Source organism: Bos indicus x Bos taurus, chromosome 1, assembly GCF_003369695.1.
Source record: "Bos indicus x Bos taurus breed Angus x Brahman F1 hybrid chromosome 1, Bos_hybrid_MaternalHap_v2.0, whole genome shotgun sequence".
Taxonomy (NCBI): Eukaryota; Metazoa; Chordata; class Mammalia; order Artiodactyla; family Bovidae; genus Bos; species Bos indicus x Bos taurus.
In genome coordinates, this window is record NC_040076.1 from 108,281,567 (window position 1) to 108,337,286 (window position 55,720).

Here is a 55,720-nt window from a genome sequence, read left to right on the forward strand (position 1 = left end):
CAATATCACCATTAGAACATCTTTTCTAGCACAAACTCTGTAATTGCTGACTTGATTTTGCTAGCTAACAATGGAGGAAAATTACTTTATCTGCCTTGACATAAAATGAAAACCTCTAAATTCCCTAAGCCCTCTTTTCATTTAGAGTCTAAAGAATTCTGAGTCACTCTGACACAATGACAGTTACAGGCAGCATCACATTCATCTTCCTAATCTCTTTCCAATTTTCAAGAATTTTAAGACATACAAGATAACACCAGGATTTTGCCTGTATTCCATTTGATTCTACTCATAGTTTTGTTTTGAGCTATGAATAGTTAGACGTTAATAAGTTCTTCTGAAAGTCATTTGGAAGTTTCTATGTTGGCCCTCGAATGAGAGTCCTTCATGACATAATGAGTTTATTACACTAATTTCTCTCAACTTAGGAAATTCTATGACCTGTTCTGTGACCTTTCCTAACTTTCAAAGTGCTACAACCACATAACATGCTGCCTGGCACTTATGGATAAATGAATGAATGCCACAATAAACTGCCTGTGAAAACATTAACTATTTCAATGATGCATTAGTTTTATTTGAAGACATTTTAAGCAGCAATTAAAGCTCAAATTCAAAAATTCACACTTTTGGCAATGCAAGTAGATGTTTTCTACAAAGGGATTTTTTCCTATATGTCACAATTTACTGCGTAACCTGGAGGCTGCCTTGGTTAACTGGCATCAACTTTAAGACCCATCCATATTTCAAAAGTATTAAAATATGAAAAACTCTATAACTTCAGTATTAAATTTTAGTGGGACTTGCCTGGTGGTCCAGTGGCTAAGACTCTGTGCTCCCAGTGCAAGGGGCCTGGGTTTGCTCCCTGGCCAGAGGACTGATCCCATGTGCTGCAACTAAAAGTTGCAAGCCACAACAAAGACCAAAGATCCTGAGTGCCGGAACTAAGACCCGGCCGTCACAGCGACAGTATAGTGACTTCACAACCTAAGTGTAAGAGTGAGAGAGGAGGAAGGCAGAATAGAAAATCGACTGTGTATCTTACAGATAAAGTTGCCAAGCTAAGAACTAACAGCCCAAAATCTACCACCACACAAACATTAACAATATGACACACGTGAACATTTCACGTTTCAGAGGTACCTGTGATACTGCAGGGGTCTTTAACCGTGCCTGTACATTAGAATACGCTGGAAAACCTTTGCTCTTGATCCAAAGAAGCAGCAGTACCTAAGGGTTGGCCTGGATATTTTTTAAAGCTCCACAAGGAATTTTTAATTCCCAGCCCTGCTGCCAGGGTTGGGAATCAGGGTGATTCTACTGTCTAGCGCTGCTACCATTCTCCAAAGCAAATAACACTGTCTTTCTTTAAATTAGCCAACAATTATCCTAAGAGCAGGATAAAAGAAACCCTTATTTATAAATGCTGTCATTAATTTTTTCCTTCTGCAGACTTTGGCTGGTAATGTGGTCTTTACCAACTATAACCAAACTGAGTCAACAAAAGATGTTGGTTCTGGTCTTGGATGGGTTCCTATGAGATCTTATTCTTGTTTTTTGGATGAGCCAATTCTGAACAATATGGCAGAACTTCCTGGCAAAGTCCAATATACCCTAGAAACAAAAGCTTAGCATTTGTCTTTCATAATCTCAACACAGTATGTGATACATTCCAACAGACTCAAATTCAACTAACATTTACTGCGTGGATGAAACAGACTACCCAACAACCCTGTAAGTAGTATTTTATTATTTCCAAACTGTAGAAACATTAAAATGAACTCAGACAAGCATATGCAAGGGTCTGTTTTTTGCCTCACAGGTCTGTAAAAAAGCAACATTTATACCCCTGAAAACAAGCAGTTACAAATGTGTATAAGCCACAAACTTATACCATCAGCTCTATATAAAACAGCTAGAAATTTAGCTAGCATTTTAATACCCCAATGAAGAATCTGAAAAACATTCTCCATTAAGATCATATGGAATCCTTTTTTGTTTAAAAAAAAAAAAAAATTTATCCCCATGACTCATTTATTTTAGAACTGGAAGTCTGTGCCTTTTAACCTCAGTCAGCGATTTCACTGCGCCCCCCGCCCCTTTTAACCACCACCTACTTCTCTGCTCTCTGCGTCTATGAGACTTAGTTTTGTCATGTTTGTTCATTTGTTTTGATTTTTAGATCCACATATAAGTAAAATCATATAGTATCTGTCTTTAACTTATTTCACTTGGCATAATACCATGTAGGGCCATCCAGGTTGTCACAAAAGAACCCCACTCTTAAACAAAAAAAGTGACACTCTAAGAAGTATCATGATATATGCAATTCACTTTCAAGTATTCAGCAAAACAATATTTTTTTAAAGAATGGATGTGACACAGATGGACACCAAACAGCAAATATGACAAATTATTATCTGATAAACACTCTTAACAAAACCTCACTGTTCAGTCTAGACGGATGGTATATGGCTGTTCTTTCTACTGTGTTTTCAGCTTTTCTGTATACTGAAAATTCTTATGCTGAAAAATCTGCACGTTTATATATGTTCTAAGCTTATAAGTAGAACAGAAATAAGTCTCCTCTCTCAAATAAATATATTTTGATAATAACCATATTTTTTATTTCGGTATAAAACCAATCAACAGAGTTGAGATATACACAGAATTAACCTTTACATAATAGGAACTCCTGAATATATAGGAAGGGCTTCTAAAGTTACTTGTTTTCAGTCTGAATTTATTCCACTGGAATCCATTAAAGTATCCAAACTTGCAGATACAGTTAAAGTTTGTCAACAAAGTGAGAAAAATTAGTTCTTGGCTTTTCCTTTTTTTACAGGAAGTTGACCTGTAGCTTCCAAATACTTATTAATGAGTTCTTCTTGTGTAGCTGGTGAACATGGCTGATATCTGCAATACTCCATTGTATATTCTCCCTTCCCCTGGGGATTCAAAACAAAATCAAAAAGATTTTAAAAAACCAGACCTCCAAAAACTATCAAGTAAAGAAATTCATGCACAGCCAAGATTTCACAAAGATGATCATTTTGTAGGATGACCTCTTGAAGAGCACTGAAGTAAAATTTAAACACCTGCTTACCTCTGTGCATGACCTAAGTTCCGTAGAATAACCAAACATATTATTCAGAGGGACCTGAAAACAAGCAGCAAATACTTCAGCATTACTTATTGGAAAATATTTGAGAAAAACACAGAAGCCTTAGCCATTTAACTCCTTTAGACTCAGGTATCTACTAGTAACTCTTGGTTTAAAAGAATTAGAAGTCAAAGAAAAACTTTTTTGTTTTATTGCGAATAGAAACCCAATTTGAAGATAATTTCATTTGACAGTCACAACTAGCAAATTGATCTTTCAGTTTCACGGAATGGACACCACTGACAGCTTTCCCCCTCATCCCCACTCCACACGGCTGCAGCTCAAGCACTCAAGTGTTTCTTCTGTGAAAAGGTGAATATTAATACATCTTTTCTCTGGACTCCTCAATGATATGCCCACAGTAATGTCTTCTAGGAGACCTTAGGTAATATGACTAAACCCTTTCTCCCATGAACTTTAAGTCAAGTAAAGCAAAGGAGATAAATATCCTAGTAAATTAGAACATAAGAAAACAGCTATGTAAATAAAGCTATCATGAGGGAGAAGGGTAATTGTACATCTAAGAAAATGACATACAAAAGGCGTACGTGAAATGAATCTCATTTTTACCTTTTACACTTAAAGAGATGCTCTAACAGCAAAGTATAGAAATTGACACACACATATATAAGCGCAAATTCAACACTTGAATAGCCAGGGAAATGTGCCAATTTGCTCTACAATTTCCAAACACAAAAGCTAATCCTGGTTTTCTCCTGTGGATAATAAAAGCAAGGTTGTCAGTGACTAGCAGTACTTACGTCTGCATACAGTGTAAAATAGTCCTCAATTCCATCTTGTCCTGTGATGACCCCGTGGCGTCGGTTAATTCCTGCAATCACTGGTCCCTGAAATTCATTTGGGGCTATAACTTCCACCGACATAATGGGCTCAAGAATACATAATGCTGTATTTGCCAGGGCTGGAGTTTAAAAAAATAAATAATACATCGCTTTATTAATCTTTAAACAAACTGGAACTCTTTCCTTACCCAGATGTACAAAAGGGAGATGGAAAGTACTCTCCCAAAGGTACACACAAAAATGATAAGATTAAAATATTTGATCTGGACTCATTTTTCTAGCAGCAGTAGCAGCCACTCTTAAATGGAATTTCCAGAAAGACAACACTCAATTCTAATATTAGTATTTCCATTACCATATTTTTATCCTTAAAAATCATGAGGTTGCAGAGAATAATATAAAAGGGGTCTTAGAACAACATTCAGTAAAGTCCTTTCCCACTTAAATTATGCAGTTAACGGTCACTGATTCTTTCTGAGATCCTCACTAGCTGTTGAGTCTCTGACCTCGGCAAATCAACCCTTTCCTGTTGGTCCCTGGCAGACATTTACACTTGGAGACAATAATCAAGTCAGGCCTGAGATCTGTCTAGGCTAAACAATTTCAATACCTGATTGAGAGCTAGAAATACAAGTTTCTGCTTTCTACTCTGCCTCTAATAAGTGACATGCCTTTTGGAAAAACACAATCAATCCAGGTATTGAGCTTCTTTACCAACAAAATAAAGACACTGGCTGAGAGGCTAATGGCCATTTAAGCACTGTACCCCAATGTGAATGTCCACACTTATTTTGTTTTAGTCCCACTTAGTACGTAACCAGGATACTTCTTACTGTAACAGATGCTTAAGGGACAAATGTAACCATGTGGAGAGAATGTAACTTCCAACACTCAAATTTAATATGGACATTATGACAGTGTGGAATAATACTTCAGCCTCAGACTGGATGGATTATCTTTAAAGACTTGAAGCAGGATGTCCCTGGTGGTACAGTGGGTAAGAATCTGCCTGCCAATGCAGGGGATGCAGGTTTGATCTGATCTGGGAAGATTCCAAATGCCACGGAACAACTAGGCCCGTGGGCCACAACTGCTGAGAACACACGCTGCCCTACTGCAGCTGCTGAGCCTGCAGCCGCGCTCCGCAAGAGAAGCTCCGCAGTGAGAAGCCCGTGCACACACCAACAGCAGCCCCCTCAGTGCAACCAGAGAAAGCCCGCACAGCAACGGAGAGCCAGCACGGCCCCAGATAAATAAAGCACGAAAAGGTGACAAATATGTAATTTTTCAAAAAATTATTAATTTCCCAAGCATTAATTCTGTTTATAATAAACTAGTCAGCAATTATTCTTGTATATTCCTTAAACCACTTGTTCTAAAGATACTACTAACTTAAGTGCAATACTTAGAACAGCCATTTAATATACTTGCATTTCTTTGAAATATTTTCTAGTTCAAATCATATCTTAGCTCAGACCTACCTCTGACTCATTAGTCCTAATTAGTGAGTTTTGATTTCAAAAGAGGGATAAGTGAGCTCTGCAGATTCCTCAGGGTCATTAGTGAGGCCCTGCAGAATTCTATGTAGACATCTAAAGCAGTTTAGACTAAAAATTCTAGACTATGGAAGCAGCTCTATTTCTTGTAACTTCTTGGGTTACCACAATGGCTGGGCTTTCTTGGCTCTGCTGCTGCTAAGTCGCTTCAGTCGTGTCCGACTCTGTGCGACCCCATAGATGGCAGTCCACCAGGCTCCCCCGTCCCTGGGATTCTCCAGGCAAGACCACTGGAGTGGGTTGCCATTTCCTTCTCCAATGCATGAAAGAGAAAAGTGAAAGTGAAGTCGCTCAGTCGTGTCTGACTCTTCGTGACCCCATGGACTGCAGCCCATTAGGCTCCTCCATCCATGGGATTTTCCAGGCAAGAGTACTGGAGTGGGGTGCCATCGCCTTCTCTGTCCTTGGCTCTAAATAAATGTAACTAATGTAGAACCCAGGTGGTGCTAGTGGTAAAGAACCCACCTGTCAATGCAAGAGACAGGAGATGCAGGTTTGATCCCTGGGCTGAGAACATCCCCTGGAGGGCATGGCAACTGACTCCAGTATTCTTGCCTGGAGAATCCCATAGACAGAGGAGCCTGGTGGGCTATACATGGGGTTGCAAAGACTCAGACATGACTGAGCACACACACACAGAGGGACCCAGAAAGAGGGATGTGAACAGACATATTTAGTTACATATTATCTAGTGTTTTCAAAAGGTCAGTAATATAAAAGAGCTAAAGTGTGAAAGAGTCATCATATCCTAAAGGGAAAGAAGGGGCCAAGTATACAGTCCTCCCTTAACTGTTGAGGGCAACTTGTCCAGTTCTGTTTCATATTCCCCCACCCTCCTTTTAATTCCTTCTTTCTTCCCAAATCCACCTTCTGATTCACTTGCCTTTCTTCATGCTTTCTCTGTCCCATTCCGTAATGACAAGACTCCAGAGCTAATTCATCCTGCCATTTTTCAATAGTCACATGGCAGCCAAGTCCTAAAAGCAATTTTTCCTGAAGAATAGCAGGAAGTGAAAATATCCACACCATCCATCACAAGACCTTTAAGTCTAAAGTGGTGGGCAGAGGTGGTAATGTTTCTATTTCAGTCCACTAGGGATAAAGCTGAAAACACCATGCTGGGTGCCAAAGAGTTTTGAGAGGAGGTGGTCAAGGGCTAGGACCCTGGTGAGGGTTTAACTCTCAGTTCCACCACTAACAAGTAGCCTTGGGTCATTCGATTAACTACTCTTGAGTCTCAGTTTTCTCAACTATCAAGTCACTGTGGAAGATATGATAATTCATGTACTTAGCATAATATTAATACACAGCACAAAAGTCATCAATAAATGTTACTGTGACTTCTCTGAGACAAAAATATGGGAATGGGTGGCATGGAACAGGTCAAAGGTAATATGAAGGGGGGAGGGATAAGCTTTCACTATGCCCAAACACATATGTGCAAGTGTGTTGTGTGCAAGTCACTTCAGTTGTGTCTGACTCTTTGTTAGCCCATGGACTATAGCCTGACAGTTTCCTCTGTCCACGGAATTCTCCAGGCAAGAATACTGGAGTGGGCTGTCGTGCCATCCCCCAGGGGATCTTCCTGACCCAGGGATCGAACCTGTGTCTCTTATGTCTCCTGCACTGACAGTCAGCTTCTTTACCACTAGCACCACCTGGGAAGCCTGTGCAATATTTAAGTACATTCTGATTTAACAGTGTGGAATTACTATCTGCAAGCAGCTGGACATGCCCATGTCCACAGTTAAGTATGAAGAAGAGCCAGATTCAAACTCAGCCCGGGAGATCAAAAAAGGGACAATGATGAGTAAAATGAGCTATGTAATCCTGAGTAGGCCTTTATTTCTCCTGTAGAGTAACTACAAATTAAATGTCTGTGGAGAGACCAAGCACAGTGGTCTAAATATTGGCCAAAGAAAATGACGGTGGGACTTCCCTGGTGGTCCAGTGGCTAAGACTCTGCGCTCCCAAGGCAGGGGTCTGGCTTCAATCCCTGATCAGGGAACTAGATCCCACATCCTGCATCTAAGAATTTGAATGCTACAATTAAGAGTTCGAATGTCGCAACTAAAGATCCCACATGCCACAACTAAAAATACCCTGCAGCTACAAAGCAGATCAAAGAGCCTGCATGCTGCAACTAAGACCAGGGCAGAACATGAAAAGTTAAGAAAAGAAAAGAAAATGATGGTAACGGTTAACATCCATGGGGTGAACCAATCCCTGAAAGAACATTTAATTTCACGTTTCAGTTTTAGTTATATCACTGATTAATTTCAGGGATAAAGTTTAAATTGTGACTGAATATAGTTCCAGTTTTCACTTTTTAAATTAAAAACATATGAGCACATGAACTATTTTTCTTCCAATTTTGATAATAGAATAGTTCAAAAGTATAAGTTAATCTGATATTAAGCTCAATTAGCAACATTTACCACCTTAAAAGTCTTATATGATAATCAGTGGAGGTAGGTATGTGTATGAAAAGCTGATTTTCTTAAGAGCCCAGCAAATTTTTTTTTTATTCTTTTACACTTTTATCTTTTAATCATGGAGAAAAAAGAATCAGATGATGAAACAGCAAAGTAACTCATTTTTCATGCTAGCACCCTGTTCATTTGCACGTATTTTTCTGGCGAAAACCCCACAATACGCCTCAGTTCTACGATCATCTAGTGCTCTTCCTTTGCCTCCCTATCAGGCAATTAATCACACAGACGAATATCTGCACACTGAAGTCTTCAAAAACTAAATGGTACATATCTGTTTAATTAATATCATAGACATACAGATTTTTTTCATGGATATACGTATGTGTATATTATGGACATCTAATCTACATTTATTTATATTTCATATAGGTACAACTGAAAAGCATGATGCTCTTTATTGATTCTACCAATTATCTTGCTTTATGTAACCTCTACCCAGGAAAGCTACCTATTTCCAGGATAGAATAGTTCGTGATTTCTAATTTGTCTTAACTATACTAAAAAAAGTATCACAATGCAAAAAGTATCACAATGCATATGTTTATCAAATCATCACTTAAAATATTTCAGTTTTGTCAACTGCACTTCAATAAAGCTGAGAAAAATATAAAGTGATTACAACTAAATTGTCAATTTAAGACTTATTAAAGTACTAAACACCTTTGAAGGCAAAAGGCAAGTGTTATAATCTGCTGCTGCTGCTGCTAAGTTGCTTCAGTCGTGTCCGACTCTGTGTGACCCCACAGATGGCAGACCACCAGGCTCCTCTGTCCACAGGATTCTCTATGCAAAAATAATGGAGTGGGTTGCCATTTCCTTCTCCGTCATGCCTAATATAAAATCTTACTTTGTGACTTTATTTCCCTTTTCCTATTAACACAATTGTCAGATTTTGACAAAGTTTCTAGATCATAGATTTCAACTGCATTTTTAATAGACAGCTAGCTGGCATAAAGAAAATGAAGGATTCTTTTCCTCTTTCACAACTAGGAAATGAAATAACAACTAATGGCTCCCATTAAGCAAAATAAGGAATTAGCGGCTTGGTCAAGAAATAAGCAACCTTCTCCAGCCACTGCCCCACACCTGATCACAGATGCAGACAGACTAAAAACAACCAAGTCCAAAATTCAAACAAAATCAATAAAATCCTGATTCTCTGAATGCCTGGAAATGAAGTGTTAGAATTTTCTGCTGTCCATTTTGACCTTCTTTGATAAAAATATTTATGAAATGTTTTATGAATTATAATGTCATTTTCTGTGAAAACACACTTATGGACATAACTAATGAATCATCATCTAATGGATATGGAAGAGATGACAAACAGAATGAATTTTCTGACTTTCAGTTATAACTTAAAATTCTTTTGTTGAATAACCCTGATATCAAACTGCTGTGTCATTTGCTTTTCTCTCTTAAAAGCAATCAGTCAGATACACCTGCAGTTGTTTATGGTTCTGGTATCATCAGGGTTTTAATACACATTATCCTTGTGATAAAGGTTGACAATTTTAGCAGTTTAGTAAGAAATCTGCACTGAGAATAAGGTTTACTGAATTCTTTCAAATGCCTAAAAGCCTACAATGCCATATGTGAAAAAACTGTTTACAAATTTATAGATTTTTCTGACATCTGAATAAATCACTAAAAACAGCATGACTATAGTTAATGTTTGTTTAAAATATTTCTTAAAATTCTAAGCATTTGTCTTCTCTATTAAAAATACAGCTTACAGATTATCTATGAATTTAAACATATGAAAAATACCAGATAATTGAAGAGAACAAAGTAGGATCTTAGTTTTGTAAGAAAGAAAACATAGTAATCTTTCCTCACACCGATTCTATGAGTACCTGTCCAGAAGCTACCTTGTTCCCTCGAGTGCTGCCTACTGCCCCAGGGGGAAGCGGGCAGAAGGAGTGGGGGAGTTGGGAGGAGACCTAAGCAGCACAAGGCCACCCTCTGTGGCTCTGACGGTCGACTAGGGAAGCAGACTCATCGATGTGGCAGGTGCCAGGCGCAGCTACCTTGTTTAAGAGCACCTTCTCCTGCGCGGATGAAGGAGATTTCATTGGAATCCACCATGTGATGTGCTCCATCTTGCAGAACAAACCGGAGCCCAGAGAGCTTGTGACCAGACAAAGGGCCCTTCTCGCAGGCATCCAAAAACCCCTGTTAATGAATAAGCTTTTTGAGTGTCTCTTCACTTGCAGATGCATTAAGAAAAACCCTCAAACATTTTAGTATTCAGAAGTTTAACATTTTCATGTATATTTAATTTTTTTTTAATTTCTTTAAAGTTGAACAGCCTATTTAAGCTTTATTATTGTGGAATGTAGATAAACAATCCTTTGGAACAGTCTATTACTTAAAGGTATGAAATGGTTTGAAAACGATGCTGAGTGTTAGCCATCACTTTCTCATAACCTAATATTCAAGAATTACTAAACTCTCATGATACATTGTAGATTGAGCATGATCTTAATTTTACAAGGCGTAAACAGAGGAAAGGCAAATCTAAGAAATTCCCTAAAGTAAAACTTTAATCAAAACTGACATCTTATCAACAGCTGTGTCTTAAGCTCCTACTCTATACCTATTACTGCTCTGACTCACTGGCAGACCACTACATCATAATTTTTGTGCTACACAATGTTAGAACTAAAATTAAAAACTAATTTCATTTTTCCAAAGCAATTCTTTTAAGACACAGCTTTACTGAGATATAACTGATATACAATAAACTAGACATATTTCAAGAGTGCAATTTGCTATGTGTGCAGTTCTTTTTCATTCATTAAATACTTGCAGAGCTGCTACAATTCTAGTTACACAGTTGCACATGTAGTACAATATATTTCTGACACTTCAAAACTGTAAACTCTGAATGCTGTAAAATATCTAAGCTTTCCTTCACCTATGTTAATCTTGGAGAGTAAAAGATAATTTAAATTTGTGTGAATGACACATTTATTTGTGTGAATGACAAAATACTGTTTTGAAATTAAGTATAATGGATGATCACAAAAACTGCTACCACAATTAATACTAAAACCAAAATCATGATCTGTTAATAAAGACCTCTAAGTTAAAAGTTTTTAAAAAATAACCTTAATCTTTATGAATAGACAGTTGCTAAAGGTTTACAACAGTCTTAAAGCCAGTGATGTAGAAAGCTAGCAAAACACAAATAACCCCTTATATATGCAAAACACCTCACAATTCCCAAAGAAATGTCAGAGTCTTATCCAATCTTCGATTTTGTGAGGGGTTCGGGATTAAGTACTGTATGCTCAATTTACAAAAGAAATTGGCTCTGAACACTGTGATTTATGCAAGGCCATATTAATCATTAGCAGAGATAACAACACACGCAGGTCCTGGGAATCTTAACGCATGACCATTCTACTACAAGGGTACTACATGTAAAACTTTCACAAACCCCTAACGACTACTGAAAATTTCAATTGCTAATTATAATCAATCAAGTAGTTTCAACTTATCAAGAGAAATGTAATAACTATGATTCAGAGACAGAATGATTTCCTCTCATTGTCATAGCCTATATTTATAGCTCTTGAACTTAATGATTCTAAACCAGATGGAGAGCTTAATCAGATAAAGAAGCAGGACTGGAACAAAAATGAACTACAGAATACATGACAGCAATATGATTTGATATCTAATACACTTTTTTATTTTTTTCAATGCAATAAAGGCTTTGTTTGTTTTTACCTTTTCCACAGCAGGCACAAACTGCTTTGGTACATTCGACCCAAACGTTTCATCGGAAAACTCCAACTTAGTGTAGTTCTCTGGGTCCAGAGGCTCCAGTACACCTATCACTTTTCCAAACTGGCCTGCACCACCTGATTGTTTTTTATGTGTAAAGTCAAACCTGAAAGTAATATGAGAAGAAAAAAAAAATCAACATAGTGTAATTACCAAAATGAAATAAACTCCTACTAACTGAAATGAAAAACCACTTCTCATCAATCTTACTTCTTCCTTCAAATAGGATGGCCTTGCTATAAAATTTTATTATAGAATTTATTTAAAAAGGAATTCACTCCTTTCTGTTCTTACTTAGAGGTGGGGTACTCCATCAAGTAATCCATGGTTTTAATTCTGCTAATTTATCTGAATTTCACAAGTAGAAAGTAAAAGCATTAAAACAAAATGCCAGTGGAAGGTTCTTATTCTAACCTACATTCCAAAAAGCTTACCCATTTTCTTTTGCAAACAGGGTTCTGTTTCCCTGGGACACAGGATTCTGTCCTGAATCTCTCTGAGGACAGTTATCTGAAAATAGGAGTTATGCAAGTAATTCATTCAGATAATTATTTGATTTTACAACTTGGACACTATGGACTGCTGCTGCTGCTAAGTCACTTCAGTCGTGTCCGACTCTGTGCGACCCCAGAGACGGCAGCCCACCAGGCTCCCCCGTCCCTGGGATTCTCCAGGCAAGAACACTGGAGTGGGTTGCCATTTCCTTCTCCAATGCGTGAAAGTGAAGTCGCTCAGTCATGTCCGACTCCTAGCGACCCCATGGACTGCAGTCCACCAGGCTCCCCCATGGGATTTTCCAGGCAAGAGTACTGGAGTGGGGTGCCATTGCCTTCTCCGTGAACACTATGGACTAAAAAAATACAAAAAGGGGAGTTTCAGGAAAGATAACTAACACCTGAAAATGATTAATGGCAAAATCATCACAATTAACATAAGTCAAATCCTCCAAACAGACATATATATATAGACACAGGTCAGTGTTTACTTCAAATTATTAAAGACAACATTAATAAGATGGCATAAGCATCTTGCATGCATATTAAATATATGTAAATATAGGCTACTATATCACTCAAAAAACATTTCATGAGTTTCTACTGTCTGCAAGGCATTTTTCTTTTAAACTGCAAGCTTCCTCAAGACCATAAGATGGAAGAAGCTGGCTGCTTTCAAAGTTGTCTACAGATAACTGCAGGTAAGTGGACATTAATGAACATCTGTTCCTGCACAGAGATCTGTGAATGGTTTGGCAGAAGTAAATAGCAATTTCAGTAAGAGATGTCAGCTTGGAATGAGTTTTCATAGAAAGCCTAAGTGTGAATGTGCCTGATGAATTGCCTTTAAATAATGTTGCAGTTGCCAAGAGTTTCAGGATGGGCTGGTGAAAACAATGCTGAAAGGTAAACAGATATCAGAACCAAAAGAAGGACAGCAGAAGAGAAATAACTGCCAAATCACCACAGAATTACTAAGGGATTTCAAAACGGGTCCACTGACATATTCTTAGGTGTCCTCACGTTCTCCAAGACAATGTAAATTTTGTTTTCAATTTAATAATAATATCCATACAACATACTCTAGATCTGCGCTGTTTATATGGTAATCACTAACCATGGATATTTAATTGAAGTTAATTAAAATTAAATAAAATTTAAAATTCAATTCCTTAGTTGCACCAGTCACATTGCAAACGATCAACAGGCCAGTGTGGAGAGTGGCTGCTGTCCGGGACAGCGCACCGCCAGAACATTTCCACTGCTGCACAAAGTTCCAATGGACAGCAGTGCCCTGGAAGACCAGCTTACAAACGAGTTATCCATGCAGTTTCAGGGATCCTGGCTGAGTTTATAACCAAGTGGATGCCAAGTAAGAGGATGCAAGTGCCAGGCTTTTGCTAAGCGCTTTTTATGGATTCTAGTACTTATTCTTCATCACAGACCCATGAAATAGGCACTATTTTCTTACCATTATTTTACAGGTGAGAAACCTGAGGGTCAGAGAAGCTAAGTAACTTGCCAAATGTGACGCAACTCTTAAGTGGCAGAGCCAGAATTTGCACCAAGACCAACAATCAAACATGCTTCTAGAAGGACAGTAAGAATGTAAACGGATTTACACATAATGCATTCAACTCAAAAGCCTTATAAGGACACTGCACGAAGAGATTTTCCTAGAGCTTAGAGAAGCGGAAGAACTAAGACATCACTTGGTAGGCAGTGAATACACATGCTCAAGGTAAAAGAATCCATGCTCTTGTGGTCAGACCACTGGCTTTCTGTGAAAGAGTTTCATTTTGGCAAAACATCATCTCTCACATAAAAGTTAATGTTAATTAGAATTGTGTTGGTTTTACTGTTTACCTTATTTTGTAGATTTATTTTGACATTATAGTCTTACCAAAGTTGCAAGCCATAGGTGTTTTTACTTATTTTCATATAGCTATTTAAAACAATAATTAATTTGCACGATCCCAGAGACTTATAATTGGAGAAGGAAATGGCAACCCACTCCAGTGTTCTTGCCTGGAGAATCCCAGGAACAGGGGAGCCTGGTGAGCTGCCATCTCTGGGATCGCACAGAGTTGGACATGACTGAAGCGACTTAGCAGCAGCAGAGACTTATAATAATTTTGCTACTTTCAAGGTAACTCATAAATTATTAAACTTTGAGGATAATGATCTCTTGATTAACCATTAATGAAATTTTATGAAGAAACTAAGACCTCAAGGAATCTATAGGGATAAGATTCTCTTAATGCAGTTTAACATCTACACAGGCAACTTAAAGTTTTTACTATGTGCTTCCCTTGTGGCTCAGTCTGCAATGTGGGAGACCTAGGTTCGATCCCTGAGTAGGGAAGATCCCCTGGAGAAGGAAACAGCTACCCATTCCATATTCTTGCCTGGAGAATTCCATAGACAGAGGAGCCTGGCACTTTACAGTCCATGCAGTTCAAAGAGTCAGACATGACTGAGCAATAATATAATAATTATATTTTTAAAAGAACCTAAATTGGTATGTGTGTTTTTAGCAAATAAACGCCTGATATTGTCTGTCACCCAGTACCTCTATTACTAGCCTTGATCTACAGAGATGGTAATTACATTCTTAAAGCTTCAAACTGATGACTTTGGAGGGCTCACACATTGTATTTCTCACAACTCTAACTGGTAATAACACAGGAGATGTTAACTAGCTGCATGTGAAACTTTAAAATTTCATTTTCAGCAAAAAGATCTATGTAATCAGAATGTATTTGACCCCTCTTTCTTGGGCACTATCAAAGGAGCACATAATTCACACAGCTATTAAGCACACACACAAACAACTATCTAAGAGGTTGGCTGTTAGATAAATGAGTCACTGGCCCCTCCATCAAAACAAGAAAAACAGCTTTCAATTTTTCAGAAAAAGCCTGAAGAGAAGAAGGGAAACCCTTTCTCTAGTTACTTGACAGCTGTTGGCTAATATAACTAGAAAGGATGGGAATGCCTTACTACTTACTATTCTTAAAAAAAAAAAAATCTATTTACTCCAAAGACTTTATTAATAAATAAATTTAAAAGGGTATTTGAAGAGGAGAACACAATACAAATACATTTTTAACTTTTTTTTTTTTTTAAAGCAACACAACATATATATCTATCCAAAGAACCTTCAACACCCATTTTGGGAAAAATACCTAAGAATCTTTATTTCTAAGCCAACAAGCTGCAGTGTCAGTTTGGTTACATATCTTTAGAAAACAAATCTTAGCTGCCAGTTCAATAACATTTCTTAAGAACAGTCTAGACTACAGTGCCTTTAAAGGTGACAGAAAAAGGTAATTAAGAGATCTGGAGAGTAAGAACGCACTGACTACTAAAAGTTTGTGCTTCCTTAAGGAGCTTTTAAAAAATGCTTTTGTCAGAAGTACTTAAATGCAGTGCCTTGTATAAACTCGGTTTTAAACTACGTTTTAATCCTCTTTCAAAGTGATCCAGAAAGTTGAAGCCTGGTGTGCTCAAAATCTTGTCTTTCTAAGATTAGCAAAGGAAGAGAAGGGTCCAAGTATCTTTTAAAATCCCCCTGCCCTAAATTACATAATCCTCCAAATTAATGCTATGCTTGCAGTCTTTCAAACCCTGATTTGGGCAGAACCAGTCCAACATCACAGAAAGCTGGGGATGAGCAAGATCGTTCCTGGAAAGGAGAGGGAAAAGAAGGAATCACAATCACTCACTACCAGGAGCTCCTCTGGACTTTGCCCCGAGCCTGACACTGTGGATGGTGGATAAAGAAGTTGCTCCAGACTTTTTTCACGGAGAGGGAAACTCGAAGCCCCAGAGGCGACGCTGCAGTAAGGCAAAAGCCAGAAAGCCCCTCCCCGCACTTCTGTTAAGGTTGGTAGAAGGAAGGATGTAGTCCCGGACAACCCACCCCCAACCCCCGATTCCCTCCCTACCCCCACTTAAAGGTGGAGGGGGCTCTCAGTGCAGGAACCGGAGAGTAATTGCAGGCGGCATCAGGGCGGGGCTCCACAAGGGGCCCTGGCCTGGAGCCAGCTCCCAGGCAGCTGCTTTCAGAATAGGAAGGAGGGAAGAAGGAAGAGAGCGGGAAGGAGCTGGTGACCCCGCCCCAGCCCACGCCCAGCCCCAAGACGGCGGGAGGACTCTTCCGGCTGGGGTACCCAGCAGCAGGCAGGACGGGGACAGGGACGGGGACGCGGACGCTCGCAAGTCCAGCCAACACTCAGCAAGAATGGAAATCCCTCCGACCCACTACCCGGCCGCCAGGGCGGCCTCGGTGGTAGAGAGCTGCATCAACTACCAGCAGGGGACTCCCCACAAGCTGTTTCTGGTGCAGACAGTCGAACAAGCCAGCCTGGAGGTGAGTCAGGCAGAGGGCGGTGCGGGCACCGGCGAGCGTTCCCTCCATTCCCTCCGCTCCCTGCTCGTCTGCTCCCAACTCCCCGACACCATGCCTGTTTCGGGTCTCACTGCTGCCGTCTCTCTAAAGAAGCTGGTATTTCTGGCATTTCTCTAGTCTCTGGGGCTGTTTATTGTTTTCACAGGGAAACACACACTGATACAGTTTTTATGGGCACTATTATAAGGAAATGGATAAATGTTCTAAGTTTGCGGCGGCTTCTCCCCTTTTCCCAAGTGAAACCTATAGGAACAGTTTTCAAGTTTCTTAAAACTGGTACCACGTTTCTCATCTACTGCTCCAATATGGACCAACAAAAGCTCTGGTCTTGCCTAAGATTCATTGCCTAAATTTTAAGACCAATTGTTCATTTAACCAAAACGAAGTCAGAATGAAGGAACTGTGGGCTGAAGCTTCACTTCCACCACCCAAACACAACTGCTGTTGACTGCTGTGGGTGATGGGCTCTCTCTGGCTAACGGGTTAAATTAAGTGCTATGCTTAAGACCTTAGCAACCACTAAGCTTGTTTCCATTTTACTGAAATCTAATGGATCTGACAGAAGTTTAACTTCCAACAGTCTGTAAGAGCTGACAGGGAGTACATATTTCAAAACCACACCAGGTAACATAATTAGGTATAAACTTTCAAATTGTATCTTGATTCAAAAGTGAAGTACCTAAATGTTTGTCTTAGTTATAAAATTTATTAAAGTCTCATTCTGCAGGTCCACTAATACACAAGTAAAAGCAGTATAACATCTCTAATCACTTTGCAGTAATCTGACTCAAAGTGGAATTCTGTTTGGAGGCTTTATGAAAAATCTTTTCAGTGGGTATCCTATTTGTCATCTTTAGAATTAAAAATGTTAAAATTTCTTATGTGGAACTCAGGGTCACAGATCCAGATGTCAGCGTTCTCTGATGATTGAAAGTGAATTATAACCGATTATATATGCTTTTATCCCACTCTTGTTCTCATCCAAAATAACCCTGCTTAGAAGACCTGCTAAATTAGACATCACACACACGGTGACATGCCTTGCTCAAGGTCTAAGGCTTTAGTCATTTACCTCCAACAGTCAGCTTCCCCTGGCCCCATCAAAAGAGAATGGATTCCTCTAACAATATAAAGACTTTATATGTTGTTATAAAAACACATTTTCTTAATTTTAGGATATTCCAGGAAGAGGACATAAGTACCGCCTTAAATTTTCTGTGGAAGAAATTATCCAAAAAGTAAGTGAAATATCCTTTATTATGAAATAAAATTTGATTCCTTACATTCCAGGTCACCTCTGCTGATCAAATCATAGGATTGATTTGGTTTTTTGGGTTGTTGTTTTTTTTTTGAGAAAAAGTTGTGAAATTCCTGCCTCAAAAAAAAAAAAAAAAAAAAAGATCACCATACAAGGGTTAGTTTTTACTTTTTGTGTATTCTGAGATACACTTAGTTTTCTATTGAGCTATTTAGAAGAGGCTCTAGATACTTCAATATGAATAAATTTCCTTTGAAAATGTTATATATGCATAGGTCAGTGTGAATTTATGCGAATAATATGAAGAAGTGAAATAATTAACTCTCTAATCATCATTAGGTGTTTTTTATTTCTGTCTCATTCTTTTATTTAAAGAAAGCAAGTGCTTTTAGTTATTTATCAGCAACAGAAAGGCCAACTGATACCACTGTGTTCAGATTAGAATCCTTCAGTAATGGGGCAGGGACAATTTTAAAAATTATACACCTATCTAATTATTAACAAGACAAACTTAAAAGGAAGGAACTGCCACTTGTACAATAACCATCTTGAAATTTTAAAAAGCTTGCCCATTTGTTAAGCATAACTAAGAGATACAGGCTAACAGAGAGAGATCCACCAAAAGGCATCTGAGCTGCTAGACGAATATTCATCTTTATAAAGCAGAACCAATGCTACAATCTTCTCATTTTACATCTGGATACAGATTGAAGAATCTGAGTTTGAGAAAATTTCTGTTATTTCAGGAGGAGAGAAGAATAGAATGACTTAATAAAGTCAGACTAAAATCTGCCTTAGAGATGGACTTCCCATTACTACTAAAATACAGTCAAAGTTTTCAACGAATTTACAAGATTATGAGACTTTATAAGTTATAAACTAAGTTACCTATTTTAGCTACCTCTAAGAAAATTGACTTCCCTAGTGGCTCAGATGGTAAAGCGTCTGCCTATAATGCAGGAGACCTGGGTTCGATCCCTCGGTTGGGAAGATCCCCTGGAGAAGGAAATGGCAACCCACTCCAGTACTCTTGCTTGGAAAATCCCATAGAATGAAAAGCCTGGTAGGCTACAGTCCACAGGGTTGCAAAGAGTCGGACACGACGGAGTGAGTTCACTTCAAGAAAATTACTGGGCAACCATGAATTAGATACCTCTGAAATAGGCACATTCAAGTCCAGTCTGAAGTAATACCATAGGGGGACAATGCTTTAAAGGTTCTATCTCAAAGAATAATAATTAGTAATGGATGTCCATCTACATGTAAAGACCTTTTGCAAAATGTTTCAAACAGGAAGTTACAGTGAACTGCACAGCTGAAGTACTGTACCCTCCAACGGGACAAGATACTGCACCAGAAGTCAACTTCACATTTGAAGGAGAAATTGGGAAAAACCCAGATGAAGAAGATAACACATTTTATCAAAGACTCAAGTCCATGAAGGAACCACTAGACGCACAAAATATTCCAGGTATATAAATATATAGCAGAGGAAAATATTTTTTCAATTTTAAAAACAGTATCAATTTACCTGTGCTCAAAATTGTTAAGATGTTTACATTATGCTGGAAATAAACTGACTTTCACAAAAATATTCATTACTAATCTAACAACAATAAAGGCCTTAGGACTTTATAGACATAGCTTAATTACTTTCTGCACACATTTGAAGAAATGTAAGAAATGACTTAGAATTTATATTTTAAAATTTATATTATAAAAATTTATATTTATATTTCACTATGTAAAATAATTCCATTTATCCTATAAATATTTCCTTCACCAGACAGTTTTGGAAATGTACCTCCAGAAATGAAGCCAGTTCGACATTTAGCCTGGGTTGCCAGTGGTTATATAATATGGCAAAATTCTACTGAAAATACATGGTATAAAATGGCAAAAATTCAAACTGTCAAGCAAGTGGTAAGTAATTTCTATAAAATACACTCTAAATAGGTTCAGTATTTACAAAAGGTGTCATAATTCATGATGGGGTAACTAGTGCCCCTTCAGTCATTCTGTATTTTCAGTAGTGAACTCAGTATTTGAAGGAGAGGTCAGTTACCAAGGCTGGAGAAGGTGAAGCTGCAGTTTCCAGTGAAGTCTTCAGTTATAATTTGGCAATGGTTTTTGTGTGCAGCTTAATACAGATCATTTCCTTTGGCAACCTAAGTTTTGTGTTCTGCTTACTATAATCATATGATACTGAAACTACCTCTGCTTTTTTCCTCTCCTCAAATGTTAGTGCCAGAGCTAGATAGAGGGTTGACACGTTCCCCACCTGGATCCGCCAAAATAAAATATTAGCATCTCAGTCTCTGTGAAGCTTGCTGCAAACAACTGTCTTTGATAACCCATCCAGTCATAACTGCCCGCCTATCTTGTTTGTTGCTAGCATGTACTTTAAGTCTGACAGTACTACTCCAAACTGCCTCTTTCTAGACCTTAAAGAGATTAAAACAAATTGAGTTTAGCTTTATTAAGAGGTTTAAAAGAAAAAAAAAAAAAATATATCAACTAGTAGTATTTAATGGAATGCAAGAAAAAGATTCTGTAAGAGAAAAGCACTTTCCATTGGATTATCTCAGTTTGTTGATAACAAAATGCAAGAAAGCTGGAGCACCTTTACTCCACAAACTTTTGCAACTACCTATCAGATACCTTTGGGCTAGATCACACATAAGTAACCTTCCTGATCTTTCAGTTCAGTTCAGTTCAGTTGCTCAGTCGTGTCCGACTCTTTGCGACCCCATGAATCGCAGCACGCCAGGCCTCCCTGTCCATCACCAGCTCCTGTAGTTCACTCAAACTCACGTCCATCGAGTCAGTGATGCCATCCAGCCACCTCATCCTCTGTCGTCCCCTTCTCCTCCTGCCCCCAATCCCTCCCAGCAGCAGGGTCTTTTCCAATGAGTCAACTCTTCCCATGAGGTGGCCAAAGTACTGGAGTTTCAGCTTTAGCATCATTCCCTCCAAAGAATACCCAGGGCTGATCTCCCTTAGAATGGACTGGTTGGATCTCCTTGCAGTCCAAGGGACTCTCAAGTCTTCTCCAACACTACAGTTCAAAAGCATCAATTCTTCGGTGTTCAGCCTTCTTCACAGTCCAACTCTCACATCCATACATGACCACTGGAAAAACCATAGCCTTGACTAGACAGACCTTTGTTGACAAAGTAATGTCTCTGCTTTTCAACATGCTATCTAGGTTGGTCATAACCCTCCTTCCAAGGAGTTAAGTGTCATTTAATTTCATGGCTGCAATCACCATCTGCAGTGATTTTGGACCCCCCAAAAATAAAGTCTGACACTGTTTTCACTGTTTCCCCATCTATTTCCTATGAAGTGATGGGACCAGATGCCATGATCTTCGTTTTCTGAATGCTTAGCTTTAAGCCAACTTTTTCACTCTCCTCTTTCACTTTCATCAAGAGGCTTTTTAGTTCCTCTTCACTTTCTGCCATAAGGGCAGTGTCATCTGCATATCTGAGGTTATTGATATTTCTCCCAGCAATCTTGATTCCAGCTTGTGCTTCTTCCAGTCCAGCGTTTCTCATGATGTACTCTGCATAGAAGTTAAATAAGCAGGGTGACAATATACAGCCCTGACGTACTCCTTTTCCTATCTGGAACCAGTCCTTTGTTCCATGTCCAGTTCTAACTGTTGCTTCTTGACCTGCATATAGGTTTCTCGAGAGGCAGGTCAGATGGTCTTGTATTCCCATGTCTTTCAGAATTTTCCACAGTTTATTGTGATCCACACAGTCAAAGGCTTTGGCATAGTCAGTAAAGCAGAAATCGATGTTTTTCTGGAACTCTCTTGCTTTTTCGATGATCCAGCGGATATTGGCAATTTAATGTCTGGTTCCTTTGCGTTTTCTAAAACCAGCTTGAACATCAGGAATTTCACAGTTCATGTATTGCTGAAGCCTGGCTTGGAGAATTTTGAGCATTACTTTACTAGCGTTTGAGATGATTGCAATTGTGTGGTAATTTGAGCATTCTTTGGCATTGCCTTTCTTTGGGATTGGAATGAAAACTGACCTTTTCCAGTCCTGTGGTCACTGCTGAGTTTTCCAAATTTGCTGGCATATTGAGTGCAGCACTTTCACAGCATCATCTTTCAGGATTTGAAAGAGCTCAACCGGAATTCCAGCACCTCCACTAGCTTTGCTCGTAGTGATGCTTTCTAAGGTCCACTTGACTTCACATTCCAGGATGTCTGGCTCTAGGTGAGTGATCACACCATCGTGATTATCTTGGTAGTGAAGATCTTCTTTGTATAGTTCTTCTGTGTTTCTTGCCATCTCTGCTTAATATCTTCTGCTTTTGTTAGGTCCATACCATCTCTGTCCTTTATCGAGCCTATCTTACCTTATCCTTAAAGGAGCTTCTTTATTGATATAGTCAATAGGGATTGTTTCAAGAGACTATAAAGAGAGAATAGTTTTATTCGATCCTGGGGCCATCTTTATAATTACTGTTAACAAAAGGAGCCACAGGATTTTTCAGTGCCTCATTATAAGCATTTAAGAGCCTTAAGTACAGCAAATTTCTGATGATCAAGGTTTGAAACTATGTAGATACAATATTTCTGTGTAGTTGATGGTGTACTTTAGATGCCCAAAGCAGTAGACAGCATAGATCAAAGCTTTAGTTACAAAATCAAGTATTACATTTTATTATTTTCAGTTTTTTAAAAGAGAATTTCTATTATAAAATTGGTTTTCTTTAGTGTAAACACTCATTTCAGCTGTTTATCCCTTAAACGATGCTTTTTTGAGCAATGGAAATATTAAGGAATTTAAATGACAAATTATCGACTGTAATGTTCTAAAATGTTCAAATTATAGACTATAATGTTATGAGTTCCACAACTCAGAAACGCAAAACAGAAAGGGTAAATGATTTAGAGTAAGAAACGGAAAAAAAAAAAAAAAAACAATTTTAAAACATAGTTTGAAAGAAATCTTATTTCTAAGAGAATAGTTTTTCTGCCAGGCCAAATAAATTATGACATTCAGTTTGTAATTTTTTTGGCTGTGCTGTGTGGCACATAGAATCTTAGTTTCCCGACCAGGGATTGAACCCATGCCCCCTGGAGTGAATGCGTGGAGTCCTAAATACTGGACTACCAAGGAATTCCACAACATTCAATTTTTAATTTTACTTAAGTATTATCATCTACTAATGAAAACTGATTTTTAAAATTAAAATATACTTTTTGCCAATGATACTAAGTTTAAAATGCCAGGTTTTTATTTTTTATTATAGCAAAGAAATGATGACTTCATCGAGCTAGACTACACTATTCTCCTTCATGACATTGCATCTCAGGTATAGTATCATTTACCATTATTTAATGTCACTTTGGAAATTGAGACTCACTTTGTAGCCTCAGTGTATGCATTGTTGATTTTGACTCTAAATCAGAATTCATGTAAATTCAAATAGGCACCAGGTTGAAGTATATTACCACTTGTAGCAATTTAACTTGTCTTATGCTATCTTTATGAGGACTGTTTTGTCTCCAACAATATAAATCCAACTGTTTTCCTAAATGTTTTTATTAATTTTATCACAGCATTAGTTTCTTTTACTTGCAGGAGATTATTCCTTGGCAAATGCAAGTTCTCTGGCATCCACAATATGGTACTAAAGTAAAACATAATAGCCGTCTGCCAAAGGAAGCACAATTGGAATAAACGAAGACCGTAACATTGGATTAAGTGTAAACATGCTTGTTAACGATGACCTGTATACCAGTCTTCACTGATATCTAGCTTAAGGGGTTAGACAAGTCCCAAAAGTGTCATTATCTATAAATGGCCTGATTACAGTACAGAACTATATAGCTTCCATAATAAAGAGCATCACAGTGTACAAGTGTCTTATCAACAGCAGTGGTGCCGTGTATACCCCTAATAAAACCTTTTAATTCCAGCCTCATTGCTTGTTTCATCGTGTTGGATACTTACGGAACAGGGGCCGTAATAGTCTCTCTGAAAGCAACTTTTGGCTTTCCTGTGATACAAGGACAGCCATATTCTCTTTCCATTCGCTAAAAAGAACAAGAGAGATCTTTTTTGATACATTTAAATTAAAAAATAATATTAGAAAAATCCTAAGAGTCTTAATTACCTCAGGATTCATTTAAAAGTGAAAGTGTTAGTCACTCAGTCATGTCCGACTCTTTGTGACCCCACAGACTGTAGCCCATCAGGCTCCTCTGTCCATGGGATTCTCCAGGCAAGAATACTGGAGCGGGTTGCCATTCCCTTCTTCAGGGAATTTTCCCAACCCAGGGATCAAACCCGGGGGTTTCCTGCATTGCAGGCAGATGCTTTACCATCTGAGGCACCAGGGAAGGTTATGATGAGCAAATAATAAATCTAAAATAACTTAAGTACCTTATGAGGATAAATACATTACAAACTTTTACAGATTTTATATAAACAAATTCTAATTTAGACTAATTAACTTACACTCACCTCCGGTTAATCTACTAAAACTTTACCTTTGCTCCATTTTATTACATATTTATTGGGATGGTATATGGATCTATTGTCAGAATTTTCTACTATCTCAACTTCAGAGATACAATTACAACCAGAATTTTTATCGTAAGTCAGATATATTAAAAAAAAAAAGTCATATATTTTGATCTCATTCATATACACATAAGACCTTTCCTAGGAAAGAAGGGTCTCCCATCTACCCATTTGTTTATCTATTTTATATTGATCTTCAAGTACTGACTTGAGAAGAAAACAGATAAGAAACGGTCTGGAGAGTGAGTACTGGTGGGCTAACTTTCTCAGCCGGTTTCTCCCTGAGGTTGTCCCCCTAAGGCTGAGACCTCAGGGATATACTTGACCCAAAGAACCATGACCTAGGTATGGATGGATGGTCTGACTGCAATGGTTTACAAATAAAAATATTTAGAGATCAAAAGTAATTAATTAGTAACAGACAGTAGAAGATGCAGTATACCACATCTGGATAAAACCAGAGTGAAGACTGAAGAACCACTATTAGTTTACGACCATTAGACTGAGAATTCTTGACTTTTACACTCTTAAAACACAGACATAAATGACGTGACTTGAACTTGTTATTCACTACCTGAGCATAGATTTCCAGGTGTAATTCTCCCATTCCAGATACAATTGTCTCTTTGCTGTCAGTGTCAAAGTGGACTTTAAATGTGGGATCTTCTCTTGTAAACCTGCCAATACCTTTGGAAAATTTTTCCAGATCATTCTTAAAAAAACAAAAAACAAAAAACATTATACATTGTACTAAGCATGATAAGCAATGAAACTGTTAAAATAATCTGACTGAATGAAATAAAAAACATGGGCAGTTAAATAAAAATGATCTACCATTTAAGTTCTTCACGCTATTTTAATATATGAGCTTGGATACCACACAAGAGAGCAAGGAACAGCTAACTTACACAATTTTCTTTTCACACCAAGATTCAAGAGCCTAAGACTTAACTCTGCCCTTTCCTATTGACGAAATCTCTCCATTTGTGGAAAACTCCCCACAAAACAGAAAGTAGAATCTGTGTTGCAGTTTAGAATTCCTAAACCAAAGGACTGGTTGAGGCTGTCATCAACTGTAACTGTGTTACAGTTTAGAAATCCTAAATCAAAGAAATCGGCATGGTCACCAAGACTCTAGGTTCAAGAGGACAGTTAAGACCAGCAAATGCACACTGAGACATCTCCACTTCCAAATAATCTACCTGGATGTAGTCTGATGTACCTCTATCCTCCTTAGATGTTAATTCCTTATGTGGTAAGCAGAATGGTGTTCTTCTTTAAAGACATGCCCCATCCCCCAAATCTGTTACCTTACCTGATAAAAGGGACTCTGTGGATATGATTAAGGTTACAGACTCTTCAGATGGGGAGATTATCATGAATAATCTGGACAGGTCCAGTGTAATTGCATGAGACTTTAAAAATGGAAGAGGAATGAAGAAGAGCAGTTGAGAGATAAGTGGGAAATAACAGGAGATATCTGAAGCATGACGGGCTCATTTCACTCCTGCTGGCACTGAAGACAGGAGAAAGGGGGCTACGAGCAGCCTCTAGAAGCTAGGGATGGCCCTCAGATGACAGCACGGAAATCTCAAGTCCCACAACGAGGAGCTGAATTCTGCCAACAATCTAAGCAAGCAAGGAACCAAACTGTCCCCCAGAGCCTCCAAGAAAGGAACACAATCTTACCAATACCTGATTTTATCCCATTAAGAACTGTGAACTGTGACCTATACAACTGTAAAGTAATGCATTTGTACTGTTTTTAAGCCACTAAGTTTTTGCTAATTTCTCATGGCAGCAATAGAACATTAACAAGCCCTGAATCACCAGTGTTAACAGCCACATATGTAGCTAAAGAGGTGTTACTGTGCTTTGTTTATGTTATCTGGAATTCTAAGCACAAGGCTGCAAGGTAGAATTATCCCCATTTTACAGGTGATGAAGCTAGGTACAGACAAGTCAAGTGACTTGCTCAAGGCCACACAGCTAACTAGGAGTGAATCTTAAGTTAGTCTACCTCCAAAGTCTTTTCCCTTTTCCCTGCATTGGCCAGGGTCTCAACTTACAAGCTGCCCCACTACTGAGATTCAGGGTTTTATGCAGGGTTTCATTATTTGGTTTGTATTAACTCCAGCAAGCAGACAACCCTGAGACACCAAAAAGCTTTTTGAATATTGATCCATTTGATTTCCATCCATTATTGTGAACTATCAACAGTAAAATGTCTACATAAACTCTGAATTTAGGAATAAAGAATATTTTAACTTCTAGTCCTTTGTCTTCCAAAGGGAAAAGCAACCAATTTGGCAAAGAACTTTGAACAAACTGGCGTATCACTGTGGTAAGATATAAGGTTTGACTTGCTTCACATTTCTGAGATGGAGTGATTGAATGTTTCTTGCCACCTCGACATTCTCTTCTCTGTAATTTGAGAAGGAAAATCTCAAGTTCCTCAAAACAGGTGAAGCAGTAGCCATTAATATATCCATAAGACAATCAATCAGAACATGTTCTATAATGATAGTACCTGGATGACAAGAGATCATAAAATGTTCACTCAATGCATAAATGAATTAATTTCAATATAGCACATTAACATGACAGTTGTGAATATAACCAACTTAAGAACTAAACAATTATGGTTCAAGGTGAGGACTAATTTCAGTGACAAGTTATGCAAATACAGAACCTATTCAAGCAGTTTTGGCTAAAAAGCTAAATGACATGAAATACAATCATAAGACTGTTATATCTGAAAGTGAGTCAGAACAGTCTTATTTGCAGGCCTTCCATGTTATAATCACGTTTACCACGTAACTACCATAGATGTGGAGATGTACTATAACCCATGAGGCAAGTACTTGATGCAATATTCTAATGTTCTTTACAGTGAGGTTTTTCTGCAATTTAAGACAAATGCCCCGGTTTCCTCTTTTCTCTCTCTTATGATCTGCATCTAGGAAGTTACTTACCATTCTGGAGCCAACGATATACCTTTACTATGGTAAGAGTTATAAAGCACAGTCTCATGAATATGTTAAAACCATCAACTTCTTCAAATATTCTGAGGAGTACTTACTAGTAGTAGACTGGTAAACTTTAAAAGATGATTTGAATACCAGAAAAGGAAACAGAGTCCATAAGAGTGCTTATGGTCAACCCAAGACACCATATGCATTGTGGAGACAGGTGAAAATGAGCTCAAGGTTTTACTGTGATTTACTAAGTGCTAAATCAAACTCCCACCTTGTTAGACGGCTTCATTGCTATTGAAATGACAGGATCAGGAACATGAATTGACTCCTAAAATATTTTTAAAAGAACAGACAAGAATTCAAACACAGTACTGTATATGTCAGAGATGGATTAATTTTAATGTTCTTTACAGCAGAAAAAACACTATAGTCAACATCTTTAAGGCAGACAAAATATATCTTGCTCTACTTTTCATTAAATTATGAATATATTTATATAAATAAAGGTTATACTGAAATCATTGATAAGAGAAGCAGAGAAAGGGACTAGATTCTTCATACATACCATATCTCCTTTAACCAGTCACAACTCTGAGAGGCAGATGGATTTTATTATCCCCATTTTACAAATAAAATAATTAAAGGGTTGGCAAGAAAAATGAATAACTTGGTCAAGGGCCAGCAGTAGCACAGGGCAGAAATAAGGCTCTGACCAAGGTCTATTTGCTTCAAAGCTCGAGCGCTTCCCACGACCTCCAGTCCCTTCATACTGCTAATGACAAGTTTCGAGAAAGTCTCATCACTAATACTTACTAAAAAGTCCACTTATTGAAACTGATTTTTGTAGTGTCCTAACTCCACATGTAAAACCACAGACATCAGAGAATACTTTAGACAAAAAAGCTAAATTATAAAATTAAGAATTCATCATATGATATAGGAGCTACTACAGAGACATCTGTTAGGGCTGGACAAGTTCTTATATATAAACAACGTACTGTAAGCTCCTATCCCCTTTGTACTCATATTCTTCCTTTACTGAATTCAGGAGAGGAAGCACCCTCATAAACACACGGTCATACTGTAGAAGAGCCGCCCTCCTGTGGGGGCAAAAAGGGGGCGGGCGTGAAGGGGACTGAAAGGCAGGAAGTCTTCTAGTTGCATCCTGCCTGCAGAGCACAGTTCTAATCTGTTATGCAATTCCCCGGAGTCCAGCCTAAATGTTACAGTCTGCTCTTATGGTTCTCTAGGAGACTGAGGGAGGCATCCTCTCTCCAGCTGCCGGGTTACTAAGGAAGGAGCACTTGGCTGGGACCAGCCTGATGATGGTGACAGCAATCAGGGGTACACCCACAATGGGGAGGCAGATCTCAGGGAGGAGTCACAGCCACACAGGCCAGGTTACCTAGTGGAGATTTTCCCTCCATGCTAAACCTTGGAGGATGGTGGAATGATTTTACTAAGAAAAATCAGGTAAGTTAGCTAAGTTGACATTAAATGAGCCACAACCAATCTACACTTGATACCTGTGGCACTCAATGAACACTTCTGTGCTTGTTTTTCTGAAGTACTGAAACATACATTCTTGAAATGCAAGTGATAAACAGCTTTGAAGTTAAATGACTTACCATAGAAAGGCCGCTATTATCTTTGTTTGTGAATGTGTCTCCACTGGCACAGTCAATGCCAAACAATGCACAGATGTCTCCAGCAAACACTTCCTCAACATCCTAAAGAAAGAAATAATGCAAAATGATACTTGCAAGTAATTCAAAACTGTACATAATCACTAAAAAGTAACTGCATAATAATCACACTGTGCACAAACAAACATGCCCAAATCTCACCATGAATTCCACAAAGAATTAGACAGAATCAATGCAATACCAACAATCAACCGTGGCAAGATACACCTTCAACAGGGCTCTTATTTAAACCACATCTCAACTGGCAAGATTCTACTGTAAATGGAAACTCAGAACACGGCATCTGTACTTGGAGATCTGCAGTACCTACAGAACACAGAGCCTCATGGTTCTAACGTTATTCCTATAGAATTAAAAAGTATGTAGTACTGTATGTGCTGCCATTGTCTAACAAGCAAATGTGTATGACAAAGGCATACACGGAAAACTTGCAAAGGAAGTTTTGAAAACAAAGGCAGGAGATGTAAGCAGTTAAGAAAACACAGGAAATCTAAGAATAAAGCACTGGGGCCTCTAAACTTCCTAGTCTTTGTCCTGTAACAGTTCATTCATAACAGCTGTGGCTGTGAATGAGCAAGTGCGCGTGTCTTGCTTTAATGGTTACACAGCTATAGGGAGCCTTCTGGCCCATGAAACAGCTGTGACAATCACTAATCCCTCTAGCCTGCCCCCTGCTGCCTATTTCAAAAAACAACGATGTCTAATTTTGAAAGACTGTCTATTCATTTTCCAGGAGATACAACAGTTATGGATGCCAAAAATGTCCACCATAAGATTTTGCTTAGACTAATAAATTTCTCTATGAATAACAGAGCTAAACTGGGAAAGAGTGCAAGGAGAGGACAATCTCCTGTACTTGGTATTCCTGCCAACGCTTAACCCTGTGGACCACAGAAGATAGGACAGGTTCAGAGCCAATTCAAGAAGTCAGATCATAAGCCAAAGTTTATCTCCCAGACTAGGCCTTCAGAGGTTTTAAATCTTTAGATGAGTTCTAGCACCAATAAAGCCCTTCTAGGGGTTGATTCTATTTCCATATTTCAGGAAGTAAATCCACTGAGCAATATGGGAAGTTACGTGTAAATTTATTATTCTCATTTACTTTTGAGAACCGCAGATCTACTAAACTAAAAACCTATTATACTCTTTCCAAGGCTAGCTTTTGAGGAAAGTGCTGTCCCTTCTCCCTAACCCTGGCCACTGAGGAAAGACAGCCAAGTCACAAATGGTGGTAGTTTTATACCACCATTATTAGAACAGATTAAGTGTTCTTAATATGTGCTAATTTAGCCTACACCAAAGTGCTACATGAGACATGTAGCCCACCTAACTAAAAAGGAAGAAGCTAGGAAAACACATTCAACTAAAAGTGATTTTCTTGTGGAGCTCAGGATACCAAAAAAGTAGACCTATTTCAACTGCATGAGACAGACTTCTGATTGTAGAGTGAAGCGCGGGTACTCACCTCCATCATGTCGGCATGCATGCGAACCAGTCGCTGCACCCGCACTTTCTTTCTCGTCCTCGTATTATAGATGTTATCACCTTTCTTCAACTCTCCTTGATAATTGCGAACGTACGTTAACTGGCCAAATCGACCAGCCTAGAAGTCAACATTAGGTAAGGACAGAAAGAGTGAAAAAGAGACAGGAATCAAAAATAAGAGGAAAATTTCACAATCACCTTCAAATACTTGCTCTCAGTTTTAATAGTACAACTTATATATATATGTTTCAGCTTATTGCCATAAACTACTTTGATGCTAGTTTTAAATAAAGTTAAATGGTTCTTGTGCTTTCTGATATCAAAATCCAAGACACTACTTGTTTGCTCTGAAAAAAGTTGTTAGAAAAAGTTTTAAAATTATATAATAAGCCAGTTATTTCATAAGTTCAGTTTAATACAGTAAGATATAAAAATAAGGTAAAATTATATTAGAAAGACAACAAAAATATTAGAAAGGAAAGACTATACATGTTATAAAAACTGATAATCACCTGGAAAGATATACAAATATGAATTCCGTAAAGTAACTGAATATAAAATGAATAATCAGGATCATTTCCTCCTGAATATTTAAAAGTTGCCAGTTCTTCCCATATTAATATTTAGGTTTAACACAATAGCAATAAAATTCCAAAGAGGACTTTTTAAATATATTATTAGTGATTTTTAATATTTAGAAGAAAAGCTAAAAAAAGAAAATAACTCTGATATAAGAACACGTTAAATACTTCAAAATATTAAAAGTAATAGTCCTTATAGAATAAATATCTAAAATGTTTAATTCATTAGTCAATAGATAAAAAAGGAGACATGACAATCAATGAAAAAATTTAACACTGTTCAAAAACTGGTAACTGTACAATTGGTCTTTTATTTGGAGGCAGAGGAAATTCACTTAGATCTGAACACCACATTCAGCAAAACAAAATCCAATAGGATTAACAATGAAAAAAACAAAGAAAACCCACAAGAAAGCAGAAGAGACAAAAGTAAGTATTTATAGAATATAATCAAAGAGGAAGATTGAAAAAATGACAAAAGACAAAGATTGCTATATTTGACTATGTAAATTTTAAACTGTTTTTTTTATTTTATTTTATTAGAGAAAGGTTCATACAAGTAAGTAAAACACTTTGACTCTAATTTTAAAAAGGGAAGGACAAAAAAATAAAGAGGGAATTACAAAAGAGGACACAGAATTGCATAATGATTCTATGGAAAAATGTTTTCTATTATTAAGAATTAAGGCAAGATATGGGGAAAAAGATTGGGGCAAGGGATGGTTAAGGAGTTTGGGATGGATATATACACACTGCTACATTTAAAACGGATAACCAATAAAGACCTACTGTTTAGCACAGGGAACTCTGCTCTATGTTATGTGGCAGCCTGTATGGGAGGGGAGTTTGGGGAAGAATGGATACATGAATATGTATGGCTGAGTCTCTTCCCTGTTCACCTGAAACTAAAAATATGAAAGCAATCTGGCAATATATACCATTAAACATTTAAAATATCTTGTATCTTTTACTCAAGAAACACATTCTGGGTATCCTAAGAAAAATATTCCTAGGACTTCCCTGGCGGCACAGCGGATGGGAACTGGCCTGCCAATGCAGGGGTCATGGGATTCATCCCTAGTCCAGGAAGATTCCACACGCCGTGGAGCAACTAAGCCCGTGCGCTGCACCTACTGACAGTGTGCCTAGAGCCCGGGCTCTGCAACAAGAGAAGCCACGGCGATGAGGAGCCCAGGTACTGCGACAGAGTAGCCCTGCTCACCGTAACTAGAGAAAGCTCGCACACAGCCAACAAAGTCCCAGCGCAGCCAAAACTACTAATAAACAAACACTGTCACTGCAATGTTATTTCTACTTTTTAACTTAAAATTACTTTTTCTGGATTTAGAATAAAAATCGTACTGTAAAAATTTAAAAATAAAAACTAGGAAAAAGCACCCCCCCGCCCCCCACCAGTATAATTCCATCCCAGAAATAACCACACTTGAACACTTCCGACTTATCTACCCTTTTCCTCCTTAAAATATTATACACAGAAGCAACACCACCACAGCAAAAAGCATACCCAGTCCCCAAATCTTGGTTCCTAATACCATTCACAATTAAAAGGAACCAGGACTCTTAGACAAATGGCTGATTCTCGAGCTGCGGCAGGAAATATACAACGTAAGCCTGGAAGGTAAGGAAGTGCTCACAGAAGCAAAATACTGGGGAACATCTGAGGGACACAAAAGCCACCTGAAAGAGCACCAACCGCGAAAACTGGTCAGTCTGGCAGTAAAATAAATAACATAGTACTGGGTTTTAACTCAAAGTATGAGACAAATATATGTAAGTCCAGACTGATAAAAACAAATGACTGCGTAAATAAATATGGGAGAGAAAGGACAACTCGTCCTTACAGAAGAATCCCACGTAACTCAGAGACACTGCCCCCTCATGGAGGAAGAACGTAATTCCCCACCCCTTAAGTGCGGGCTGTGCATAGAAACCTTCTTCTAGAGTCAGTATGGAACAGGGTAGGGGACAAAGTAAGTTTACAGTGGAGAAATCTGTAACTAAATCTTTCCTAAGAGTCACTTTGTAATAGGAATAAAAGCCTAAAAGAAAAGAAAAATTCTATATACATCAGTTAAATACATTAGAAAGCAACTTACCTCCAGTTTAAAAGCCAGGCCAACAAATGGATGGGAACTGTCTCTTTTGGGGTTCATTAAGATTTTTGTTTTCTCTTGGGAGTCACTTAAAATAAAAGACATACACATTTGTGAGATGCAACATTTGATATTTCTTTTATAACTATTGGCTTCATCAGAATATTACCTGAGGAAAAGCACACATGCACTCAACATTTCTGAGCTTATTCTTAAGTGAAATTTCACTGAATGGGATCAACAAGAATAACTTCTGGCCAATACTGCACTGCGACAGGACCAGAGTAGAATAATAAACACAAAATGCACCTCAGAAAAAAATAATGAAAGCTTAAAAAATTTTTGTTTCTTAAATAACATTAAAAAAAATTGGTTCCAAATGAGAAAATCTTCTAATGATGTAAATCTTGATAATGAAACAAACCATATTCTAACTTACAAATAGAATATGATATGGGAAGGTATATTTTTCTTTATGCCAAAATTGTTACCCAAACACAAATAAAGATTGGTTTTTATAAATTATTGGAAAAAACCCACAAATGCATCATAATTTCAAAAACCATTCTTAAATTCTTTTCTAGTGCACAGATGTTAAATTCTCTGTGCATAGACTAAGAATCAATTTCGAAGACTTACTCCTGATTGAGAATAGCATAATTCTGGACTTCAGATGGATTCGGGAGGTATTCTAAAACAGCATCTAAAAGAGGCTGAACTCCTTTGTTTTTCAAGGCACTTCCCAAAAAGACAGGAGTAAATGACCTGTTTAGAGTAGCTCTTCGAATGGCAAGCTACAAAAGAAAAAAAAATAATAATGATTAGTTCATCTTAAAGTTACATTTTGTGTTTCAGATCAATTACAAAGGAACAAATGAATGAAATAAATTGATACTCTTTGGAGTACTGGCTTTAGTGGAGACTGGAATAGGGTTCTCTACAACTTAAGGTCAAAATACCCTCCTGCTCCCACCAAAAATAGAAAGAAAAAGGCTATTTAACTTTCAACACTGTAACTGCTTTCAACCCTTAGAATGTCACTAACTTTCAATTTGGAGAAAAAACTATATACATACACACAGGACAGTGTAAATGGTATGTTAACAATTGTGTATAATAGAGGAAAAAGCAACATATATGCAAACAAAACAAAACAAAAATCTATGGAAAGAAACACCAGAAACTATTAACTGGCAACCCAGTTTAGGAATGGGGCCCAGAGTGGCTCAGACATAAAAGAATCTGCCTGCAATACGGGAGACCTGGGTTTGATCCCTGGGTTGGGAAGATTCCCTGCAGGAGGGCATGGCAATCCACTCCAGTATTCTTGCCTGGAGAATCCCCATGGACAGAGGAGCCTGGCAGGGTCCATGGGGTCATAAAGAGTTGGACACGACTGTGCAGCTAAGCACAGCACAGAGTGCTGGGCAGATGAGAGCCAGGTAAGAGACTTCTTACTGTATAACTTCATATAGTTTTTAAATGTTTAAACCATATGAAAGTATCTATTAAAAAAACAATTAACCAATTTGTTTTCTTTTTTTAAAGGATATACATACGGGAAGCCAAACCGGTACAAGTTGCTCATAAATTAAGGGTCCTGATAGTAGCAGGCTGTAAATAACGACCTCCTGATCTTGTACCAACCTCTCGTGCAAGCACCATCCATGTGCCCCAGCCTTGCTCCTCAGGGGCTACTGGCTACAGGCCTCAGAGGGGGCAGTAGAGCTTTAGCTCTGGCGGCTGGAAGAGGCCAACAGCAGTCTGTGCTATGGCCACAACCCACCACAGTTGTTGGTGCAGCAGAAATACGGAGCAGAATAGTCATTTCTCAGTCCTCAGGAAAAATAGAAGCCTAGATATTCCACAAAGCTTAAAGCAACACATTTATAACCACAATTTCTAAACATCACAATGAAAACTAGGATAACAACTGAGCACAATAAAAGGAGTACAAAAAGAAGAAAATAAGCATGTTATGAAAGCAATTAGCCTTCAGAATGGGAGAAAATAATAGCAAATGAAGCAACTGACAAACAACTAATCTCAAAAATATACAAGCAACTCCTACAGCTCAACTCCAGAAAAATAAATGACCCAATCAAAAAATGGGCCAAAGAACTAAATAGACATTTCTCCAAAGAAGACATACAGACGGCTAACAAACACATGAAAAGATGCTCAATATCACTCATTATCAGAGAAATGCAAATCAAAACCACTATGAGGTACCATTTCACGCCAGTCAGAATGGCTGCAATCCATAAGTCTACAAGCAATAAATGCTGGAGAGGGTGTGGAGAGAGGGAACTCTCTTACACTGTTGGTGGGAATGCAAACTAGTACAGCCACTATGGAGAACAGTGTGGAGATTCCTTAAAAAACTGGAAATAGAACTGCCTTATGATCCAGCAATCCCACTGCTGGGCATACACACTGAGGAAACCAGAATTGAAAGAGACACATGTACCCCAATGTTCATCGCAGCACTGTTTATAATAGCCAGGACATGGAAGCAACCTAGATGTTCATCAGCAGATGAATGGATAAGAAAGCTGTGGTACATATACACAATGGAGTATTACTCAGCCATTAAAAAGAATACATTTGAATCAGTTCTAATGAGATGGATGAAACTGGAACCTATTATACAGAGTGAAGTAAGCCAGAAAGAAAAACACCAATACAGTATACTAACGCATATATATGGAATTTAGAAAGATGGAAATAATAACCCTGTGTACGAGACAGCAAAAGAGACACCGATGTATAGATCAGTCTTATGGACTCTGTGGGAGAGGGAGAGGGAGAGGGTGGGGAGATTTGGGAAAATAACATTAAAAAAAAAAAAAAAGAAAAAAGAAACTCTCTTAAAAACTTGCTTTTTCTAGGACCAGAAACGGCTTGGTCACTAACCACTGAGGCTACCTTAGGCCACAAAGTCACATTTTTGACATTCCAACCCTCCCTTATATACAAAAGTAAGAATGAATGAATCTTACCACACCTTCTTTACTTCCACTGAATAGAGAAACACATGAGTGTGGTTGATGAATAGAAAAAAGGAGAAATTAAAGCTAAACCTATACCAGCCTAACAAAAGCTATGTTCTTACCCCAAATTTCCCTTACTTTTTTAAGAATCACATTCACACTTGGAAACTGCTGCCTTCCCACTGTGCCTGATACATCCAACGACAACACAGAAGCTAAAGTACACTGCAGCCTGGAAGAAAGTGAGAACAGCAGGACTGAAAGCGCTCTCGCTGAAAGCCCCCTGCAAGGCTGGCCCCTGGCTGGCGTCTGGGAATCTGGGTGTCAAGGGATTCCCAGCAGCTGGGAAGACTGGCTCACTGTGCCTATACTGCTGCAAAAACAATGGGATGTATGCTAAATACCTGCTTTCCTTCTGGAAGTCTGGAAATTGGTATGTGCTAGGCAGGGTGTGTCTATGTGAGTGTGTCGCTCAGTCATGCCTGACTCTGACCCCATGGATCGTAGCTGGCCAGGCTCCTCTGTCCATGGAATTCTCCATACAAAAATACTGGAGTGGGTAGCCATTCCCTTCTCCAGGGGGATCTTCCCAACCCAGGGATTGATCCTAGCTCTCCTGCATTGCAGTTTAATTCTTTACCATCTAACCTACCAGGGAAGCCTTATGTGACCAGCCTCCAGTGAAACCAGCACTGAGTCTCTAATGACCTTCTCTGGTAGACATTTCACAGGTACAGTCACGACTTGCTGCTCGAGGACACAGGCATGCACGGCAAGACTCCACTTGAGAGTGCCTGGAAGCTTACACCTGGTTTCTTCTGGACGTTACCTCACACGCCTTTTCCCTTTGCTGATTCCGCTCTGTACTCTCTCACTGTAATGCACCAGAGCCATGAGTGTGACTACGTGCTGAGTCCTGACTCCCAGTGAATCACAGAATCTGGAGTGGTCTTGGGGACTCCTGACACATTCCTTTTAATAGATCAAGACCTCTCTTTGGTGGTTCTTAGGATACACTGCTCAACTTTATTTAAGGCCCAGACCTATACTTTCCTATAAGGAGTTCTTTAGTCATTAGAGAGCTGAGGTGATAAGGCCTTTGTGAATGGTACAGAACTCAAGCTGAGATATGTTAGTAAGCATCTCAGTTTCAATAGGGTTCTTTCCTTGTGCACCTGATCTATAAACTCCCTGAGTGCACTTATTACACACAATGTTTATTTACCTGATCTCCGCTAAGTGCATGAAGTGGTTTGGCAAAATAAGTGTCAGTCTTTTTTTATTATGATAACATAAACATCACAAAATTGACTGTTTTAACCATTAAGTGTACAGTTCAGTAGCATTAAGTACATTCACATTGCTGTCACCACTATCTGTCTCCAAAACTTTTTATCACCTCAAACTGAAACTCTGGATCCATTAAACTTCCCATTCTCCCCTCCCCCAGCCCCTGGTAACCACTGTCCTACTAGAAACTTGACTGTTCCGGCTATCCCACAGAAGTGTAGTCATACAATACTTGTCCTTTTATGTCCGGCTTATTCCACTTAACGTGATATCCTTAAGACTCACCCATATTGTAGCATGTATTAGAATCTGGTTCCTTTTTAAAGCTGAGTAATACCCCATTGTATGAACACGCCACTGTTATTTGTCCTTCATTCACTGATTGGCACTGAGTTGTTTCCAACTCTGAGCTACTGTGAATCATGCTGCTGTCAACATTGGTGTGCAAATATCTGATCCTTGCTTTCAATTCTCTTGCATATATAGAAATGGAATTGCTGGACCGTATGGTAGTTCTTGGATATGAATCTGAGCAAACTCTGGTATACAGTGGAGGACACAGGAGCCTGGTGTGCTGCAGTCCATGGGATCGCAAAGAATTGGACACAACTTAGCAACTGAATGAAACAACGTGGTAGTTCTGGGTTTAATTTTTTTTTGGGAAATCACTACTGTTTTCCACAGAAGAAGCATCATTTTACATTCCCACCAGCGATGCACAAGGATTTCAATTTCTCTAAATCCTCACCAACACTTGTTACTTTGCTTTTTAAGTAACAGTCATCCTAATGAATAAAGTGGTATCTCACTGTGGTTTTGATTTGCTTCCCTAATGACTAGTGATGTTGAGCATCTTATTGAGCCATTTGTTCTCTGTTATGGAGAACTGTCTGTTTAAAAACTGAATACCAGTCTTAAGCAGGTGATTTCTCTTCATTTTAAAGAGCTGAACAATCAAGTAAAGAAATCTATATGGCCTTCCAAATAGTCAGCAGTGTACATTTCTAGTTTATCTTCTTTCTTTTTAATAAGGATATGTCCAAGAGGTTGGCTGTTTAAGTATCCCCTTCATGGCTCACTACCTTGGTGGTGAAGGGGCTTGAATAACTCAATGAAGCTATGAGCCACGCCGTGCAGGGCCACCCAAGATGGACGGGTCATATCAGAGAGTTCTGACAAAACGTGATCCACTGGAGAAGGGAATGGGAAACCGCCCAGGACACTTGCTGTGAGAATCTCATCAACTGTATAAAAGGCCAAAAAGATACGACACCAAAGACGAGTCCCCCAGGCCTGAAGGTGTCCAAGACACTGCTGGGGAGAGTGGAGGAGAATTACTGATAGCCTCAGAATGAATGAAGCGGCTGGGCCAAAGCAAAAATGACACTCAGTTGTGGATGTGTCTGGTGATGAAAGTAAAATCCCATGCTGCAAAGAACAGTATTGCATAGGAACGTGGAATGTTAGGTCCATGAATCAAGGAAAATTGGACATGGTCAAGCAGAAGATGGTGAATAAACAATGACATCTTAGGAATCAGCGAACTAAAATGGACAGGAATGGGAGAATTTAATTCAGATGACCATTATATCTACTACTGTGGGCAAGAATCCCATAGAAGAAGCGGAGTAGTCTTCATAATCAACCAAAGAGTAGAAATACAGTACTTGGCTACAGCCCCAAAAAAGACAGAATTATCTCAATTCGTTTCCAAGGCAAGCCGTTCAACATCACAGTAATCAAAGTCTATGCCCCTACTACCAATGCAGAAGAAGCTGAAGCTGATCAATTCTACAAAGACCTAGAAGACCTTCTAGAACTAACACCTAAAACAGATGTTCTAGTCACCATCGGGGATTGGAATGCAAAAGCAGGAAGTCAAAATATACCTGGAGTAACAGGCAAGTTTGGCCTTGGAGAACAAAATGAAGCAGGGCAAAGGTTAACTGAATTCTGCCAGGAGAATGCACTAGTCATAGCAAATACCCTTTTTCAACAACACAAGAGATGACTTTACACATGGACATCACCAAATTAGTCAATACTGAAATCAAACTGATTATATTCTTTATAACTGAAGATGAAGAAACTGTATACAGTCAGCAAAAACAAGACGTGGAGCTAACTGTGGCTCAGATCATCAGTGTCTCATAGCAAAATTCAGGTGTAAACTAAAGAAAACCAGGAAAAACAACAGGCCAGCCAGGTATGACTTAAATCAAATACTGTATGAATTCACAGTAGAGGTAACAAACAGGTTCAAGCAACTAGATCTAATTAACAGCATGCCTAAAGAACCACTGACAGAGGTCCCTACTGCACAGGAAGTGGCAAACAAGATCATCCCAAAGAAAAAGAAAAGCAAGAAGGCAAAGTGGTTGTCTGAGGAGGCCTTATAAATAGTGGAAGAACAAGTGAAAAGTGAAAAGCAAGGGAATGAGGGAAAGGTACATCCAGTCAAACGCAGAGTTCCAAAAAATAGCTAGAAGAGGCAAAAAGGCCTTCTTCAATGAACCATGCTTAATAATAGAAGAAACAACAAATGGGGAAAGGCTAGAGATCTCTTCAGAAAAACTGGAAACATCAAGGGAGCATTCCGCCCAAAGATGGGCACAATAAAGGATAAAAATGGTAGAGACCCAGTAGATGCTGAAGATCAAGGAGAGCTGAAAAGAATACACAGAAGAACTATATAAAGACGATCTTAATGACCAGATTATTACAATGGTGTGGTTAGTCACCCAGAACCAGACGTTCTGGAGTGCGAATCAAGCGGGCCTTAAGCCCTGCTGTTAATAAAGCTAGTGAATGCGATGAAATTCCAGCAGAACTATTCAAATCCCTAAAGGATGACACCGTCAAGGTTTTTATGACAGCCAATCTGGAAGATCCAGTAGTAGCCACAGGACTGGAAAATCCTCATCCCAATTCCCAAGAAGGGTAGTATCAAAGAATGTGCTAACCATTAGACAATTGCACTCATCTCCCATGCTAGTAAAGTCATGCTTAAAATCTTGCATGCCAGGCTTCAGCATTATGTGAACGAAGAAATTCCTGATGTCCAAGCTGGGTTTAGAAAAGGAAGAGGAACTAGAGATCAAATTGCCAACATTCCCCAGATTATAGAGAAAGCAAGGGAGTTTCAGAAAAACATCTATCTCTGTTTCATCGACTACGTTAAAACCTTTGACTGTGTGGATCATGACAAACTGTGGAAATCTCTTAGAGTGATGGGAATACCAGACCATCTTACCTGTCTCCTGAGAAACCTGTAGGTGGGTCAAGAAGCAACAGTTAGAACCCTGTATGGAACAACTGATTGGTTCAAGATGGAGAAAGGAGTACGACAGGGCTGTCACCCTGTTTGTTTAATCAACACGCTGAGCACATCATGAGAAATGCTGGGCTGGATGAGTTACAAGCCGGAATCAAGATAGGTGGGAGGAACATCAACAACATCAAATGTGGGGATGATACCACTCCAATGGCAGAAAGCGAAGAACTAAAGAGCCTCTTGATGAGGGTGAAGGAGGACAGTGAAAGAGCCGGCTTAAGACTAAAAAAAAAAAAAACTAAGATAATGGCATCTGGCCCCATACTGCATGGCAAATAGAAGGGGAAAGGTGGAAGTAGTGACAGTTTTCCTCTTCTTGGGCTCCAAAATCGCCGCACACAGTGACTGCAGCCATGAAATCATAGGACAATTGCTTCTTGGCAGGAAATCGATGACAAACCTAGACAGTGTGTTGAAAGCAGAGACGTTACTCTGCCGACAAAGGTCCGTATAGTTAAGTCTATGGTCTTCCCAGTGGTTCTGAGAGCTGAATGGTAAAGAGCACAGAATGCCAAAAAATTGATGCCTTCGAACTGTGGGGCTGGAGAAGACTAGTGAAAGTCCTCTGGACAGCAAGGAGATCACACCAGTCAATGTTAAGGGAGATCAACCCTGAAAATTCACTTGAACGACTGATGCTGAAGCTGAAGCTAAAGTATTTTGGTCACCTGATGCAAACAGACAGCTCATTGGAAAAGTCCCTGATGCAGGGAAAGACTGAGGCAGGAGAACAGGGCATCAGAGGATGAGATGGCCGGATGGCATCACCGATGCACTGAACATGAACTTGGGCAAACTCTGGGAGATGGTGAGGGACAGGGAGGCCTGGTGTGCTGCAGTCCATGGGGTTGCAAAGAGTCGGACTTCACAACTTTGCAACAAGACTGGGCGACTGAGCAACAACAGTGGAGAACTGTCTATTTAAAAACTGAATACCAGTCTTAGGCAGGTGATCAGTTCATTTTAAAGAGTCGAACAATTAAGTAAAGAAATCTATGGCCTTCCAAATAGTCAACAGCGTACATTTATAGTTATCTTTTTTTTCTCTTTGATACAGATAGGTTCAAGAGGTTCACTGTTTAAGTATCTTTTGTCTTAGAACAAACTGATTCCTTTCCCATTTTATATAACTCACTACTTAAAAAAAGAGTAATATGCCATGTCACACTTTTTTTGAAGGAACCAATTATGTTAAACAACTTTGCTCGGATTTCATTAATAAAACCCCTACATAAAAGCATCATGTCCCTTCCCTACAAAAAAACAAAAACAAAACCCCCCAAAAACCCTCTTTTTCTTGTTCATATAAGATGTATTTTGAGAGCACCTGCCTTTAAATCTGAGATTGAGGGAGTTTTTTCTTCCAGAAACATCTCTCCAAGTTGCTCATCTGAATTAGCAACACATTCAATCAGCTCCTGCCGGTGGTCTGCTGCCGCCGCCCTGAATTCTGCTGGAATTTCCCCGTATCGAACAATCTGACTAAGAGAAGAAATGTTTTATTTTGGTACTTTAAGAATATTCAATTAAGTTGTAACTAACTTTACTCCAATAAAAATTAATTTGAAAAAAGAATATTCAATTAAACATATAAGTTATCAGTGAAAAAGATAAACTAATGGCCAAAATGTTTTTTGAGATAAGAGCTCTGATATTTTTGCATTAAAATCACAAATAAGAAAAAAATGTATCTGTAAAATTCAGACGGAATAGTGGACAAAATATTTAAAACAGGCAAAGCAAATTGCTCAAGGTTCTACTACCAGTAAATGTATGAGCCACACACAATTCAAAGCCAAACTGACTCCAAAGCCCATGAGTATAGCTGACCCGTGAACAAAACAAGTTTGAACTGTGCAGGTCCACTTATACAAAGATGTTTTCAATAAACATGCAAAAATATGTGTATTACATTGTCTGCAAGACTTGTACTGAAGTGTATCATTATGTAGGAATAAGTGATATTTAATATGAAATTAAAAATGTATTAGTTTAATTACTGTTTTAAAACTTTGCTTTCAAAGAATTACATCCATACAGTATGCCTCTCACAGAATTAGAGAAACTGCATACCATCACAGGTAATTTTTTTAAGTCACAATATTTCCAATACTGTATTAGGAATATGATTATAATATCATATGCCATAAACAATTTTATAATAACTAGGCTAGGCTACTACTTTACACCAATTATACTAGGCTACCATAAAGCAATACATTGCTGCTTCTTTCTTATCAATGCATGAACTGTTATACCTGTAAATAAATATGAATTTCTTTTCACGTTATCTTTTCATTTTTGATAGTGTCCAGTCAACAGTAGGTTACTAGTAGGTAAGTTTTGCGGGGAGTCAACAGTTATACTCGAACTTTTGACTGGATGAGGGATCGACACCTCTCATCTCTACACCGTTCGAGGGTCAACTGTACTGGAAAATTCTATTAGATTAATCAGAATATCACAGTCTTTGACAAGCAAGATAGAGATTTGACTCATCTGGGTCATTAATAACAAATCCAATTACACAATTTTTTTTTAATACAGAATACTCCATTTTGTAGTTAAAAAAAAAAGTTTACTAATTATGACAGACTCTTCAAACTTGACCTCCATTCTCCATTCCTCCAGGGGCCAGATAGCTAAAAGTCACAAATAAATACACACAATGGAGAAATGGACATACTCGGTATTTACAAACGTCAGTCTGAACACTTTAAAAGTAGTTCTTTAAAAATGGAGTCTAAGGTCAAGCAATTAACAAGCTTTTCAGAAAAAAACTCCTGAAAAAAAAAAAGGGGTGGGGAAGGGAGAAGCAAATCGCAAACAGTCAGAAAATAATTCTTATTATCCTAAAGAATGGCTCTTCACAGCCTTCAGAATCTAATTTCTTCCTTCCTGGCAAGGTCCCTGGTTGTCTTTCATTTCGGAAACTTCCTTTCAAAATATACATACCCAGTGGTCTAGGGCTGGGAAAAGGCGCAGGTACATTAAGAAGTTCCACCTGTGGTTCTGATGCACAACAAAGTTTAAAAACCTCTACTTTAGAGGACAGAAACGTGCGCACTGGTAATTCTGGGCAAGCGAAGTAATCATTTACTTAAAAATATTTTTTGAGTCCCTATTTTGTACCAGACAGTTCTAGGGCTGGGGACATAGCAGCGAATAAACCTGATAAAAATTCTTGTCCCTTACATTCTAAGGAGTGAGAGGTAAACTCGGTTGTCATCACTTAGTCGTGGAACAAAAAGTGAGAGAAACGCCTTGTCCACTGAATGGGCTTGATCTTCTCCTTACGTAAAAGATGGTCAATAAAGATAAACTCTATAGTTATCTGATCACAATGGCTTTCATCCACCTGCCAGACTAGTAATCTCAGTTCCAAAAGAGAGGAAGGGACCCCTTAGAAAGGACCTTTGGAGAAACTGCCAGGCTCCGGAGCGACTCTTCAGAACAAAGGATCACTTACAACTCCCCACACTGTCTATTTAGTGCCATTCAAACTCTGGCATTCGGACCTGAAACATGAGCACCACTTGGGAGCATTCCAGAAATGCAAATACCAGGCTCCACTCTATAGCTACTGAGTTAGAATCCCTGCTAGTGGATCCGGATATGTGCATTTTTCCAGGTGATTTTTCTGAATGCCACAGTTTGATAACCACTGGGATTTGTATGCAAAGGTCTCTCAAAACTTGGTTGATGGACCAAATACCATGTCAAAAGTTACCAATTTGCTTTTTGTATTGCCCAAACATTCTTTTATTTACATAAAAGAATATGTAACTTCTTTTACACATTAATCTTTTTATCTTTGTAATCCTATGAAGTAAGTAGAGAAGTATTTATAATCCCTTCTTTCTTCCCAGTTTTTATAACAATACTCATGACACAGTAGTTGTTCCAACAAAGTCTACAGAACGAATGAACAGATCAATGAATAAAAGTAGAAAAAGAGATATTACATCATTAGTTTAAGCTGAAGGCCTTTCACCATACCATGTATATCACAGTGTGATATACATATATCATCCAAAGAGCAACATATTCCCCCTTGGACTGAATGCTAAGCAAAATGGGAAGTAACCAGAATTAAATGCATTAAAAGAAAATCATCTTAAATGACATTTTTTCAGTCTCATTTCAAAAAAGTTTATATTTAAAGCACTCATCCATATCCTTCTCTTTGATACTTTTTTAAAATATAAGATTTGAATAGTATATTTTTAACACTTACCCAAAGTCTCCATCAAAATAGATGGCTCGTTCCTCAATAAGATCTATAATACCTTTAAAATCACTCTCTAAACCAATGGGCAATTGTACAAACGCTGCATTATGACTTAGTTTAGACCTGAAAAATAAAAATACGTGTTTACCCCTTTTTCTCTTCATCAAATTTCTTTGAACTGACAAAATAAATTAAAAAAAGAAATCAATGGCAGATCTTTGGAACTGATTAGCAGGTCAGAGCCAAAGGTACAAAGCAGCTGGGAACAGACTGACAAATTCATTGTGCTCAGGAAGCACAACCCTATTTAGGCAACAAAGATAACTGTAAGATAAGTGTTTTTCCCATTAGATCCCCGGAATACCCTGAATCAGACACAGAAGGGAGAAGACAAGTCACTGAGTGGTTGGCCCGGAATACCCTGAATCAGACACAGAAGGGAGAGGACAGGTCACTGAGTGGTTGGCCAGGAAATTAAAGGATGGTGGGATAACTGTGTCCACGTCTCCTTCTTGGATCAGCTAATACAAGTGAAGCCAAGTACAGCTATCTGAAAAGGAAGTTCCCTAGGGGGAAAATCCATACGGTGGTTATTAGACACTCATCATCAGCCTGTGCACCCAATCAGGCACAACCACAGAACGGAAATTACACTCATTGGCAGGAATTCACATTCAAGTAGGCATATGCTGTTTAGTCTGTAACTCTGACCAGATAACTAAGAACTACCAAATACTTGAAGGAAACAAACAGCTTGAAAGAGATGGGAGTTCAAGAAACAGTACTAACTTCCAAGGAAAGAGTTACTAGAGAAAATAAAATGTAAAGATTCAAGAAGTAATCACCTCTATTAATATGAAACTGAACTACATAATTGCTGGGATTAAAAAGAACAAAAAACAGGCTAAATAACAGAAGGGAAGCAGATGAATACCAGAGAAGTGAATTGGAAGACTAACCTCAAAAATTTTCTCATAACCCAGTGAAAAATGAGAAGGAAACAGAAAGTATGAGAAAGTATGGTAGAAAAAGCAAGACAGAGAGGTCAGATTCAGAAGTTTCAAAAGCTATTTAATGGGAATCATAGGATGAGGTAACAGATAAAGGGGAGTGGAGCAAAGCAGTATTTGACTACCAAAATAGTCAAATAAATGCTGAAAGAGAATCTGCCTGGAATTCAGAAGAAGACTTGGTGGAAAGAGCCCGTTTACTGCCAACCACAAGTAAAATATAATTAGAACAAAAAGTGAAAACATTTCATTTTACCAAGAAAGTATTACAAACACCCAGTAAAGAAAAGGTTCACTTGCATATTCTCAAACATGTCATCTCCATCAGAGAGCACACAGCAATACCGTCGCTTCAAGTCCCCTAACACGCATCTCTTGTCATGAGACGCATTAGTCTCTCCACTGACTCAGACTTTACTGCCTACATCCAAGAGCTCAGTCACGGGAGACTTGGGTAGGAACTCTACGGCTCCATCTACGGATCTACCAAAGGTAAAAAGGGCAATCGACTCTTCTCAAAGGCTGTGTGAAGTACATCGTACTGTGAAAAATGTAAAATCATGTCAAGACCACTGGGTTATGTCTAGAAAGGAAGGACTGCTGCTATCCTAACAAATACATTAACTGATGAAACGAATAAGCATACTATTGACAATTTAAGGCATTAAATTAAAATTCCTCAAATAAAGGTTAAAACTGAAGGCAATCCTTTATGCTTGTTTAAATAAACATGAAGTACTTTTACAACCTATCCTAGATTATAACTTCTCTAATTATAACACTACAAATTACCAGATGAGTTCTGAATTCACCTTCAACTTCTCTAAAAATTTAAGTCATATTTCTCCTATTATACAGAGAAAGTAGTTGGTAAAATCATATCACAAACTAAACTATGGACATCAGGGTTCCATTTACTAAGATAAGTAATTCACATACGTGAATTTTAAAAAGGAAAAAAAATTCAGGATAAAGCTTAATGACACTGAATTAACGGTGTTTCTAGATGTACACCTAGCTAGGTCTGGTAGCTAGACCGTAACTCCGCTCTGTTCTAAGGTGCGGTACCTCATTTGCTGCAGGGCCCTGGCTGGGTTGGAGCCCACCCGGTCCAGTTTGTTAATGAAAGTGAGAAACGGAACATTGTAGCGCCTCATCTGGCGGTTAACAGTCATGGTCTGGCACTGCACCCCTCCGACGGCACAGAGAACCAGGACCGCGCCATCCAGCACTCTCAGGGCTCTCTCAACTTCGATGGTGAAGTCCACGTGCCCTGAGCAGACAGACAAGTGTGTGAGGGTCTTAAAAAGCAGTCTGAATTTTTACAACGTGCACAAGTAAAAGTCTACCTCTGATCATTATGGAAGTCTTCTAATTAGAATGTGGACTCTTTAAACCACCAATATCATTCACCAACCACAAGGTCCAGGGGCCCAACAAAATCCAACTCCAAAGCTGCTAGGGCACGGGCACCTCTGGGATCAGCAGCAACGTGTAAAAGGGAGGAATCTTGCTAGTCACTATTTATTTGCACTATTTTTCAAAGAAACCACTTAAAGATGAAGTATTTTAGGTGCCATTCAGATTTCTCTAATAGGGAATTCACAGTTACACTTTAGGAGTTTTATTTGTTATTAAAAAATGAGCTAGGTCATAGGAGAGGAAAGAACTGTGTTGCTGCCCAAAAGGCTCAAGAACTCAACTCACCAGGAGTATCTATGATGTTGATATTGACATCTTTCCACATGGTATATGTGGCCGCTGACTGAATAGTGATTCCTCTTTGTCTCTCTAGTTCCATGGAATCCATGACAGCACCAACTCCATCTTTACCTTTCACCTAAACACAAGCAAAGCAATTCAGATTTCTCTGTCCCTGCCTTCCAAGAAGGGAAGACATCTTTACAGAAGGAACCAGAACACAGAGAAACTTAACTGTCAAACCACATCTCAGGAAATTGCAATTGAAAACTGATTACAGTATTTGGCCTCTATTAACAGTAACCCTTTTTTTCACTGCTGTTGTCAGCAGCTGCTACCACTGAGCGTCACCTGGTCTCAAAAGCCACCCTGGCTCCCTCTGCCGCGTTTCTTCTACCTGCCTTGTGTCAGTCTGTGAGCAGGTGTGCAGGGAACAGGTATATCCCTTCTATGCTACTTGTGGACTTTGAGGGCTGGGTGGGAAGGATTCAGCTTCTAAAGTCTGTGATTTAACAAGATGGTCTTCATCTGAAGTAACACTTGTAAGTGGAAAGTTGAGTTACTGGATATGTTATGCCTTCAGGAGAGTGCCAAGATTTTCTAAAATAATTTTTTCCTGATAACTGTAATTTTTAACTAGTAGGCTAATACATCATCAGTTTAAACCCTTTCCCCACTTAACATTATAAACATCTCTCCAAAACATATGTAAACATTATTTTTACGGCTGCTTAGGGGTATATCGTATTGACTTAACATTCTGTTTTTTTTTCAATTGGAGGAAAATTGCTCTACAGTGTTGCACTGGTTTGTCATAGATCAACATGAATCAGTCATAATTGTACATACACCCACTCCCTCTTAAGCCTTCCTCCCCTTTCTCATTGCACCCCTTGAGGTCACAGATCACCAGGCTGGGGTCCCTGGTTACATGGTAACTTTTCACCAGCTATGTATTTTGCACCTGGCAGGGCATATACCTCTATGCTACTTTCTCCATTCATCCCATTCTCTTCGTCCCCCACTGTGTCCACAAATCCATTCTCTACGTCTGCGTTTCCATTCCTTCCCTGCAAATAGGTTCATCAAAACCATTTTTCTAGATTCCATATATATACATTAATATACAATATTTGCTTTTCTCTTTCTGACTTACTTCACTCTATGTAACAGATTCCATCTCACTAAAACATTCTTTTTTATGCCTGGGTAATATTCGTGTGTGTGTGTGTGTGTGTGTCTCTCTCTCTCTCTTCATGCCTGGGTAATATTCGTGTGTGTGTGTGTGTGTGTGTGTCTCTCTCTCTCTCTCTCTCCTCATCTGCTGATGGACATATCAAGGTTGCTTCCAAGTCCTAGCTGTTGTAAATAGCACTGTGATGAACTCTAGGGTACACGTGTCTTTTTCAATTACGGTTTTCCCAGATTTACTTAACATTCTTAAAAAAACAATCTACTCAGGATACCCAGAGTGATGGTTTCTAGAGAAACTCCTCAGAGCAACATTTCAAGCCAACCTGAGCTATCCGCTTTGTGACTGATTAAATTTCCAGGGTTACGATCCTTTTAATCTTTCAGGATTGTGAAGTTTATTAAATCCTTACAAAACAATCAAAACCAAGGTCAAACTAATCTGAAGTCAACCATGAACCCCATACCTCATGCATTTTTGCGATTCTGCCAGTGTAGTAAAGCACTCGTTCTGTTAATGTCGTTTTCCCAGAATCAATGTGAGCTGAGATCCCGATATTTCGTATTTTTTCATTAGGAATCACCCCTGATGAACACCATCGGCAGATCTTCCAATTAGCCTGAAAACATAAAAGCTCAATTCAGTGCACTTTTTATGAGATAACAGTGGACAATTAGAAAGGGCTGAATGGACATCTCTCCTCTAAGAAATCTCAATGAACACAAAACAGCATAGGAGATAGCCTGAAAGGGCAAAACAGTGAATGTCTCAACTGTCAACTCCTATAACCAAAGAAGAGATTGCAAGGGAGAACAGGAAAAGCATACTATAATCTCAATGAACACAAAATAGCATAGGAGACAGCCTGAAAGGGCAAAACAGTGAATGTCTCAACTGTCAACTCCTATAACCAAAGAAGAGATTGCAAGGGAGAACAGGAAAAGCATACTCGTAAAGAAAAAAAAAAAAAACTCAGAAAAAATACATTCAAATTAATTAAATATAAATGGACAGATATTTTTACTAAAAGGCACAGGTCTTAAAACATACACTGGGGCTGATAAAATCAGAAAGACAGTTCCCAACAGCTGCTTTAATAGGAAATAGTTTTCACCCTAAATTTTACTTTGATTTCCCCCTGTTCCTTCTTACTGTAGATTCATAGCTAGCAAGGATTTTTGAGGATTTTTAAGCTGTATGTGGAGGTGCCAATATGTTCAAGGTAGTGTACAAAAGGTTGCCAATTCCTTCTACCCTGAAACAATAACTTTTAAACAGCAACAACAACTTTATTTTACTCCAGTGGTGATGGGGAATTCTGCATTTTATGCAATCAAGACAATATAAATCTCTCCCTACAAGACTGCACATCCAAAATGCACTGCAGCCACTTCTAGATAAGGGGAAGTAGAAGATGTAAAATGGAATCTGGGTGATCAGCACTTAGTTGATTAAACTCCTGGGATATCAGCAAGCAAAGCAAAGTTCTGCATGACAGGAAAGGATCAACTCCTAATGCAGGTCAGGAAGCAACAATCAGAACTGGACATGGAACAACAGACTGGTTCCAAATAGGAAAAGGAGTATGTCAAGGCTGTATATTGTCACCCTGCTTATTTAACTTCTATGCAGAGTACATCATGAGAAACGCTGGGCTGGAGGAAGTACAAGCTGGAATCAAGATTGCCAGGAGAAACATCAATAACCTCAGATATGCAGATGACACCATCCTTTTGGCAGAAAGTGAAGAGGAACTAAAAAGCCTCTTGATGAAAGTGAAAGAGGAGAGAGAAAAAGTTGGCTTAAAGCTCAACATTCAGAAAACTAAGATCATGGCATCCAGTCCCATCAATTCATGGCAAATAGATGGGGAAACAGTGGAAACAGTGGCTGACTTTATTTTGGGGGGCTCCAAAATCACTGCAGATGGCGACTGCAGCCATGAAATTAAAAGACGCTTACTCCTTAGAAGGAAAGTTATGACCAACCTAGATAGCATATTAAAAAGCAGAGACATTACTTTGTCAACAAAATTCAAGGCTATAGTTTTTCCAGTAGTGAGGTATGGATGTGAGAGTTGGACTGTGAAGAAAGCTGAGCGCCGAAGAATTGATGCTTTTGAACTGTGGTGTTGGAGAAGACTCTTGAGAGTTCCTTGAACTGCAAGGAGATCCAACCAGTCTATCCTTAAGGAGATCAGTCCTGGGTGTTCATTGGAAGGACTGATGTTGAAGTTGAAACTCCAATACTTTGGCCACCTGATGTGAAGAGCTGACTCATTTGCAAAGACTCTGATGCTGGGAAAGATTGAGGGCAGAAGAAGGGGATGACAGAGGATGAGGGCTGGATAGCATCACCGACTCAATGGACATGAGTTTGGCTGGCTCCGAGAGTTGGTGATGGACAGGGAGGTGTGGCGTGCCGCAGTTCATGGGGTCGCGAAGAGTCAGACACGACTGAGCGACTGAACTGAATGCTAGTCCACTCTGCGACCTCTCCCCGCGTCCCGCAAAAGGCAGACAGAACCAAAGAAAGGTACGGGGAAGGTAAGGCTACAAATCAAATAAACCAGGTCAGCTAAAATAGACAGCACTCAGCCCAATGACACTCTGTACTGAAAAGAGCACTGGATAATGAGCCAGAAGCCCTGGGTTCGAGCCCTGAACACACTAATTTTTCAGTTGTCTTGATCTTCACTCCAGTTACCTCTTGTCTTTAAGGTATACCAAAAACACAAGGCTTAACCGGAGGCCGCCCAACCTCCCACGGCACAGAGGCGCTGCTCATTAATAACCAGCAGCTGTGCAGATACCCAAGGGGCTTTTCACACTGAGGTCCATTCGGAGTTGTCAGTAAGGAGATGCCAGGGAGGGAAGGGTGTCGCTTCCCCCCTGGCCTCGGACGCACCGCAAGGTCCCGGGGACAGACCGTAGTGCGGTCTCACCCCGTCGGACTCCACTACCTGCTTCCCCTGCCAGCCCAGGGCTGCGGGGACCCGCGGGAGCGGCCCGCGGCCCACAGCCGCGGCGGCGGCAGCTCCCAGCAACCTCATGGCGAACGCAGCACAGGAGAGAAGGTCCCTCGACTCCGGCTCTGTCCAGCAACCAGCACTACTACTGGAAGCGGTCAAAGTCACGCCGGCAATCAGTGCCGAAGAGCACTTCCGGGGCGAAGGATACGAGGGAGGAGAGAAAAAAAGAGAGAGGGAGAAGCTTCCGGATCTCAGAGTAGAGCGGCGTCCTCCGCTGCCCGGATGCCCTCTACCGACTGGGAAGAGAAAGTGCAGTCGCTTTGCGTAGCTAATCAGGCTTTTTATGCATGCTGCCAGAAAGATGCAGCAGCCTTTATTTTGCTTTGCCTATACAGCAAAGTGGAAATATGTTTATAATCGTGTTTAAAATTAAAATTTAAAAATAGTTATTTATGCTACTACAAAATATGAAAAAATAATCTACAGGATATGATCTGTAAAAAACTTGGGAAAATAATAAAATATCTACAAGTGATTTTTCTCAAGACGTTCCATCGTTGTTCGATGTTAAACATTATGTGTCTAGTCCATATAGAAGATAGCATCCTTGAAATTCCACTTCGATTTCTTGGAGGCATAGGAGCTAATGATCTTCCCCTCAAAACCTTCTTCTGCAGTCTTCGTTTCAACGGAAACTCCATTCCTCGAGTTGCCGGGACCAAAAATGTCACTTTAAACCCCTTTGACTTTCCTGCTCTAGTCAGTCGGCATGTACTATGGGCATTACGTTAAAAAATGGATGCAGAATCTGCACCTTCTCCCCACCTCTCAAAGCACTGCTCTCTCTACGGACTTACTGTCGTAGCCTACCTGACCTTACTGCTTCTGCCCTGCAGCTGCTCGGTCTATTCCTTCACAGTCACTAAAAGGGATCCTTTTAAGCGTGAGGGTGTCATGTTTCTGCTGAAAACACCCATCCAGTGAATCAGTCACTGTCATCTCTAGCGTAGGCTTGAAATTTTTTATAACGGATTTTTTAATCTGAAAGCTTTTCATTACCTTAAAAATTTAAATAACTAAATTAAAAAAAAATAATAACCTTCAGAATAAGCACCTACAAAGCCTTGCTTGAGCAGCCACGCCAGCGTAGCCCTACTTCACTTGCTTTTTCCTCTCCACCTCCTTGCCGACCCTCACAGAACCAGAGCCAGTGCTCTCCTCCTGATCCAGGCATGGCTCTTTCCCTTTCTTCTCTGTTCAAATATCTTCTATCAATTAGCTGTTTCCTGACCAACTCTTCTAAAACAGCAAGCTCTTTCCTATGTTTGTGCACTGCTTCGTTTTCCTTCAGAGCTCTTCTTAGATCCAGACACACTTTACACAACTGTCTATTGTCTGACTCCCCCGATGAGGACTGCTCCAAAAAGACAGTGATTTGATTTTGTTAATTGCTGTACTCCTTGCTGTGCTCAATAAATACTTGTTAAATGAGTAAGTGCAAATAAATAGAAATCAGAGTAAATTACAAGAGACAGGAAAAACCATAGATTTGATGATGAATTTTGGACTTACTTTTTGTATATCAATCATGTGTTAATTTGTAGTAAAGGACTGACTTTGATGAATAAATCCATTAATGTTGAATACACTTTTAAGCAAACTTTATTTGTAGGCTTTCAAAAATTGAGTCTTTATAAACCTTTGTATTTGTTTAAAATACACAAATTAAATAATAGTTATGTAAATGGTAATACAATTAAGGTTTTAATTTAAAGATATAATTTAAGTAAAAAAGTGTGTTACTTTTGGAATTGCTTTTTGAAATTACCATTTTAACAAACTAAATTTCCTAGAGTAAAAATTCATACTCTTCCTGTGTGTGTATATTTATATTCATATTTTTCTGTAATTATTATACCAAGTATATTCTTAATTTTTTTTAATTAATCACCACTTTTAACCAAAGTAATAAACTTTTGTTTGCTCCACAGAAAGAACTGGAAGACAAAAACCAAAAACCATCTAGCTAGTTTTCACACTTTATAAATTACTTAAATTTTAAAATGGCCAAAAATACACATACATTTAAAGTAGTTGCACATAGAATAAAGATACATTCAATGAAGTTCCTGATTTACTGCAGTGAGGGTCTAGTCAAACCTCAGTAGACTCTCCAAAATATCCTAGCCTGACTAGCTGAATACTACTGTCTTAGTCCATTCAGTCTGCTATAACAAAAGCACCATAGACTGGGTGACTATATGAAATTTATTTCACACAGTTCTGCAGGGTGGGAGGCCTGAGATCAAGGCTCCAGGAGATTCAGTGACAGTGTGTGGAACTTGCTGGTTCCTGGCGGCCAACTGCTCACTGTGTGCGCACAAGGCAGAAAGAACAGGTGAGCTGTCCAGGGTCTCATCTGTTGTTTTTGTTGTTTAGTCGCTCAGTCATGTCTGACCCTTCACAACCCCATGGACTGCAGCCCGCCAGGCTCCTCTGTCCATTGGATTTTCCCAGGTAAGAATACTGGAGTGGGAAATACTCCAGGAAAATACATTTCCTCCCCCAGGGGATCTTCCCAACCCAAGGATCAGACCCACATCTCATGCATTGGTAGGCAGATTCTTTACTGCCAAAACCACCAGGGAAACCCAGGGTCTCTTTTTTGTTGTTGTTGAGTTGCTAAGTCATGTCCCACTCGTTGCAATCCCATGGACTGCAGCATGCCAGTCCGTCCTCCACTATCTCCCAGAGTTTGATCAAATTCAAGTCCACTGAGTTGGTCTCTTTTACAAAGGCTTTAATTGTATTCAGGAGGGCTCCACCCTCATAACCTTACAAAGGCCCCACATCCAAATACCATCACGTTGCCATGAGCAAGTCACTATTTGCTACTAATGTGCTCCTGCCACTGCCTGGTGACAGTAATAGATAATGAAATCATAAAGGTAAGTAATGGAAATCTATCCCTGGGACTGAGTTACCAGGAAAATCGCTAAAGTAGCAAAGAACCTAAGTACTCAACTTGACCTTACTGTCAAGGCCACATTCACCAAACAGCTAATATCCTTACATTCCCCAAAGACACAGACTTCCGGGAAGATCAGTGGTTGTCAATAAAGAAAAAATAATATAAAAACTACAAGTATAGTTTTTATACTAGTTGATTTCAGAATGGGCTTCCCTTGTGGTTCAACTGGTAAAGAATCTGCCTGCAATGCTGGAGACCTGGGCTCAATCCCTGGGTTGGGAAGATCCCCTGGAGAAGGGAAAGGCTACCCACTCCAGCATTCTGGCCTGGAGAATTCCATGGACTGTATAGTCCATGGTGTTGCAAAGAGTTAGACACGACTGAGTGACTTTCACTGACTTCAGAATTAGGATAAAAATAAATTCTGGAAAAAGTCAATTTCAGTAGTGTGTGAACGTAAAGAATTGACATTTAATCTCTGGATGTCACATATTTTATAAATGGCCCCCTAGGAAGCACTGTTGGAGAAGGCAATGGCACCCTACTCCAGTACTCTCGCCAGGAAAATCCCATGGACAGAGGAGCCTGGTGGGCTGCAGTCCATGGGGTCGCGAAGAGTCAGACACGACTGAGC

At 39.0% G+C, this 55,720-nt stretch overlaps 2 protein-coding genes across 2 annotated transcripts; one reads left to right on the forward strand and one right to left on the reverse strand.

Annotated features, from left to right (window-relative positions):
• Positions 1-2,600: 2,600 nt before the first annotated feature.
• Positions 2,601-52,320, reverse strand: GFM1 (G elongation factor mitochondrial 1). Its single transcript, XM_027542637.1, has 18 exons — positions 52,107-52,320; positions 49,611-49,763; positions 47,959-48,091; positions 47,320-47,524; positions 45,248-45,364; positions 42,342-42,492; positions 34,033-34,187; positions 33,397-33,481; positions 30,679-30,816; positions 29,136-29,237; positions 27,779-27,835; positions 25,104-25,241; positions 23,957-24,039; positions 11,756-11,918; positions 10,048-10,192; positions 3,925-4,085; positions 3,107-3,160; positions 2,601-2,948 (listed from the first exon to the last, which is right to left on the reverse strand). Exons 1-18 carry the CDS (start codon positions 52,194-52,196, stop codon positions 2,817-2,819), a joined length of 2,262 nt encoding a protein of 753 aa, XP_027398438.1. The 5' UTR covers positions 52,197-52,320; the 3' UTR covers positions 2,601-2,816.
• LXN (latexin) lies at positions 16,465-23,927 on the forward strand. Its single transcript, XM_027542648.1, has 6 exons — positions 16,465-16,681; positions 17,896-17,958; positions 19,272-19,449; positions 19,765-19,901; positions 23,253-23,315; positions 23,585-23,927. The coding sequence occupies exons 1-6, from the start codon at positions 16,553-16,555 to the stop codon at positions 23,681-23,683; spliced, it is 669 nt and encodes a 222-aa protein (XP_027398449.1). The 5' UTR covers positions 16,465-16,552; the 3' UTR covers positions 23,684-23,927.
• Positions 52,321-55,720: the final 3,400 nt, after the last annotated feature.

What these genes read in the sequence shown, in the direction of transcription:
- LXN (XM_027542648.1), top strand. Translation starts at nt 16,553, where the DNA reads ATGGAAATCCCTCCGACCCACTACCCGGCCGCCAGGGCGGCCTCGGTG. An exon ending in TGGAAGAAATTATCCAAAAA is followed by an intron (nt 17,959 to 19,271) that starts GTAAGTGAAATA and finishes TGTTTCAAACAG; the next exon opens with GAAGTTACAGTGAACTGCAC. An exon ending in TTCAAACTGTCAAGCAAGTG is followed by an intron (nt 19,902 to 23,252) that starts GTAAGTAATTTC and finishes TTTTTATTATAG; the next exon opens with CAAAGAAATGATGACTTCAT.
- GFM1 (XM_027542637.1), bottom strand. Translation starts at nt 52,196, where the DNA reads ATGAGGTTGCTGGGAGCTGCCGCCGCCGCGGCTGTGGGCCGCGGGCCG. An exon ending in CCTCAATCTCAGATTTAAAG is followed by an intron (nt 34,188 to 42,341) that starts GCAGGTGCTCTC and finishes TTTCTTTTGTAG; the next exon opens with CTTGCCATTCGAAGAGCTAC. An exon ending in GCCTGGCTTTTAAACTGGAG is followed by an intron (nt 30,817 to 33,396) that starts GTAAGTTGCTTT and finishes GTTGACTTCTAG; the next exon opens with GCTGGTCGATTTGGCCAGTT.